At 35.9% G+C, this 70,003-nt stretch overlaps 8 protein-coding genes across 24 annotated transcripts in view; 5 read left to right on the top strand and 3 right to left on the bottom strand.

The window, feature by feature from the left end:
- The window catches only part of LOC112520885 (protein disulfide isomerase pTAC5, chloroplastic), a 4,624-nt gene extending 2,576 nt beyond the window's left edge, over positions 1-2,048 (top strand). Inside the window, exons 3-6 of the mRNA XM_025129509.1 lie at positions 202-294; positions 562-814; positions 1,583-1,620; positions 1,706-2,048. Of these exons, the coding sequence (XP_024985277.1) occupies positions 202-294; positions 562-814; positions 1,583-1,620; positions 1,706-1,807 (486 nt within the window). The 3' untranslated portion in view covers positions 1,808-2,048. The remainder of the gene's footprint in view (positions 1-201; positions 295-561; positions 815-1,582; positions 1,621-1,705) is intronic.
- Positions 2,049-2,943: 895 nt separating this feature from the next.
- On the top strand, positions 2,944-9,244 carry LOC112520695 (splicing factor 3B subunit 1). Of its 6 annotated transcripts, none has more exons than XR_003070068.1 (4): positions 2,944-3,026; positions 3,467-7,366; positions 7,548-7,619; positions 8,965-9,244. XR_003070068.1 is itself a non-coding variant. In XM_025129162.1 (2 exons), exon 2 carries the CDS (start codon positions 3,487-3,489, stop codon positions 7,288-7,290), a length of 3,804 nt encoding a protein of 1,267 aa, XP_024984930.1. In that variant the 5' UTR covers positions 2,944-3,026; positions 3,467-3,486; the 3' UTR covers positions 7,291-7,477. The 6 variants fall into 6 exon arrangements, 1 of the variants encoding a protein (XP_024984930.1); XR_003070066.1 differs by having other exon boundaries at positions 8,924-9,244; XR_003070065.1 differs by having other exon boundaries at positions 8,887-9,244.
- Positions 9,245-10,327: 1,083 nt separating this feature from the next.
- Positions 10,328-19,053, bottom strand: LOC112521148 (non-lysosomal glucosylceramidase-like). 4 transcript variants are annotated; one of them, XM_025129850.1, is made up of 18 exons: positions 18,808-19,053; positions 18,162-18,272; positions 18,017-18,073; positions 17,458-17,531; positions 16,927-17,026; positions 16,053-16,126; positions 15,850-15,950; positions 15,669-15,772; positions 15,527-15,580; positions 15,380-15,435; positions 15,256-15,294; positions 14,997-15,138; positions 13,879-14,063; positions 13,710-13,777; positions 13,535-13,607; positions 12,519-12,580; positions 11,195-12,419; positions 10,328-10,820 (listed from the first exon to the last, which is right to left on the bottom strand). In XM_025129850.1, the coding sequence occupies exons 2-18, from the start codon at positions 18,177-18,179 to the stop codon at positions 10,568-10,570; spliced, it is 2,685 nt and encodes an 894-aa protein (XP_024985618.1). In that variant the 5' UTR covers positions 18,180-18,272; positions 18,808-19,053; the 3' UTR covers positions 10,328-10,567. The 4 variants fall into 4 exon arrangements, with proteins under 4 accessions (XP_024985618.1, XP_024985616.1, XP_024985617.1 ...); XM_025129848.1 differs by lacking the exon at positions 18,808-19,053 and adding an exon at positions 18,414-18,763; XM_025129849.1 differs by lacking the exon at positions 18,808-19,053 and adding an exon at positions 18,414-18,763 and having other exon boundaries at positions 15,669-15,748.
- Positions 19,054-24,187: 5,134 nt separating this feature from the next.
- LOC112522251 lies at positions 24,188-26,593 on the bottom strand. The gene is made up of 5 exons (XM_025131368.1): positions 26,443-26,593; positions 26,229-26,352; positions 25,185-25,446; positions 24,638-24,763; positions 24,188-24,538 (listed from the first exon to the last, which is right to left on the bottom strand). The coding sequence occupies exons 1-5, from the start codon at positions 26,526-26,528 to the stop codon at positions 24,417-24,419; spliced, it is 720 nt and encodes a 239-aa protein (XP_024987136.1). The 5' UTR covers positions 26,529-26,593; the 3' UTR covers positions 24,188-24,416.
- A 3,639-nt stretch (positions 26,594-30,232) lies between these two features.
- On the top strand, positions 30,233-32,479 carry LOC112522232 (coronatine-insensitive protein 1-like). The gene is made up of 2 exons (XM_025131333.1): positions 30,233-30,312; positions 30,587-32,479. Exon 2 carries the CDS (start codon positions 30,597-30,599, stop codon positions 32,334-32,336), a length of 1,740 nt encoding a protein of 579 aa, XP_024987101.1. The 5' UTR covers positions 30,233-30,312; positions 30,587-30,596; the 3' UTR covers positions 32,337-32,479.
- A 3,222-nt stretch (positions 32,480-35,701) lies between these two features.
- LOC112521383 (probable magnesium transporter NIPA1) lies at positions 35,702-40,393 on the top strand. The gene is made up of 8 exons (XM_025130212.1): positions 35,702-35,847; positions 36,627-36,683; positions 36,795-36,885; positions 37,949-38,109; positions 38,818-38,945; positions 39,021-39,158; positions 39,727-39,819; positions 39,915-40,393. The coding sequence occupies exons 1-8, from the start codon at positions 35,709-35,711 to the stop codon at positions 40,107-40,109; spliced, it is 1,002 nt and encodes a 333-aa protein (XP_024985980.1). The 5' UTR covers positions 35,702-35,708; the 3' UTR covers positions 40,110-40,393.
- A 411-nt stretch (positions 40,394-40,804) lies between these two features.
- Positions 40,805-61,794, bottom strand: LOC112522145 (small subunit processome component 20 homolog). Of its 8 annotated transcripts, none has more exons than XM_025131221.1 (31): positions 61,606-61,794; positions 61,255-61,377; positions 60,105-60,262; positions 59,031-59,075; positions 58,191-58,269; positions 58,037-58,110; positions 57,745-57,851; positions 56,513-56,695; positions 55,422-55,625; positions 55,085-55,304; positions 54,904-54,978; positions 54,469-54,812; positions 54,168-54,366; positions 53,813-54,062; positions 53,382-53,721; positions 52,943-53,123; positions 52,688-52,828; positions 52,289-52,550; positions 51,731-52,186; positions 50,731-51,191; positions 49,462-49,598; positions 49,196-49,377; positions 47,861-48,220; positions 47,497-47,622; positions 46,496-46,561; positions 44,608-46,412; positions 43,825-44,104; positions 43,404-43,637; positions 42,197-42,715; positions 41,919-42,081; positions 40,805-41,199 (listed from the first exon to the last, which is right to left on the bottom strand). In XM_025131221.1, exons 1-31 carry the CDS (start codon positions 61,672-61,674, stop codon positions 40,943-40,945), a joined length of 8,100 nt encoding a protein of 2,699 aa, XP_024986989.1. In that variant the 5' UTR covers positions 61,675-61,794; the 3' UTR covers positions 40,805-40,942. The 8 variants fall into 8 exon arrangements, 6 of the variants coding, with proteins under 6 accessions (XP_024986989.1, XP_024986992.1, XP_024986991.1 ...); XM_025131224.1 differs by having other exon boundaries at positions 40,943-41,199; positions 55,085-55,139; XM_025131223.1 differs by having other exon boundaries at positions 40,943-41,199; positions 60,105-60,202.
- A 4,708-nt stretch (positions 61,795-66,502) lies between these two features.
- Positions 66,503-70,003, top strand: part of LOC112521196 (glycine-rich RNA-binding protein 4, mitochondrial-like) — a 7,814-nt gene continuing 4,313 nt past the window's right edge. Inside the window, exons 1-5 of one of the 2 annotated variants that reach the window (XM_025129908.1) lie at positions 66,503-66,561; positions 67,563-67,720; positions 67,801-67,869; positions 68,531-68,637; positions 68,737-68,806. In XM_025129908.1, the coding sequence (XP_024985676.1) occupies positions 67,588-67,720; positions 67,801-67,869; positions 68,531-68,637; positions 68,737-68,806 (379 nt within the window). In that variant the 5' untranslated portion in view covers positions 66,503-66,561; positions 67,563-67,587. Of the gene's footprint in view, positions 66,562-67,562; positions 67,721-67,800; positions 67,870-68,530; positions 68,638-68,736; positions 68,964-70,003 lie in introns of those variants that run through there. The other variant, XM_025129909.1, reaches the window with a different exon arrangement.

Below are 70,003 nucleotides of genomic sequence, written 5' to 3'. Positions count from 1 at the left end.
GCCACTACCAAACATGTATAGGTGACCGAATAAGCTCTGAGTCCCGTTAAGCTCATTAAGCTGTTAACAAACAGAAGCCATAAAGAAGCACTCCTGTATGGCTGAGCGAATAAGCTAACCAGACCATTAAGCTCATTAAGCTGCAAGTAAACAACCCTTTTACTGTCTTATTAGTTTACTTGTGTGGTTTGTGGTTGCTAGGCTTCCATAGGTGTGCCTGAAACTGGAGTCATGACAGCAGAACTTCTAGAAAGATTATATATGGAGCAAAGTGAAGGGACTTCTGGTTTCAAGGTGACTGCAAATCTTGAAACTTCTTTTTTTAAAGGGTGACTAATCCCGGCAAATTGCGATTGTAAGACATCAGCCCTGATAAACTCAGTGGTCACAATTGTTAAGGACGCCTGGAGTTGAACCTACGCAAATGGGATATTCCACTACATCCCCTTGACCTCAACCACAATGCCACACCCTTTGTGGTTTGCAAATCTTGATACTCGGTGGCACCCAAAATCTGGAAAATACCATAAATGGCTAATGTGATGATTTGCATTGTTTTAGGAAGGTGAAAATGGAGTTGCTGTGACCTCAGTAACTCAAGTACCCGAAATTCTTTCGAGAGTTGTGAAAGAATACGTAGAACCCGATGTGTATGATAACCGCGTCTTTCTTCTCGGCGAAAACAGATGGGAAGATTCGTCGAGGCTTAAAAATCGAAACAAACAAGATAGTCAAGTAAGTCAAACGGATAGCAAAGGCGTTGTGACGAAAAGATGTATTACGTGTTGTGGGATAGGACATTTACAGTGTGCAGGTGTGCTTTCCTTATTCCATCTTCTTAGTTTCAAGTATGTCTAAGGCTATGTTTAGCAAACTGGCTGATAAGTTAGCTGAAAAAAACTAAACTAGTTGAAATGACAACATAAAATGATATGTTAATAAATAAATTGGAAAATATAAGGGGTATATTTGGAAAAAGGTAGAAAAAAGCCCTACGAGCTTCTTAAATGCTACTAATGCTAGCTTATAAGCAAACCAAACGAAACTTTTTCTAAGCTAGCTATGGTTGCCAAACATGGCCAAAATGAGCATTCCGAAGAACGTAAGGTGGTTTGCTTCTTTTGATTCCATGCTTGATCAACGAATCCAAATGATACCATGTGTTGGAGTCCAGCATCAGCTAGATTTGACCCTTTTTCTCTATATATGTTGAAACCTCCCTTTTGTCCTAAAAGGGCTATTTTGGAGAGTAATCCAGGGGTTCCACATACTCTCATATGGTATCGGAGCCAAGGTCGACACTCCGGGGCAACTTTACTCATCTAGGCCCCTCACCTGTGTAACCCCTTCTCGTCACTCTGTGACGATCTATGCCCGTCTATCCCGTTGAGGGGGCGTGTTGGAGTCCCACATCAACGAAGCCTATCATTTCATCTCTATATATGTTAGAATCAACGTTTCTCTCCTCAAAGGCTCTTTTGGAGAGTAATCTGAGGGTTCCGCATATTCTCACACCATCAAATGTTGGGTTGTTTCTTTGTATTGATCATCTTCTAACAAGTTATTTGATTTGAAAATGCAGAATGTGATGGAACTGGTGAGCCAAATATAGAACCACAGGTGAGCACATACATACATACATACATAAAAAGATTCATCTTTTCTTACATTTTGAAGCTCAATCTTTGGTGGGTTCTTGGTGCAGTTTTTAGAATGGGTTGGTGAAGACACCAAGTGCCCATACTGTGAAGGCATTGGTCATTCAATTTGTGATGTTTGCCAAGGAACAGGATTCACTACTGCCTAAATCATCACTTTGGAGATTCAATTATCATACATATCATACATGTAATGTAACTCTTTGTATACTTATTTTTTCCCTTCATAAAACGACATAGCGTAGAGCTGTAGACTATGGAGATCAAAGTCGATTTGCATATATCGACATTGGAAGGTGATATTGTAAGAAGATAAGACATCGATGTAATTGGTTTCGGGGTTATATCAAATTTTACGGATAAGGTTTAGCCAAATAGCGAAAGGTATATTACATTACCGTTTCTAGGAACGTTAAATGGTTGCCGTATTCCAACAATTATGCTATAATTATTAAAGTTATTATGTTTTATCAATTCTAGCATTAGTTATATTGTTAAAATATTTTATTCATCGTCCCACCATAAAGCTTCATAAAAAATTATAACACAATCAATATCATTGGTGAAAACAATTAAAATTACTATGTGATCAACTTGAGTGTAGAAACACCAAAACGAGTGTATCACAATTGTTGAAATTATGAAGCCGTAAAATCACCTAGCAGTTCTCTGTTGCTTAAAATTGTATTCACGTGTTGTAAATCGACAAAAACAAGCTCAAATATGACACCACCATAAATCAAATATTTGCATCTAAGAGGTCGTTTATCAAATGTTTATCCTTTTAAAGAAAAGGTCGTGTACTAAAATGCTTATCGAGTAATTGTTTACCAGCAAAAGTCACCACCCTGTTTTTATCTTTTTGAATAACATTATCGACCATCAAAATTAGATTATTTGAACGCTTTTCATACTTGGTGAACGCTAACCAGGTAAAAAGTCTTCTGACACATTCGTTACTTACCGAATAAGTTCATCAGTTGTTTCATGTCTCTTCCCTAGTAAAATTATCAGTCTTTACCCTGATCACATGATACAAATAAACTAACCTGTAAGCATTTATTAAATGACTTCTAACTTGAAAGAAACTGACTAAACAACCTATTGGAGTATGGTTTTCATTTTTTTGGACTATATCAAATAAAACCTAATACTTGAGGGACTATTATGTAATTCACTCAAATATTGACCCGATTAGAATCCACCCGGTCATTACGGAGCCGCCCCAGTTGACCGACTTAAGACCCGCCGTATAAAAACAAATGAAAATCCCCAAATTCACATTTATACTCATTTTTCGCATCCAAACACAGCGTCGTTTTTTCTTTGTTTACGGTCGTCGGATCTGATTGTCACATACAAACCCTAGTAAGTTTCACCTTCATTTTCTTGAGCAAAAAGTACGATTTCCATGGATTATTTGTATGATTATTACATGTATTTGTAATCTCTATGCATGTTTCGTTGATTATGCATGTATTTATGCGAACTATATCATCGTTTCGAATGATAGACGACATGTGTTCATGATTCTTCTTATTTTCGATGATTCGAGGTTTTTTTTCTCGTTTTACGTATACAATTAGGTTTTGGTATTTTTTTTAAAATTAGGTTTTGCTATCATGTCGGTTTGTTCGTGGTTTTGATATTTTGTTTCTCTTGGATGCTGTAGATTGGCTTGTGTTATGTGTGTGTTTTAATTCAGTCATTTGATAGTGGTAGTTTCATATGGATGTTTTATGTGGATTGTTTATTGATATGGCTGGAAGCAACGTTGACTGTTTATTTTGGTTTTGGTGTGTTTTCAGGTTGATTAAGAGTTGGAAATATGGATCCAGTTGATGCAGAGATTGCGAAGACACAGGAAGAAAGGAAGATTATGGAAGCAGCCCTAGCGCCCAATTCGATTACTTTTGATACTGAGCTTTATGATGGGAACAACCGCTTTCAGGATTATAACAGGGAGATCCCTGCTAATGATGAAGAGGAGAACGTGGATGCCATGGATAATGAGGTTGCCCGGAAATTAGCTTCTTATACTGCCCCAAGGTCTCTCTTGAACGATATGCCCAGAGGTGGGGATGACGAGTCTTTGGGGTTTAAGAAATCGCAGAGGATTATTGACAGGGAGGATGATTACAGAAGGAGGAGGCTGAATCAGGTTATTTCGCCAGAGAGACATGATGCTTTTGCAAATGGGGATAAGACTCCAAAACCTGAAACGAGGACATATGCTGATGTTATGAGGGAAGCAGCTCTGAAAAGAGAGAAGGAGGAGACCTTAAAGGCAATTGCTAGGAAGAAGAAAGAAGAAGAAGAGAATAAGGCAGCTGGAAAGGGAAGGGAGACAGTTGCTGCACAACCTGCCCAAAAGAGGAGGAACAGATGGGATCAGTCTCAGGATGATTCAGGTGCGAAGAAAGCAAAGACAGGTTCTGATTGGGATATGCCAGACTCAACTCCAGGGATTGGACGATGGGATGCTACCCCAACACCAGGGAGAGTTGGTGATGCAACTCCTTCATTGTCCAGGAAAAACAGGTGGGATGAAACTCCTACACCTGGTCGGTTGGCTGATTCGGATGCGACTCCAGCTGGTGGTGGAGTCACCCCAGGTGCTACTCCAGCCGGTATGACATGGGATGCTACTCCAAAGTTGTCTGGCATGGCTACCCCAACACCAAAACGTCAGAGGTCAAGGTGGGACGAGACACCAGCAACCATGGGAAGTGCCACACCCGGTGGTGCTACACCTGCAGTAGCATATACTCCTGGTGTAACTCCTGTTGGTGGGGTTGAACTTGCCACTCCCACCCCGGGAGCTATAAATTTGCGTGGTGCCATCACGCCAGAGCAGTATAATTTGCTGAGATGGGAGAAAGATATTGAAGATAGGAATCGCCCGCTGACAGACGAAGAACTTGATACAATGTTCCCTCAAGAAGGGTATAAGATTTTGGAACCACCCCCTTCTTATGTTCCAATCAGAACCCCTGCAAGGAAGCTTCTTGCAACCCCAACTCCTTTAGGAACACCTCTATATTCGATTCCTGAAGAAAATAGGGGTCAGCAGTTTGATGTTCCAAAAGAGATGCCTGGTGGGTTGCCATTCATGAAGCCCGAAGATTACCAATACTTTGGTGCCTTGTTGAATGAAGAAGATGAAGAGGAGTTGTCTCCAGACGAGCAAAAAGAGCGAAAAATCATGAAATTGCTTCTCAAGGTTAAGAATGGGACTCCTCCGCAGAGGAAAACAGCTTTGAGGCAGCTCACTGATAAGGCTCGTGAATTTGGTGCTGGGCCATTGTTCAACCGTATTCTTCCCTTGCTTATGCAGCCTACTTTGGAGGACCAGGAGAGACACTTGTTGGTGAAGGTCATAGACAGAGTGCTTTACAAGTTAGACGAGCTGGTACGGCCTTATGTGCACAAAATCTTGGTTGTGATAGAACCTTTGCTGATTGATGAGGACTATTATGCTCGTGTAGAGGGGAGAGAAATTATATCCAATCTCAGCAAGGCAGCTGGGTTAGCTACTATGATTGCTGCTATGCGTCCAGATATTGATAACATTGATGAGTATGTGAGGAACACCACTGCAAGAGCTTTTAGTGTTGTCGCATCAGCACTTGGCATCCCTGCACTGCTGCCATTTTTGAAAGCTGTGTGTCAAAGTAAGAAATCGTGGCAAGCTCGACACACAGGTATTAAGATTGTTCAGCAAATTGCTATACTGATAGGCTGTGCCGTTCTTCCCCATTTGAGGTCTCTTGTGGAGATTATAGAACATGGACTAAATGATGAGAATCAGAAGGTCAGAACAATCACTGCCTTGTCATTGGCTGCACTTGCTGAAGCTGCTGCTCCATATGGTATTGAGAGCTTTGACTCGGTTCTCAAGCCTTTGTGGAAGGGTATTCGGTCTCACCGTGGCAAGGTCTTGGCTGCTTTCTTGAAGGCAATCGGGTTTATCATTCCTTTGATGGATGCCATCTACGCCAGCTACTATACCAAGGAAGTGATGGTTATACTGATCCGCGAGTTTCAGTCCCCTGATGAAGAAATGAAAAAGATTGTGTTAAAGGTGGTGAAGCAGTGTGTGAGCACTGAGGGTGTTGAGGCTGATTACATTCGAAGCGATATCCTTCCAGAGTTCTTCAGGAACTTTTGGGTTAGAAGGATGGCTTTGGACCGTAGAAACTATAGGCAGCTGGTAGATACAACTGTGGAGATAGCAAATAAAGTTGGTGTTCCTGATATTGTTGGCAGAATAGTTGAGGACCTGAAAGATGAGAGTGAACCTTATAGAAGAATGGTGATGGAGACAATCGAGAAAGTTGTAGCAAATCTAGGCGCATCTGATATCGATGCTCGCTTGGAAGAGCTTCTCATTGATGGTATTCTGTATGCCTTCCAGGAGCAGACTAGTGATGATGCCAATGTGATGCTTAATGGGTTTGGTGCGGTTGTTAATGCTCTTGGACAAAGAGTGAAGCCTTACCTTCCTCAGATATGTGGTACTATAAAGTGGCGTCTAAACAACAAGAGTGCCAAGGTGAGACAGCAGGCTGCAGATCTGATTTCAAGAATTGCTGTGGTGATGAAACAATGCCAGGAAGAACAGCTTATGGGGCATCTTGGGGTTGTGTTGTATGAATATTTAGGAGAAGAATATCCGGAAGTATTGGGATCAATATTGGGTGCTCTCAAGGCAATTGTGAATGTTATTGGTATGACTAAGATGACTCCTCCAATAAAGGACTTGCTCCCACGTCTAACCCCAATTTTGAAGAATCGTCACGAAAAAGTCCAGGAAAATTGTATTGATCTGGTAGGTCGTATTGCTGACCGTGGTGCAGAGTTTGTCCCTGCAAGGGAGTGGATGAGGATCTGTTTTGAGCTTCTCGAGATGTTAAAGGCCCACAAGAAGGGAATCCGTCGGGCTACTGTCAATACCTTTGGGTACATTGCAAAAGCTATTGGACCCCAAGATGTGCTAGCTACGTTATTGAACAACCTCAAGGTGCAAGAACGCCAGAACCGTGTTTGCACGACTGTGGCTATTGCCATCGTCGCAGAAACATGTTCTCCTTTCACTGTTTTACCTGCTCTGATGAACGAGTATCGTGTGCCCGAGCTGAACGTTCAGAACGGTGTGCTGAAATCCCTATCCTTTCTTTTCGAGTACATCGGTGAGATGGGGAAGGACTACATCTATGCAGTGACTCCACTACTCGAGGATGCTCTTATGGACCGAGACTTGGTTCATAGACAGACAGCAGCTTCAGCTGTTAAGCATATGGCTCTGGGAGTGGCTGGGTTGGGTTGTGAGGACGCTCTGGTCCACTTGCTGAACTACGTGTGGCCAAACATTTTCGAGACTTCACCACATGTGATAAACGCTGTGATGGAAGCCATCGAGGGGATGAGAGTCGCTTTGGGGGCAGCTGTCGTGCTTAACTATTGTTTACAGGGTCTGTTTCATCCTGCAAGGAAGGTTAGGGAAGTTTACTGGAAAATTTACAACTCGCTCTACATTGGTGCTCAGGATGCACTTGTGGCTGCTTATCCTGTGCTCGAGGATGAAGGAGAGAACGTATACAGTAGACCTGAGTTGACAATGTTTGTCTGAGGTGCTCGTTGCTTATGGAAGGAAGCAAGGAGAAGAAGAAAGCTCGCTCGCCTCTTCAATATCCACTAATATCATAGTAGATAAAATCTCTTTCTACTTCTTATCAACTGTTTGATCTTATTATGTGTTTAAACTACTTGTTGGGATCTGCTACTATTGTTCAATTTATGAATTGTGTCTGGAGTATATCTGTGTTGCATTTCATTGTTGGGATTCATGTGAATTTTTCTCCGTTTTCTTGTTTTCTTGGATGATAGGTACCTTGCTGCACGATCTAACGGGGTGCAGGGGAATCAACTATCTAGTATCTACACGTCGATCTGATCAAGGTAACTCGAAACTCACATAGGATAATTTCGAGATGTACGAATAGTTGAAGTCATTGTTTTTGTGGTACCTGGTGTCCATTTTCATTGATAACTTGTGTGACTTGGAAGCTAGGGTTTCCTTGGTGTCTTTTAACTATAGATGTTACAATCATTGTGGTCAAATTTGTCTTTGCTGCATGGGTTTTTTTAACATGAACTGTCAAATGTTGATGTCTAGGCCTTTTCTTGTTGCAAAATCCATAAACCATTCAACACTATTTGGTATTTAGTAGTTAAAAGCAAATGGTGTTGAATGGTGTTCAATCTGGCTACAAACCACATTTAGACGGGCTCTATGTGAGCCAGGTTAAACACAGTTGGAATGGAGATTGTGGTTACAAGGGTGTGTTTGGTGACCCATATATGACGGGACATAACAGTTGTTTAGTGTTTGGAGGCTGGTAAAATGACTAATTTATCTCTAATGTCTTTTCTGTATTTTGATTAATTTGTGTAATTTATTATATTGTAATAAGATAAATATTTTTTATAACAGAATATATGATAAGAAAGTTTTCGTCAAAGACGATAAAAATGACACCTTATTAGTTTTCAATTTTTGTTTTATTTCTTTTTTATATTATTTTTCATTATCAATATTTAATGAATTATATAAATTAATTAAAAATATAGAAAATGTATAAAAATAATATTTTGAGGATACTAAAGTGGAAGTTACGATAAAATACAGTAAATAAAATTTAAAAAATATATTAAATGTAAAGATGGATAAGTATTTGATGTTTTAGAAAAGAATCAAGTTTTTTCTTAGTGTATGATGGTTAAACTCTAGTTCCACATAATTAAGCCAAATGGTGATTCCTGTTTTATACTGTTCTGTTTAGTACACCAAACGCATCCTAAACCACAGTTGGATCAGGACCTGACCAGGTAACCAGTCAAATGGCTTGAATAACACAGCAGGATTACAGTTGACCAGTATACCATGGCTGGTTAGGCAGGATTAACCATAACTGGTTAGATGGCTTGGAATGGTTAGAAAGAACTGGGCGCCACGGACCTCACAGGTATCCAGTTGAGTTCATGAAACTGGTCTAATTTCGGAAAATTGTAACCGATGCTAAACCGGTTGGCCAATGTATAATGATTCTTCCTATAAACGCCATCAATTAATATCTATCCCCCAATCCTGAGTATCCTTCATTTCGAATACAATGTTGACTATAAAAATATCCCTCTGAATCGTCTATATATATTGTTTTCGTAGACCACCAAGTATATGCCCGTGTTATGAAATTTTGCAGCAAGTAAACAACGAATGCCTTTCTCTTTTCCGAGGAAACAGATGAAAGTGAAAAAAGAAAGAAGGCGGCGAACAATCGCTGATGATGTATTGGCATGTAGTTGATGGCCTAACATAAAGCAAATACGGTGACGCTTGGTATCAATCAGATCGAGGCATATGAAATGGCTTCTTTTTTGTTGAACACTTGAATATGATGTCTAAGACTAATCCTAAGAGGCCCTGGAGAAGAGTCTGGAAAATCCCAGTGGCCTTGCATGACTCGGACCATTATAAATGTACATCCTGAAGCTCTTATGAATTGTTACAACGTTGTTTCAAAGGTTGTGGCGTGCTATGAATGAATGAAGAGAACAAAAAAAAAAAAAGAGAAACTATTACAACTCTTATCGGTTCGAGAGAGAAATGTCACATTTTGTGTAGGGGTAAATTTAGCAACATGCTTTTTACCAAACGACCTATAGAGTCACCATCCTCACCAATCTTGTTGGGTAATATTTTATGAATTATTTGTAAACATCTTTTACCTATAAGCTCTCATTGGGTACTCGTTTCTCAATCCTTACTATTTTGGGTGCGATGAAAATAAGGGTTATGTTGTGAAAGAACCATTCAGTTCCTTTTTTGGAAATGTTTATAAAGGCCTAACAAATTATCTTTAATCCTTGGAACTATTTTTTTGATTGAGAAAATCATGGAACTTTTTCATTTTGAATGATTTAATCTTTAAAACATTTTTTTTATAATAAATAAATTGAATTTTTAAAAGCTGGTTGCCTACATCTTTTTAACAAAAAAAACTACATGTAATCGACTACAAAAGGTCTATGAGGGTTTGAATCCCTCCTTGTCCACGAACCGCCCAAAAGAGAAGGGCCTTTCCCTCTGGGGTAGAAAAATCATGATTGGAATAGTGGACCAAAAGCTATGGAAATTAGGTGTGAGTCTTTGTCGAAATGGAATGACCCTTTTATTTATTATTTATCATAAATGAGTGGAGCATTACACATGGTATGCCTCTTTCCCATCAACTTTCATCAACTTTTTTATTTTACACGCACGTAACTCTTCTTTGACCAAGATGAGGCTAAAGAAATCTCTTTCTTTTGAAAAAAATTACTTAATTGTTAAGATACTTAATTGTTCAAAGTAAAATATTTTGTTACGTTTTTCTCTTAACTTTTTTTTATTATCACAGTCCAACAAGTTGTTTAACAGGTTTTAGAATGTCCAAAGGCTTATTTGTTCCAAAAAATTGTCCAATGACTTAATCATTTCAAACACTAAAATCCATTAGATTTTTTAGACTTTTCCCTTAAATATATGTAAAACTTCATAAAGATGACTTAATAGTTCAGATAAATGCAAAATTAAAGTTGTATTAAAACGCCAGCACACATTTGTATGTATAAATTTTGAAGTATATGTATTAAGCCAAGTCAGGATTCAAAGCTGAGGCAAGTGGCTTAAATAATAATGAATCACGGTGTCATTGTTGAAGAATCAATTAGATTTTAAACTGATTCAGTATATAAATTTAGCAACTAACATCACCAGTAATCCTTCTTCCAACAAAGGATACATCGACTATTTGCACCTAATACCACACTACGGTTACGAGATGAATGCAGCTTCACAAACACCGTCAGCACGAGCAATTGAACACGGAACCGCTCAAGCACTTGGCTTTGTGAACCATCTTTTTGACGCTCGTCTCGCTGCTCGAAATAGAAGGCGATTCAGGGACCCTGTCCATCATGTTAATCAAAGGTGCATTCAGAACCACCTTTGCCGGAGACAACGCCCATTGCATACCCCAAATTGCAAGTGGTCTCATGTATACGAGCGACCGAAAATGCCCGTCCATTGTCCATCCTTCTGGTGTCTGAAATGCATACCTGCAAACACCAAAAAGAAAGGAAAAGATCATTTTTTTATTAACATGGATATCCAACCCGCTATGCGAGCCGACTAATCTCAGGACGACCATCGGCTTTGCGGTAGCCTGGAGTCGCCACATTTGAACCTCCGTGGCTACAAGACGATTTTTTATTCCTCCTTGGATTCGAACCTAAGACCTCCAGACACTTTTATGTTTGGAGCCCAAGCTTAGACCGAACGTGTGGTTAGAAGAAAGGAAAGAGAAAAGATCATCTTCAAGACATCCAAACACCAAAAAGATTATCTTTTAAGGCATACGTTTGGTATTCAGACGAGACATGAAGGTACAGACATCCAACCGATATTCAAAAGAAAGGTTGAATAGACTCACCCGAAACCGTCCTCCGACCAGCCAGCGGTAAATATACCTTCAGCAGTCGTCAACGCCTGTTCTTCCATCCCGGCGTGAATCATGGTGGCAGCAAGACCATACGTGACTCCTGCCCACACTTCACGGGACTGCATACAAGTTTCGTCGACTTTTCCGTTAGGATGCATACCATTTACTGCCCCCATCCTACCTCCTCCGACTTTCATAACGTTAAAATCGTAAATCTTTTGCAGGGAGCTACGAATCTTAGCATCATCGAAGAGATTCGGCAAGCCAGCGGCCGCCATATACCACTGACCTGCAAGCTGATCGGCTTGAATAGATTTGCTATTATTACTCGATCCGCTATCGTAGTTGAAGTATGATCCGTTCCACAGCTTTGCCTCAAATGATGCTTTCGCCTTGATGAATTTCGTTTTATACGCCTCGGCAGTGGCTCCATCGCCAAGCTGTGCCGCCATGGCTGCCGTAGCTTGAAGTGCAGCGAGCCATAAACAACCACAGTACGCGCTAACACCGTGAACGGTCCAAGCGTCGTATGTTTGATCCGGGAAACCATCATTTTCAATCAGACAGTCGTTATCTCGGTCAAATTGGTCCATATAAGCCATGGCAGCGCAAACGGCGGGCCACACTTCCGTTCCAAATGATAAATCCCCGGTCGCAGCAAAGTCACGGTACACTTGGATCACAAATTTCGGGTTCAAATCTTTCCATTTGCTCGTATCGTGTATGTTGTATGCATTCATCTCGTGCCATGGATCATGAGTTCCAAGATCATGCGGAATCGCTCCTTTAACTTTGCGAATTCCCCACTTTCCGTCTGCTAGAAACTTGACCTTTCTTGTGTCCTCAAATAACACGGCTCTAGCAAATTCCCGTTGAATGCTGAGTTCGATCTTCGGGAATAGCTCGAGAAGAGCAAAGGATGCGTAGAAATGAACATCGTAAGTACACCACATGACGTATTCCACGCCTTCTAAATAAAGAAAGCTCCCAACATCCTCATTGTCATTATACGATCCCGAATACAGCTCCAAAGAACGCTTCCGGTCCTCTCGCTCGGGAGCTTCAGGTTCGTCTTCACTAGAAGTCGTAACCGAACTTTCGTCATCATGTGCAAAACCATTGTCACCGATACCGTTATGACCACCATTTGTGTTCAATATCGCCTTCGGATGACGTTGCTGGCCGTGCACAAAATCAGCTGTTGGCAGCGGCGTGTCTGAAAAAGGAATTCAGTCACAAAAGATGACCACAAACCATAAATGTCAAATTATTTGACAAATTACTATAACAGATTACGCTCGACAGAGATTAGTACCGATCCAGACTGTGCCACCGGCAACCAAGAAGTAGAGCTCGTTGAATAACGTAAATTTATACCTGAAGACGAGCATATAAGAAACAAATCCGGCCAAAACAAGAAAACAATATAATGCCACACAGGACTTAAAGTTTATAGGACCAAACCACTGTATATCAAGGTGTTACAGTAAATAAATTGATAGGATGCTGCATATAAAGCATCTTTTAATCTTAAGGTTATTGGGAAAATGTGCTATAAAATAGAGTAAATTACACTTTATGTCCCTGTGGTTCGTTAAAAATTGCGGTTTTCATCTCTATGGTTTAGAAATTGCGATTTTCGTCCCTATGGTTTGAAATTCATTGCTATTTTCATCCTTATAATTTACAATTTATCGTTGTTTCGGTCCCCCAGGTTTACAATTCTTTACTCTTTCGGTCCCTTCTGCTTAAAGGTAGAAATTAGTCCATGGATGAAAATAGCAATAAATTGCACACCATAGAGACAAAAGTTGCAATTTCTAAACAAAATCAAAGTTATTAACAAACCACATGGACAAAAATCATGATTTACTTATACAGGACGCATAGTTGTTTGATTCAATAATCTTTAAGTCCTATAAAGTAGTCTATTAGAGGTTTTTTGATTGGTTTTCCATCAAGTCCTGTATAAATAAAGTCTGTCTTTGTGGAGGATTAATTTAGCTGTATACAGTGGGAAGATTTTTGTTTGGACCGGCTTTTTCATAAACGAAAGGAGCATGTTTCTTAATTGAAAGAGGCAGTTTGGAAAAAAAACTTCGTTTTCTACATAAAGCTCCCCCTGGAAGCTTACTGAATAAGTCACTTCCCATATCATTAAGCCACTACCAAAATAGCTGACCAAATAAGCTGCAAGTCCCATTGAGCTTATTAAGCTGCTAACAAACAATCCCTTAGACATCTTTGACGTCCTATAAAACTGATTTTGTTGTCATGACGCACGAGAGAATTTTCAATTGGAGCATTATAGTTCATAGAAGTTAAATTTACCATTCTGGTAGCTTGTCGTTTTTCAAGATCGGATTTTGCCACTTCTCGATCTCTTCTTCCCACCTCTTGTAATCTAACCAAAGTTTCAAAACGCAGCAAAGAAACAAATGAAAAACACTATCAACCATTTCCAGTTCGACATAAAACGATCAAGTTACCAGATTAGAGGGAATACTTGTTAGAGCATCGTGAACCAAGTTCTCGGCCGCCCTCTCAGAAGTACCATAATATCTCGTGTATCGCCTGCAAATATGAAGTTAAGAATCCAAGATAAATTTTGTTAAGCAACTCGTGACCATAGAACTGAACTCAGAAATATAAGTTTGAAAATTGAATATAATAACCTGTGATATGATTTCCCTTTCATAAACTTGACTTTCGGGGATGACCATGCAACGGCAAAAGCCACGGTGCAACGCCCATTTGGTTCGACCCATGTTGAAGCCGACACTGCAGCACAATTCGCATCCCCAGATGATGAAGGAACGGTTGGCCCAGAATTGAAGTTAGCCTGATCAAATTGTCCATCCTACAGACATACCAAGAGTCGGAAACAAGAAAAAAGAACAATGTAATAAGGCTCTGTCTGCTAATAATAGCTGAAAAGCTAGCTGATAAACTTATCATGTTCGTTAAAAAGGACTGGTTGATAAGAAAGCTAATCAAACCAATTTGATAGGACTTGAGGGTGCCTTCGGTACCCAGATAAGATATGACAGTTGTTCAGGAAAGAAAGGACCGGACTGGTAAAATGACCAAAAGTTGTTTATATTTTTTTTTATATCTTGATTAATTTATTAAAATTATAATAAAATAAATCTTTTTCAAAACAAGATTATAATGACACAAACATATGAAGTTCAATGATTCCCAGTTCTATTTTATAAATTTTCTATATTATTAATATTAAAAAAATTACATAAATCAACCAAGGACAGTAAAGTAAAAGTGTTTAAAGAGGATAAAATACGATAAATAAAATTTAAAGAACGGATAAAATGTAAAGAGGGAGCCGCAGTTGATATTTTAAAAGAGAATTAAGTTTTATTTTGAATGTTTATTGGTATAACATAGGTTTGTTCAACTTTGTTCCACTCGTTCAATCTGTTCCACATAAAATTCATGCCAAACGTGGAACAATGATTCTTATTCTGTTCTGTCTTGTTCAGTGTACCAAACGCATCCTAAAATAAGCTAGATGACAATGTAAAATGATCTAAAAGAACACATTGAACGTTTAATTGGAAAAAGGTGGAAAAAACCTCGGAGCTTATTAAATCGCTACTTGAAGTAGCGTTTAAAAATGCTAGCCTTTGGCTAACCAAATAGGGCTTTTTCATTAAGCTAAAAAATAAACTAGCTTATGGTTGTGGCCTAAAGCACATAAACATCATGAATCAAGGTCGTATAAAAGATGTTAAAAGGCAGAAATGTAGCAATTACATCAAATACGATCATTTACCTGCGCCATTTTACCCCACATTTCTTTTGCGGTAACAGAGTTTCCTTCAGACAACCCAAAACTCGGTAGAACCGTCACATTTACATTTTGGGTTTCACAGGCAGCTATGGCAAAAGTAACGGGATGATTCTGTTTTGCCGTCCTGCAAATCCGCCATCATCGTCATCAAAACAATAAAGATCCATCTTTAGATAAACGATGAACATATTGAAGTACCCAAAAGTCCAATTCTCACGAAGATTCTTGGCCGATAACTTACTTGTGATGTAGGAGCACACCGGAGACTCCATCTTCACCTCTGTCATTATAGGAAACGGAAAATTTTAACGTATACGCAAAATTACAAAGCTGCCCATTCGTAAAAACAAGTAAATTAGACTCACATGAATGGTTCATTCACATGGTCTCCAGAAAGATGCGAGATACCTCCGATGGAGTTCTGTACAACACAAATACAACAAGTGAAATTCAAGAAACGAACTCCGATAGGCTCAAGATGGATGTCGGGGTAGAAGTGGAATTAGACTTACTGCCCACGTTAAGAGAAGGCTGACTTGTGCCCTTTCCTTCCCGGTATTCACCAACTAACGGAAAAGAATGTAAAGACTGTGTAATTAGTTTACAATAACGGTAGAAGGGGAAAGTTGGATCACAATTATTTGGATTGTTTACCGTATAAACAAATACAGCAGTTGGAAGACTACTATCTCGATAATTATGAGGTAAAAATGGTGAAATTTGGCGACATGACACTTTTAGGTCCGGGTCCGGTTCACCTGATTATAAGCAAAAAAACAACATATCTCATATGATGGGGACGGAAAATGTAATAAAATGTTTTCCGAAATAATACCATCATAAACTGTCCATGCTCGTGGGAATAATGCGTGATACGTGGAATGCTGGCCGCTCAAATTCCATCCCCATGACGATAAACCTTGATCTGTACATTTTCTGGAATACATATACACACACAAACACACAAACACATACGTTATCACACACGAAAAAGGAAGATCAAGAAAGTTCGAGAGTCGGGATTTATTATCCTCTTACCCTATCCCTTCATGTTGGCCTGGAGAAAGAACCGATGCATATTTTTTATGGCCACCTTCTCTCGATATAAAAATCTGCAGTTATACAAAGCAATTTAGAATTAAAAGAATCTGGCATGATTTGATGTTCCTTGAAAAGCTAGAAAACATCTAAAGCCGTGTTCTTAAGTTGAGAATCATTTCCTACAAATTCACTTGCATACATCAAATGCTTTGTTCTTAAGAGTGTGTTTGGTATGCAGACGGACTGAACCAGACCGGCAGGAGTGAGGTAAGCAGACGGAAGAAGTGTAGGGTTTTAGGATTTAATTTGACAGGGGTACTTTAGTAATTTACCAATCTTGTCCTATCTCCCTATTTTCTGTTAAAAATTGCATTTTTGTCCCATTCAATCATGTACCAGCCTTACGGGCTGTTTGGTTGGTTTTCTGTTAAGTTCTCTATGGATAACACTGTCTGTGTAGATTAATCTATCTGTATAAATTAGGAAGGTTTTATCATAGATGAAAGGTGAGTGATTTTTAATTGGGAGGGGAGGGTTTGGAAAAAAACTTGGCTTTCTGTATAAAGCTCCCCCTAAAAGCTTATTGAAGAAGCTATTTTCTATATCATTAAGCCATTATCAAACACTTACACATAGCTAACTGAGTAAGTTGCAAGTCCCATTAAGCTCATTAAGCTGCTAATGAAAGACCCTTAATATCACATCAAAACGTCGAACAATAATCTATCCGGCCTACCAAATGCACCCTAAATGCTCTACATAAGTTTTACTTCAATGTCTTGATGAAGGCATAAGCATACACTTATCTAATTATTTTACGAAATGTAACAAGCATACGATTATAAATGATAAAATAGAGGCAGAGCTTTACAGAGAATTGATTGGCCATCACCGGAGAAGAATCACATGTACCCGGAATGATTTGGAATTGCCTGAATTCTCCTCTAAAACCTCTAGTTATGCTGCCACTTCTGAAGAACATAAATGGAAACTTATCAAATACACACTCCTAATGAAAATATAGCATTCTACGGGGGCTTAATCGTTTGAGAGCTCCAAAATTTGTGAGATCAGTGAGAACTTTCACATGATTTTTTCCACCTAAGTATAGTATACAATGTACTGGCCAACATATATTTGTTTCACAATGTGTTTGTTTTATATATATCCGGTTCAAATGTGAAACTTTCTTATTGTGTGTTTTTTGTTTCACAAGCCTGCGAAAAATGTTCACATTGTCAACCGTGTACATGTGAAACAAATATATGTTTAATCACTACATTGATATCTAGTCGTACATGAAATGGCCCATGATGCACTAGTTCCCAAAGATCTCACGATATAGGGAGAGCTCAAAAGAAGGTCCCTCAATCTATGAACTCCTTTTTAGCTCAAAACTTACCCCATCCCACCAAGTGGAACCCCTTGGCTTGCTAATGGCTTTCCTTCACGATTGAACGGATCAATGGGTGCCCTCTGCACATATTAAGCCAAAACTCATCCAGAATTCAATACAATTAAAAGACAGATTCAATGCCCACTTAGGGTTCCGTATCTCAATTATCTCAAGAACTCTAATGAGCTTGATAGCCTGTTTCTTAGCAGCTTAATGGACTCGCAGCTTATTCGGTCAGCTATAGATGACTGTTTAGTAGTGGCTTAATAAAAACAAAAACCTTCCCAATCTATGGAAACAGATTAATCCATACAGACAACTTTATCCATACAACACTTGATGAAAAACCAACCAAAGATCCCCTTGAAGGGGAATGTTTGGAAAAAAAATCTGGCTTTCTACAAAAAGCTCTCCCCTACAGAATAAACCATTTTCCCACTCCCAAACCAACACGTATAGCTGACCGAATAAACTGACTCTTGTTAAGCTGCTAACAAACATGTCTAAGTTTATTTCCAAGAATAAATTAATGATATAGAAGATGAAGATGGATAAAGAGGGTTACCCTTCCATGGGAGGCCTCTTCTCTTACATATGACCACAAACGTATACCAAGTGTAATCTGCAATCAATAAGCTGAGAAATAAGAGCCATAAACCTTCTTGTTATGAATTGATAATACAGATTCTTTCAAAACAATAATGAATCACCATTTTAATTGCTTCCATAAAAGTAATGCTGAACTCCTTGAGAATACTAGCATGGGTGTTTAACTTCCTTCTCCATGCTTGTTCAGGAGGAGCGCCACTATCAAAATCAAGCTGTATCCACAAATCATCAACTTCAAATTCTTAAATTCTTCAATAATTAACAAAAAGAGATTGCATTTTTATTGCTACATACAATTCTTGAAAACAACATAGGATCTAAAGAAACTTAAAGATGGTAAAGATTCAACTCACCAGTTGCAGACTTGTCCGATTTATATATTCTTCAGGAGGCCATGAATTCTTTCTAAAATGGAAGATATTCCCACTAACCATGTCGACTAATTTATATGATTTTATTAAGCTTTCTTTTGTGTGTGTGTATATATATATGTATATGTATACCCCTCTTTTCAAGACAATCTATAACTAAGAGAAACCCAGATTCAAAATGAGCCCTTTCTCAATCTCAAAAAAGGGTATGATTACAACTTATAACCTAACCCCAAATGGCTTCAAATCAATCGAATTTTCAACACCTACAAACAAGTGTCTTCAACTCCAAACAAACGTCAAAATCTAAATCCCGAAAAGTAAGAAAAAGAAAAAGAAAAACTCTTCACAATTCTTCAAAAGTATGAGCTAAAACCTCAAATGCGGTGTTAGGGTTTGCCGGCGATAGGCGTATAGTTAGCCGTTGAGTGGGAAAATGGGATCGCAGCCACCAATTTAGAAGAAATCAACCGACCAGAAGTGAAAATTGAGTATAAATAGATTGGGAAAAGGAGGTGGAAAAGAAATTATAGCATTGGGTTTTGGGGTGCGATGGAGTGACCGACGTCGGAGGATGTTACACCTGGGAAGCACGACGTGCAACTTCCGCCATGTGTTATGAGAATAGTAAAAGAATGCAAGTCTTTAATGCCTCAATCTTGAAGCCAAATTTTCCACAAATCCCAAAGAAAAAGGGATTTGGTTTTATTTGTATTTATATTTATCTTGAGATTTATTAAAAAAATAATACTTTTAATAAAAAAAAAATAAGTGAAGATTTTGCAATTTTTGTTTAAGTGGATTTTCTAAAAAAAATTAAAATAGAAAAAGTAAGATAAAGAGGATAAGATTATTTGAATTTGAAGAATTCTCATAAAAAAGCAAATTTATTTTTATTTTTTATAATAATAATTTTTTTGAAATTAAATATAATGAGAGAAAAATAATATTTTATAAAAAATATTGAATATTTTAATATATGATTTATATTGTAATCTCCGGAATGAAAAAACTGTTAGAAATAAATATAATTGTTTTTGACATTTTGATCTTTAATTCTTTATTTTCGAGAAACTATTGGAATTGCTCTAGACTATACTAGATTATAAAAAATTTAACAAAAACTTTTAAAACCCATTTTTTATGTATTAAAGATTATTTAGTGATGCATGTTACTTAAAATTCAAGATTACAAGTAATTGTGCATAATTACAACTTGTTAAAGCTTCATGTTTGAATTCATGTAACCAACTGTAGATAAACATAATTATAGGATAAACATCTCACTTTAAATATATAAAATATAATTAGGATAATCATTTATTTCTAACAAAATACTTAATTATTATTTTTATATAAAAAGTTATATTATTAAACCAAAAATAATTTTTTTTAAAGAAATACACAAAAAAATAGAAATTCTAAATAGTTAATTTGGTACCAATATCACATTTTTTTAATTTTTTATGATATATATATTTATATTTATATTTTATTCAAAAATAAAAACATTATCGTTTTCTCAAAACCATATAAAACCGTATTATAACATCGACTGAGACAAAAAAATAAAACGAAATATTAAAATCAAAATGTATCTTGCTGCATTGTATGAGTACCCTTCTAGTTTAACTAAAATCTAAAAATCGAAAGTCAAAGATCTATAAAAAAATAAGTTATATTTAACTCAAATAGATTATTTATTTTAGTGATTTCAACATTTATTATATTATATAAATTTATTAGCCAAATACATTTTTTTTTAAATTTATATAAATAAAAATTTATTTTCTCTCTCGACACATCAATTTTTAGAGAATTCTTTAAATTTAAAGCTTTCCCTAACTTTCTTAATTTGATAAAACAATGTGTTTGTGCAAAATAGAAAACAAAAGCCTCATTTTCTCCATTCAAAGGATGTTAAAATGATGTAACATTTTATGTATTTTATGTTGTTTCTAAGTACCTAACAAAAAATATAATACATTTGCCACATCAGTAGAAAGTGTATGTCAATTAAAATGGGTGGTGACAGACGATGGTTTCACTAGTTTTGGGAATGCGTCGTTTCCTTTTGTTATTATTGTTCTTTCATGGAGTCAAAAAACAATATGATTCATAACGATGTATTTGGAAGAAAAAAAAGGATGAGTATAAGGCAAATGAAAACTATTAAATTATTGATTAAATAAGTTTTCGGCTCATACATTAAACCAAGATGCCAACATATTTATTTACTTTATCGAATAAGTCATAAATCATATTTTACTTATTAAACTATAACCGACCCCAACAATTGATAAGTTTTTATGTATATAAATATATATAGGGTTGTGTTCCAATGAAAAGAGGTGAGAAATATAAGAAGTAATCTTCACTCTTAGATGCACATTGGTGCATCCATCCCCTTATCAAACACGATTCATGAATAGGTTTGAGATTAAAAATGATCAAGCGTCTAAATTTCTTCTTATGCTTCTCACATTAACTTTCTCTCTCTCTCTCTCTCTCTCACGATCTTTCACCTATACATATATAGAAAGATGATCGATAATGCTAACTATTTAAGAAAATACGAAAATGTTCAAATCATGTGCAGAATCACAAATGAGTTTACATTAACGGTAAAAAGAAGTGTGCAAACGACTTGGACCACATGGGCAAAGTCACATAAATCACATCTGATTTTATACGTGATGCTAGTGTAAAATCACATATGACAAATGATTCAACCGTTTTTGTATTCTTTTAAATAAGTATCATGCTGGTTTAAACCCGACTATATATATATATATATATATATATATATATATAATTAATTAATTTATTCAAATAAAAAAACAATTAATATGTTTATTTTTTTAATAAATGAATATAGGGTTTTAGTACGAATGGTAAGGAGTTGTGTTTGTTAGTATAGGCCCTACAAAGACATGTGAAAGGGTATAATTGTACCCCTTAGCCGACCAATCTCACATCTTTTTTTCAATAACAATACAAATATTTCACAATCACTTAACCTACCCTCCCCCAATATCATTCATATATAAATATTATATATATATATATATATATATATATAATATTACACCGACTAAAATTGAATATAATGGCCAAAAAGTTCTTTCCCTAAACTTTTCAATATTATTGTAATCAATGTTGTAAAATTTATAGCATATTAGTTTAAAGAATTTTCACATTTTTGGACTCTCTAAAAACACCTTAATCCAACTATCAATAATTATTCCAATACATAAAAATAAGGATTCGAGTTTTTAACGAATTGTTCAAACTCGTCTATCTCAAGTTCGAGTTTAATAATTATCGAGTTTGAGTCGATCTCGAACATAAAATAAAGTATGTTTAACTTAACGAGTCGAGCTCCATAACACCAATATCCGACTCGTTCGAAAGCTCGATTAACTTTACAAGTCGAATCGAGTCAACTCGACCATACCTTTTTCCGAGACTAACATATTTATATGCTTACAAATTATATAATCAAAATATAAATTATCAAGCTTAAGTAAATAAACGAGTTAATCAATCTCAATTCGAGCTCATAAACGAGGATCGAGCTCGAGTTCAAACGTTCAAAAAATATTTAAGCCCGATTTTTTCGAGCAGGACTCAAATAATCTGCTACTCGATTCATTTACACCCCTACATAAAATTAAACAATTTTCAAAACCATAAAAAAATAAACTTTAATTGCATCAATAACTACAAGACATCTAAGTCATACAAGTAAAGATCACATGAACGTATTGGTTCACGTAAGAGTACACGTAAAATATCAAAGGAGCTCTAGTTTATAATCAGATGAATGAACCGTCAAGTAAGATCGGTCCAGGATTATAGGATCCTTTTCTATCATCTTCTTATTGACATATTTTTGTAATTTAATAAATAACATCTAAATCAAATTCAAGACTTTAAATTATTTTGATAAAATTTCAAGCATTTAAATGAAAAAAATAAATATATGAATGTATACATAGGAGGGTATCTCTAGAATAGAGTATCATTTTGTTGAGAACATATCATTCTACTTGTTAAATAAACAAATCCATAAAAACAAGTTGGATCTGGTTGTCTTAATCAAACAATAATCATGGGTCACTTCTACACTCCAAGACATGAAAGAGAAGCAAGCAATAGACCTATGAATTGACTTGTGTGCATGTATTCTAGTTTTTGATGGGGCTATCTATGTCTTTTATATATTTTCTGTGCCTTTCCCATCTTCATTCATGTAACAATATCAATATTTATATTTAAGACCTTTAGATTAGTCATAACCACCCAAATATTACTTCTTTTTATCTCCAAAACACATAGTTTCATAAAAGTTTTTAGCTTATGACCAAAAACACCTTGAAAAACTTAAAATGTATTTCTAATAGATTATTTATTTTATAAAGAGAAATGGAGATTTTGTTCTCTATTTTGCTTTAATAGATTTTTTTATATTGTTCAGAAAACTTCAAATTTAGATGATTTTTCTAAAACTTGATGTGAGGAAAGAGAACTGATTTTTTATTTACTATTGTCACCAATAGAATTGAATTATTACTATTTTCTATAAAGGTCTTTAAAAGTGTATTGAAATGATAAAGTTATAAAATATTTTAATTATGCAATTAATGTTGAAACGAGTTAAAAGATTTTAATTGATTCTCTATTTAAAAAGAATCATAAAGCATCTGTTAAGATGTTACTAAGGCATGTCCAACATATTAGATTCCTCGAGAATCAAAAGTTAAAGTCTCCTAAAAATATTCATATTTATCTCCAACAACTTTTTTATTTTGAAGATTACAATATATAAATTATATTATTAAAATATTTAATATCTTTAACAAAATATTATTTCTCTCTCCTATACCTTTAATTTCAAAGATTCTCATTAGTAGAAACAATAAAAAATAAATTTGTTTTCATAGGTAATAATTTTTAAAGAATTCTCCAAATTTAAAGAATTTTACCTTCTCTTTTCTATTTTCTCCATTTTAAAAATTCGATCGTAGGAAAATTCCCTTAAATGACCATTGTAAAAAATATGCTGAAGATGCTTTTATACATCAATATTGATATTATCAATATCTAATAACAAAAACTAAGATAATAGAAACTGAAATCCAACTTAAAGACTACTGTATTTTCTTAAAACAACACAATATAAAACCTGCAAATTATTATATTTGTTTTCAAAGTAAAAGACATGTGAGCATGGCAAATAAAAATGCTGGGGTTTGTATGTATTAGATCAGGTGAGCTGGGCATACAAATAAATCAATGTGGCTCCACTAATTATGTTTTATATCTACTTGGATTTTTGGTACCATGATTGATTACCCAACAATTGTGATCTACATCTTTTAATCTTTTAGCTTGAATATATATATATATATATATATCAGATCAATTAATAGATGAACACATTTTGAATCAATTATGTGAAAATTATTAGACAATACCAATGTATTAATCAATCAAGTAACTATACAAAAGAGGGTATATCATATTATCATCCTATGTACACCAATAGAATTTGCAAAATTTGAAGCATAATTCTAGAGCTAAAGGCTTGCATTGCTTTTTCTTTATGGTTTATGACAACTTTAGACCAATTAATCCATAAGATTCATTGGAACATACTCTATAAAGATCAGACAACCTCTTTTAATTAGTTGAATATGATCCTTAACAAGTTGATAACATTTATGGTATCGAGATTACTAATCCTAACCCACTAGACCGATTGTTCTTAAAATGTTTGTTTCCACATATGTATGATGTTTCGGCTGGGCAGGAAAATTTGACATTTTCATAGAACATAACTTGGTTCATAGTGCAAATGTTAAAATGAACCTAATTAATATAAAAGGTGTACCTTTTCAGGATTAAGGCCACTATTATATCGAATGGGAACCAACTCTTGTTGGTGCACTTGATGGTCCATTCTTCGGGCTGATTGTTAAACTAATGCCAATCAAGTCCACCCAATGTGGCCGTGCCCACTCCCTCCCACACTTCATTGAAACCCACTTCTTCATTGTCAATGCCTTCCATATCGCTGTCCCACCAACCACTGCCACTTGCATCTGTTCATGGACAGCAATTGATCCGATATTATTACATTATATATGAAAAGTTATATACCTGTTTTCAAATGCTTGAAATTTTAGAGATGTGGTACTTACAGTGATTATAAAGAGGCAGTGGTTTCTCGTTTTTGATGAAGGATTTCGGATATGTAGTTTGCTTCGGCCTTGGATCATCTCCCAGAACAACCAAACCCTTTGGAGCAGGTTGTTTACCATGAAAGCCTTGTGATCATGAGAAACACGCAGATGTAAATGGACTAGATACTTGGAGATAATATGTATACACACAAGAAATGGGACCCCCACCAAAGAATATTGCATGATAATCGAGGAACAATATTCAAATACAAATATAATGCCTCAATAAAAAGGTTGTCATACAGAACCTAGAGAGAAAATTACTCTTGCCCAAAAAAGCATTACATTGATCTACAAAGGGTCTTGGGCATATACTGCATATGTTCAACGATTAGAATCCACTTTACGCTAAGAGTAATCAATTTTACGCTTAATATGTTGATAAGTCTTTTCACTTGGGGTCTTGGTGTTTAGCTAATGCTTTCAGATAATGGCAAAAATAATAATAATGAAATTCAAGAAGAAAAACAGAAAACAACGAAGATGCAGCGACCCTATGACAAACCTCCAAATGCGTTTCTTCTTTTACTCAAATCCTGAATTTGGGATTCTTTGATCACATGCATGCTAGGACTATTTGCAACCTCATCTTCTGGATTGAAGCAACTATTATCTTCATTCTCCTTATTGTGCTTGAACTGTTCAAGAACTATGTCAAGGATACCATTCAACTCTCGTCCCTCAGTTTTCTCGTCTGCATTTGCTCCATCAATGGACCGCTTAGCACCCACACTGGTTCCTGGTGAGAGAAATTGTCTCTCTTTACCCTGATAACAGCTATAACTGAGTTCATAATCTCATCACACTGAAAAAGAAAAAAACGAATCTATAACAGTTTAGTAATTATCTTATGGCCAGAAATTCAAGTTCCTAAAAAGTCCAACAAATTTGTTAGCTCGTTCTAACTAATGACTCATTCCCTCCATAGTCTGCATCTTGAAAGTCATCCTTTCCACACAAAAATATCAACCTCAAGGGGGAAAGTAGGAAAGCACTTGAGTAACACTTCACAGCTTCACTTTGACATGTTGCGTTCCATTATTAGATTCATTTAGTCCTAAAATCTATTATGAAAATCAAAAACAGCTTCAAGGAAGCCTAGCAATGTTCTTGACCACAATGTGCACCTATGGTTACTGAAACATTATGGATGTATCTCCAGAATCATGCATTCATTTTCCAACATGTTCGAGTTTCAAACCCAAACTTTGACCTAATATAATAGGAATCAAATATGAATAAATGGAGGACGGATATAAACAACGTAATTTCAGGACAAAAGCGATATCCTGTTGGTTAGGAATCTTATATCAGAGTACACTAACACAACAGCTTAAAACCATCCTCTGCATATACATATCAATAATGAGCACATCCTAATAACGCTAATCTCTGGATGTAGAAAAGCACACTAGCTTCAACAATCTGTGATCACCAATCTACAGTTCGGTTTAGAGAACAGCTTTTGGTCATACACTCGTACTCCATTTACAATTTAATTACCATAATGAGGTTTGGCAAAATCCTTTTGAAATTCAGTAGAGAAAACCTGGACTAATTTGGATGGATCAGAAGTTTTCTGCAGCTTCCGATCAAGGAAATCCGATAGTGAAATCTTCGCACGCTTCTTGCTTCCACTTACATTCTCCAAACTTTCCCGACCATCATTCAACCTGTAATTTAAAGCAAAAAGATCTAAAAACACCATTGCAACAAAAGTAACAGTTACCTGAAATGGAAGCTAGGGTTTGTGGAACGCTTACTGGTCATCAGTGGATGTCCGATTGATGAACGTCGACGGAATTGATCGTTGTCCACGAACCCTAATCCGTGAGTGATTATAACTCATCTCTTTCTTTCAATCTCTCGATTGATTTTGGTCGCAAACTCGTATCCAACCGAGTGAAATTTTGGCGCTAAAACTTGAACACCTTCATCGATTTCCTCGATTGAGTTTTTGAGATGAAATTTGGGCTCCCCGGACTGGATTGAGTTGGGCCCAATGGATCAGCCCAACTCATTGATTTACAATTCTTTACAACTGTTTTTCTCTCAATGGTGTGTTTGGTATCCAGACAGTGTATGTCAGGATAGGACATAACAGAACATGACGTTACAGTTGTTCAATGTTTGGTATAACATAACTGGATATAAGTATATAACAGAACAAATAAAATGATCAATTTACCTCAAATGAGTTATTCATATTTTCTAATATTTTGAATAATACATGTAAGTTATTAGATTATAAAAAAAATATAAACAATTAACAAACTATATCATTGGAAGTTATCGTCAAGACAATTAAAATGACATAAAAATAAAAATTTATGTAGTTGCCAATTTTTACTTTATACATTTTTTATATTATTTTTTTATTATTAATATTTAATAAATAAAATAAATTATAACCAAAATATAGAAACCGAATATAATATAATATTATGAGGACCATAACGTGAAAATTTAAATAACAACAAATACAATAAATAAAATTTAAATAATGAAAAAGATATAAATAAGAACATGTATTTAATGTTTTAGAAAATAATTAAGTTTTATTTCGAAATTATATTCTTAAAACAGGTGTGTTCCACTTTGCTCAATGGGGTGGGGATGAAACACGTATGTTCCACTATGCTTTTGTATGTTCCACATAAAAGTTTCGTCAAACGTGAAACAGTGATCATTGTTTTGTTTTCTTCTGTCATGTTTAATGTAAACACACCTTAAAAATTAAGAATTAGCACAGAAACAAAAATAACAATAAAATTGTAAACAATAGAAAAAAAAAAAGGCAAATTGCATGAAAAAATAATGTATTTTAACTTAATTTTTATTTTGGGTAATGTACTTTCAAAATTTTAATTATGTACCTAAGATGTAAAGTTTTATTCATTTAAATACTCAGGTAACCGGTTGAAGCATTAACCGGCTACCATGCTGAATGGCGAGTGATGTGGTATCCGGTTAATGCTTCAACAAATAATACTGAGTTGGATACCACATCACTCGTCATGTCAACATGTAATCGGTTAATGTTTCAACCGGTTACTCAGGTACTAAATATTTAAAACTTTAAATCTTAAGCACCAAAATAAAAGTTTTGAAAATATGTTACAAAAAATAAAAATCAAGTTAAAATGCATTACTTTTTCATATAATTTAACTTAGAAAAAAAAAATCATAAATTTTAAAGTCATCATTTACTCTAATTTCTCTTACATAATTAATTTATGTTTTAATTTAATTTTTTAATGTGATAAAAATATATAATATGGGTCACCGTCGCTATGACTCATGATCCATTTAACACATGCTTTTAGCTTTTATGTACATTTGATTGTGTTTCTTTATACAAATATATTTAACACACAACAAAAATGTGATTAATAATTAAACATAATAAAATATTTTAAGGATATTTGTTTGTTTCTGAATGGTGTTATTTAGAGGTCTATTTTTGAACTAATTTGGTATCATTGTCAAGCATCTATAAACCATCCAGCTCTTTTTTTTTTTTTATTACCCTTTTCTTTTCTACGTTGTTCTTTTGTCATATAAAAGTTATCGCCACCACTTATTGTGTAAGACTCTTGGTCCTTGCATTCGTCCTTACCAGGTAAGCTTTTTGATTCTTGTCATATTCATCCGGTAAGAGAATTTGACTTGGTAAGCACTTACCCGGATAATTTTGGTAAACGGCCCCTAAAAGTATATATTAAAGCAAAGCATGATTTTTTAGTTCCCTAATTTGATAATTACTGAAAGTTTTTTTTTATTAACCTGGATATCCAACCCGCTATGCGAACCGACTAATCCCAAAATGACCACCCGCTTTACGGGTGGCCCGGAGTCACCGCATTTGAACATCCGTTGGTACAAGAGGATTTTTTATTACTCATTGGATTCGAACCTGGGACCTCCAGACACTTTTGACCTTTGGAATCCAAGCTTAAACCAATCGGCCACCACCTTTTGTGGTTATCTTTATTGCATTAAAAAAACATCTGGTTGAAAATCTTAAAAATTATTTGTTAAACATAATGCTTACTGATGCATAAGCATTTTTTATTTGAAGTTTACAGATAATTACTATTAGTATACAATTTGTAAGGTTCACCATCTGAAAGAACTCACTAATAACAATAATTATGACGTTCAATATATGTTTGTCCTATCAATATTCATCTGTTGACCACATCTATCTAAATTGGCAAAATTCCGAAGCCAATCAAAAATCAAATCCAAAATTTCAAATCGACATTCGACTTGCTCAATGTTTGTCCAAAATTCCAATCATTGTTAGTGGAATTGTTTAACATTTTCTCAACTTGCTCAACTCAACGTTTTTTACGTTATAGAGATAGATTCTCTCTTATGATACGATACAAAAGTTTCATTTTGAATATACATGTTATGTTTTACTAAGTTTAAAACCCATAAAAGACCCAAACCACCTAAATCGATCAAAACAGACCACCTTTTTGTGGTCCAGTTTGACCAGTTTGGTCATTTGCCGCCAAACCATTCGGTTTGGAAACTTTTCTAAACTGTCATCGTGGGTTGGTTTGTGGTTTGGGGGGTTAAACCGACCAAACAGCACCACGAACACCTCTATTATTAGCATCAAGAGAACGCAAGTGTTGATGAGTTTGACATTAAACTGAACAAATACAAGATAATTCAATCTTTGACTATCAAGGCTATTCCTCTTCTTTGCATGTATCTAAACAAAAAAAGAAGTTAAATATAAAATTATCAACAGATATGTCCACATGTTAAACTGTTATTAATAATATTTAAAACATATAATCAATTATCCACTCAAAAGCACTCCAATTTCTTTCACATCCGGAACAACGATTGTCAACAAAAGAATCTTTATGGTCATCTTTTTCAAAGTTGGGGTGACATTTCCATACGTCATCCACCAAGTAACTACTCAAATAAAAATAAACGCATGTCGGAAATAAAAGAGTTTAAGATCTAAGTCATGTAACATCTAAGAAAATCGGGTGGCATTTCCATAACGAGATCCAATCCACGACTTATGTCCACGCCAAGGGAGATAACGTGGCGGCAAGGTCACGCCTCGCCATTTCCTTTGATTCTCTTTTAATTCATCTTATTTCCCGTTTTCATTTTTCGCCCTTGAAGTTTATCGAAATTTTCTATTTTCATCTGTTTACAATTAAAATTACATTTTTATCTTTATAATTAATAATTCATCATTGTTTTCGTTCATATAATTTACAATTTATTGTTAACGATATGATTTACAATCCATTATTGCTTTTATCTATATAGTTTATAATTTATTTTTCTATTTTCATCCCTCGTACATGGACAAATATAGCAATAGATTACAAAATATTGGAATGATAACCACAATTTTGAAAGAATAGGGAAGTAAATTTAATTTATCAAACCAGAGGGACTAAAAACGTAATTTACTTCAGCAATTGGTCCCCTTGGTTAAAAGAAAACGATAGAGATTGGATGGAACAAACACTGATACCACAAACGGTTCGAATATTCATGTCGTTTTCCGGTAGTCACGGAGGGTTTCAACGGCGGCCGGAGCATCCATGTGTTTACCAGCTCCCAGATTCGTCGAATCCAGATTGGAAGTAAACTCCTTCTCTGCATCTCTATCTTATTTAGTCAACGGTTCAGGTCGCCGCTTCTACAAAACCCTAAAATTTCCGATTCCTGCCGGCGATTCCTTCAATTTCTTCACCAAGTATTCTGATTCTTAATGATACACACTTGATTCAAAGCATATTGATTCAATTTTCATATGCTTTAAATCAGTCTCGTTACGTTTCTGGAACCTAAAACCTTAAATACCATTTTAGGGTATTGTTTGTTACGTACTTGTTTGGTTGAATAAACTTGAATTAGGTTGAAGAATATGGAGGAGGATCTCAAGGATTGTCGTGTGGAAAATGAATCAACCGACACGGTGTTCAATTGTGTTGTACCGTACATTCACGACGGCCGTGACCGGAATTCCTTTTCTCTGGTTTGCCGGAAATGGTCTGAGCTCGATGGTACGACTCGGAAGCATGTAACCGTTCACATGTGTTACTCCACTACACCGTTTCGTCTCCGGCAACGCTTCCCGCTTCTCGAGTCGCTAACCCTAAAGGGAAAGCCTCGAGCTGCCATGTGGGATTTAGTCCCAGAGGATTGGGGTGGTTACGTCACTCCATGGGTTCGGGAAATCTCTAGTTCATTCAATTGCTTAAAGTCGATTCATTTCCGGCGAATGATTGTTCGTGATTCGGATCTAGAACTCTTGTCCCGGACTCGGGGTAAGGAGCTTAGGGTTTTGAAAATTGATGTCTGCTCTGGGTTTTCCACAGATGGATTATTGCACATCGGTAGGTACTGTAATAATTTAAAAATTTTGTATTTACAAGAAAGCTTGATTGTTGAGAAAGATGGGAAATGGTTACACGAATTGGCTCTCCATAACACCTGCATCGAATCATTGAATTTCTATATGACGGATCTTGTTAAGTTTGATTTCAAAGATCTTGAAATCATTGCCAGAACTTGTAGTGAATCTTTAGTGTCTGTTAAGATTAGCGAATGTGAACTTATGGATCTTGTAGATTTCTTTAGCCATGCCATCAAGCTACAAGATTTCGGTGGTGGTGCATTCAGTGATCAACCAGAGAAATACGCCGGTTTCAAGTTTCCTCAGAAACTGCATTCGGTGGCATTGAATTACATGAGTCAATCCGAAATTCCGATTGTTATCCCTTTCGCGCATCAGCTAACCGAATTAGATCTTCTATATTCACTGTTTGATACAGAAGACCATTGTTTCTTGATTCAGAGGTGTCCCAATTTGAAAGTTCTGTATGCCAGAGATGCCATAGGGGACATAGGATTGCAAATCGTAGGTCAGTTTTGCAAGAAATTGCGCAGAATCAAGATCGAAAGAGGAGCCGATGAAGAAGGGTTGGTTTCACACAGGGGACTGATTTCTCTAGCACAAGGATGTCTTGAATTGGAATGTTTACATGTTAATGTCACAGATATTTCAAATGAAGCCATGGAATGTATCGGGTCTCACTTGAAAAACCTCTATGATTTTCGAATAGTTTTGCTTGACAAACTAGAAAAGATACCAGATTTACCTTTAGACAATGGGATTCGATCCCTGCTAAGTGGTTGCACCAAACTCGGACGACTATGTGTCTACCTCCGGCGTGGTGGATTAACGGATGTGGGTTTGGGGTATATTGGGAAATATGGTCAAAATGTGAGATATTTGCTTCTTGGGTTTACAGGAGAATCTGATGCAGGGCTTGTGGAGTTATCAAAAGGGTGTCCAAATTTGCAAAAACTGGAAATGAGGGGTTGTGCGTTTAGCGAGCAAGCGCTGGCTAGCTTTGTGTTCAATGTGGGTTCATTGAGGTACTTGTGGGTTCAAGGATATCGTGCATCTGCAAGTGGTCGTGACATTTTGGCAATGGCTCGTCCGTTTTGGAATATGGAGTTGATTCGATCTGTTGGTGATGCACCCGAGAGTTCGTTTCAACAACAACCGCCTTCTTTGCTTGCGTATTACTCGCTTGCTGGACAACGAACGGATTTCCCAGATAGTGTTCTTCCTTTGCACCCTTCTTTAGATCTTTAATAACTAGGTCTCTTCAAGATCTAACTTTTCTTCGTTAGGGTTTTTAGTTTAATTGTGATTTGATGTTATTAGATTTTAAAGGTGAACAAGATCATTTTAGCATGTTTTACAGATACATATGGTTTATGAAAATGGATGCTTCATTTTTATTGTCTGTTTTACATTCCCTTTGTACCAAGAAAGTTCCTTTTGCTTCTTTCTTTTTCATGGGTTCATAATAAAATGTTCAAAGGCGTGGGCTTTTTCAGGCCTGGCTCAAACCTTCAAGCCCGTTTTTCAGTAAGGAAATGGCTATGTCAGGCTTTGGAGTTCAAACAGGGACTGATCGGTCTTCAGCCCCGGTTTTAGTGGGGCCTTTTCCTTTTTCCTCTCCTTTTCATGGGGTCTTAAGAGATATAGAAGGCCCGGACCATTTTGCTCTTAGCATAAAAACCGACTGTTCCAGGCTCTAGGGTTGAACGAGGGACTAATTGGGTTGAAACAGGCTTCTTGGGGCCCGACTTTAAACGGGCTTGGAAAAAGTTTGCTTGATTGGGCTTAAAGGCTGGGCCTGGTCTCGGGCTTAATAAGCCTGCTTTTTTGGGTGGGCCTGGTCTTCTATAAGCATAAAATACGATCATGCCGGCTTTGGGTTGAAAGAGGGATCAATTGGGCTTAAACCGGCTTCTTCAAAGCTGCATTAAACGGATCTTAGAAAAAAAAGTTTGCTTGATTAGGCTTAAAGGTTGGGGTTGGACTTACTAGGCCTAGACTTTTTTTGGGCAGGCTTTGAGTTTCGGCTTTTGTTTGCATCTTTGATTCACGTAAATTGCTACTCTACTGTCCGGGGTAGGAATCAGGGCAACATACATCTAACCTGTTCCAGATGCCATATCCGAATGAGATATACTGGACTGGTTTGATTTCGGGTTTATTAGACAATAATGAAATTTGATATTGTTGGGAAGTATTTATGGATTGGATTTGGGAGTGATGTGCACACTTAGAAGTGGTGAACATGGGATGGCTACTAAAAGGCAAGCAAAATGTGCATTCACAAACCTTAGTTTGGTGGTGTTGAAGTTGTAAAGCAAGCCTTTTAAAGTGTCTTCAAAAGCATACAAAATTGTCACTTTTTTTATAACACTTTTCTATATTAGATAAAAAAACAGCTTTTAACACCCAAACACAAAAAAAAATCGTTTATTTTCATTTATAAGTGTTTTCATACTGATTTGTTGTCTTTTCAGAATATAAGACTTAAACTCAAGATCTTTATATTATTATGAAAAAAAACTTTACTTGAACAAATTCAACTGGGTTTTATAAAAAAACCGAAGAAAGATACTGCAAGATACCTGTTACATTATACAGACTAGAGTTTTGTGATAATTTGTATAACTTACAAACCAGTTTTTATATATTATTTTATATATGAAATAATATTGTTTATATCAAATAACACAAACAAAATACTTGAATGATCCAAGAAAGTTTCTTGATGATTTTGATAAATAACTGATTTGATATGGACAAGAGCATATTCTAAACAAGGAAACAAGAATATTTTATTCCCATAACCCAAATGAGAAATGATCATGACCTACCATTTGTTTTTTGCTTTGTTAATTATAATATATAAAATTATTTAATATGTATAGATAAGTTAAAACATTTGTTTAAAGGTATTAAAATCTTAAGTTTTATTTCACTTTTGATTAATAAGAGGTGATGTTGAAGCATGAAATTTGAATCAATAATACTGTTTGTTTTTGTAAACTGATTAATGTCTAAATCTGTTTAATTTGTCTATTTTACCGATTAAAAAATTATAGTGTTGAATTTATTGATAAATTTATACAATTTCACAATAAGAGGCAAATAAGAGGTTGAGTTACCTTTTACTAGATAAGAAGACAATAAGATATAAGTGTCTCTAGAAAATTTGAAAAAACAAACAGTCTAAATAACCTCTACTTCTTAACGAATCAGACATAAGAAACTGATAATAGTTTTTTTTTTAAACAAACAACTTAACAAATTTCAAATAGCTTTTATAAATTTATTATAAATTTCGATTGCCCAAATATTATATTATTTTATACTTTTTTTTATATTTGTGTAAATAATTATGATTGCTTTTTCTATATTTAAATGGAATATATGTATTTTTAATTAATTTTACTTATCAATTAAACAAAAAGTTGATTACCGATAATTTCACTTGGTTACCCACAAATTTTTTCAACATTTAAATGGAATCTCATTTACTCGACTAATTAAAACTTAAAGCATGTTACTTAGCAGCTTAATGAGTTTGATAAAATTTACAACTTATTCAATCAGCTATACATAACTGTTTGGTTAATGACTTAATGATATAGACAGCGACTTATTCAGTTAGAGTTTTGAAGAAACTTTATGCAGAAAGTCAAATTTTTTCCAAGCTTATCTTTTTCAAATTAAAAAATACGTTCCTTTCACCTATAAAAAAAATCTACCAAACAAATTTCATGTAAACAACTTTATTCATACAAAATTAATGAAAAACCAACCAAACAACATCTTATCTGTATAATCTCACTATTCTTAATTCGTTAAATGATTCACAGAAAAAGCGTGCAAATAAATAAATAGCAAAAGAGTTAAAAATTTAAATGCATCTTTACTTTTGGGGATTTTTTTTTTTCCATTTATGTAAATGACAAATAATTAGTGCACATTTAAATAGAATCTTTTATATTTAATGGGTAAAAATGGAAATTCAGTATAAGGGGGATACTTGCTAAGATAAGCTGTGGTGAGGGTTGATTTAAAATATTATTATTTATTATTTTATTATTATATTTAAATTCAATTTTCCAGGCTCACATAACAGAAAATTGGGTAGTTGCCTCCTCTTCTTCCTCCACACTTCTCTCAAAGAAAAACAGATTGCAGAGAAAGAAACACACACACACACACACACACACACATATATATATATATATACACACACACATATATATATATATATATATACACACACACCACCACCATCTTGGTTATATTTTATTTTCTATTATTATTTATATGTAAAAAACTTTTAAAAAAAGAGAAAATCTTTTTCAAAAACCCTTCTTTTTGCAAATTAGTGGTGAATCATGTTTCACATTGTGGTATAGAGAAAAGACCCTTTCTACAAGAATACCCATTTTGCCAAGACACCAAAAAAAGGTGAAATCTTTATGTGTTTTGAGTCTGAGTTTGATTGTTTAAAGAGAGAGGGGAAAAGGGTTTTGGATTACTTTTGATTTCTGGATGTTTTTTTAATTTGAATCAAGCAAGTGAAGTGATATCTCTTCCTTTCTGCATTGAATTTGGTTATTTGATATTTTCTCCATTTTTAAAGTTATGGCAAAAATGGAGGAAATATCATCTGATAATGTCCATGGACTCATTCTAGCTCTGGCTTCAAGTATCTTTATTGGGTCAAGCTTTATTATCAAGAAAAAGGGTCTCATGAAGGCTGGTGCTTCAGGAACCAGAGCAGGTTCAACTTCTGGTTTTCATATTGTTTCACAATAGTATGTATGTATATATATATATATATAAATAAATATATATATATATATATATGTGTGTGTGTCTCTCTCTCTATATGTATATGTATAGTGTCAGGTTCAGGGGTTTGAGAATGTGTCGAACCCCCCAAGTCACTCTCCAAAATAGCCCTTGAAGAGAAAGGGGAAGTTCAACGTATATACAGAAGAAATGGCCCAAGTCTGGCTGATGTGGGACTCCAACATGCCGGAGGCTAGACGGACATAGATTGTCCCATAGTTTCAAGAGGGGGCTAGCTTGGCTCTGATGTCATGTGAGTGATCCGGGAGAAAGAGAAAGTTACAACATGTATACAGGAAAAATGGTTTGAGGCTAGCCGATGTGATGTGAGACTTTAACAAAACCTTAAAAAAGTAAATTTTCAAGTATGCACATGAGCATAACATTCATACATGCACAAAAACCATGAAACATCTTCAATTACTTATATGTACATGTACATACCGTACATATGAATGTTGATTAGGTGTTCCTCTTGTTTTACTTTTGGGCTCCCCTAAACCCCCTAAACCCTCTCTCTCTCTCTCTCTCTCTCTCTCTCTACTCATTAAATTGAATGGACCCATGTTTATTTATTGGTTATGTTTCTGTTTCTACAATCAAGAATCATTGTTGTTAGGAATATTGATCTTCAATAAACTCAAAATCATCCCCAATCAAAGCAAGAATCAAATCAAAGTTAATTTACATCCTTACAATCTGTTTCAGGTTCAGGAGGGCACTCATACTTGATGGAACCCATGTGGTGGGCTGGGATGATTAGCAGTAAGTTCTAATTGCATCCCATTGGCTTTCGTTTCCAGTTTTGCCATCAAAATATGTCTCTCTAGAAGTCAAACAACACATTTCTTTATAGGATGTTCTATACATTTTCAGTGATCTTGGGCGAGATAGCGAACTTTGCAGCGTACGCATTTGCTCCAGCCATTCTTGTAACCCCTTTGGGAGCTCTAAGTATAATTGTCAGGTACTGCACCAGATACTTCTTTGAAAAATTGCTATTTGGTATCCAAATTATTACAACTTTTGTGTTTCTTGTAATTTGGAATCAAGGGTATTCTTAAAGAACTTGTGAAAAAGGCTTTTGTTGATGCAAAGATGAGATGTTTACGTGTTTCTTGCAATTTGGAATCAAGGGTATTCTTAAACAACTTGTGAAAAGGCTTTTCTTGATGCAAAGATGAGAGCTTTATGTGTATTTTTTTTACCTAACCTGTTGTTATTAGGAGTAATCAATCACTTTGAACAAATTATGTGTATATATAAATATAGAAATTGCAGAAAATTGAATTTCTTATATAGAATCTAGAGTGTAAACATAAAACAACATACAATCGCTAGAAATCAAATGAAAATCCTTTCTGGATAGGGTAGATTCTTGCTGTTAATCGAGAAATGGATTGAGGCCTGCACCATGCAGTGTCCTAAGACAGAAAATTGCCAGTAGAGCATCCGTCTTGAGGATACAGCAACCGTATTCAAGTAAGACTTGAATCCAGCGAATCAAACTATATTCGGTGATGGATTTGTGATGAAAAAGGAAGAGAGAACTGGTATTTATACGTTTCTGTCATAACTGAAACAAACTGCCAGGGACGGATGCAGCTTTTTGCGCTACTTAATCCGCATAGAAACTCGCAGGAGTCACTGTTTCTACATGAAATTCCAGTGTCGAATGCGACTTTAGTCGCATGGTAACCCGTGCCAGCGTCCTTAATCCAGTGTGTTAGGCGAGTTTTCATGCAACTTTAGTCGTGTGTAAACCCGCTTCGATCACTGTTGTCACTGTTTGCCTGCACAATAGCATCTCTCGATCAAGCTTTGAGACCTCAAGGCCCTTATCTTTGACATTTAATATGTAAATGTCATTTACAAAGACCAAGGCCAAGCACACGCTCAAGCCCAACTTCATGTAACTCACTTATTCATTCAGAGCCCAATTCTTAGGCTTTATAAGCGAGTTCTTTTTTGGACTTGCTTCCTATGCGAGACAAGCTCCTTTTTCTAACAAAGTTCCAACACCTGTGCAGTGCAGTGTTAGCCCATTACTTTTTGGATGAAAGGATGCATATTTTTGGTGTAGTAGGGTGTGTTCTTTGCTTGGTGGGATCAACCATGATTGTGTTGCATGCTCCTCATGAGACCCAAGTTAGTTCAGTCAAACAAGTGTGGCTTTTTACAACTGAGCCAGGTGAGTTCAGTTTCTCTGACCATTTGTGCTTGTAAGTGGTTGTTTGGTTGGTTTTCCATTAAGGGTCTGTTTGTTAGCAGCTTAATGAGCTTAATCGGACTCGCAGCTTATTCGGCCAGCTGTAGATGAATGTTCGGTAGTGGCTTAATGATATAGAAAGTGGCTTATTTAGTAAGCTTCTAGGGGGGAGGGGAGCTTTATGCAAAAAGCCAAGTTTTCTACAAACACGCCCCTCCCAATTAAAAACATGCTTTTTCTATCTATTGAAAACCCTTTCAAACAAAAACTTTCTCAATCTACACAGACTTGTTAATCTACACAGACAACTTTAACCATACAAAATTAATGGAAAACTAACCAACCAGCCCCTAAGTCCTATATGGATAAAGATGTCTTGTGTGGATTAATCTGTCTGTATAAATTGGGAACATTTTGTTTGGCAGGGATTCTACATAGATGGAAGGAGTGTAAGAGGGGATGTTTGGAAAAAACTTGGCTTTCGGCATAAATCTCCCCCCTAGAAGCTTACTGAATCAGCCACTCTTTATATCATTAATTCCCTACTAAACAGTCATGTACAGTTGACCGAATAAGCTGTGAGTCTCATCAAGCTGCTAACAAACGGGCCTTAACTTGATCAGCTGAACATAGGTTCTCATCTAAGTTCTAAAACACATATGGGTTTGACCTTTTATGGTGTGTTAACAGGCTTTATGGTGTATGCAATCACTGTACTGGTTCTTGTTGGTGTACTCATTTACCGTTATGTGCCACTGTATGGGCAGACTCATGTGATCGTGTATGTTGGAATCTGCTCTCTTATGGGCTCGTTAACGGTTTGTTTTCTGTTTATCTTTTGTTTTTCCTTCCTGTTCCAAAGATATCTATCTGAGCTTTCTTATGGAATGTAGGTTATGTGTGTGAAAGCAGTGGGAATCGCTATTAAGCTATCGTTTTCAGAAAGTAACCAATTCAAATACTTCCAAACATGGTTTTTCACCATGCTACTTCTTGGTTTCTGTCTTATGCAACTCAACTATTTGAACAAGGTATGATCTTATTGACATCATTAGCATCAAGAAATCTTGAACTTGTCCAGAAGGCCGAGAAAGAAATAGTATCAAGAAATCTTGAACTTGGTCAAAAGGCCGAGAAAGGTATAGGATCAAGAAATCTTGAACTTGGCCAAAAGGCCGAGAAAGGTATAGGATCAAGAAATCTTGAATTTGGCCAAAAGGCCGAGAAGGGTATAGTTAGGCTGAGAAAGGTATAGTACCAAGAAATCTTGATCTTGGCCAAAAGCCCGTGAAAGGTATGGCATCAAGAAATCTTGATCTTACCTAAAAGGCCGAGAAAGGTATGGTACCAAGAAATCTTGATCTTACATGAAGGCCGAGAAAGGTATGGTACCAAGAAATCTTGATCTTGGCCAAAAGCCCGAAAAGGGTAAAGTATTAGCCAAAAGGCCGAGAAGGGTATTAGTATCATGAAATCTTGATCTTGGCCAAAAGGCCGATAAAGGTATACCATCAAGAAATCTTGATCTTATCCCTAAAGGCTAAGAAGGGTACAGCATCAAGAATTCTTGATCCTAAATTCAGAAATACCTATTTGCAGGCACTAGACACCTTCAACACTAATGTGGTTTCTCCTATATACTATGTCATGTTTACAAGCCTCACCATCGTGGCCAGCGTGATCATGTTCAAGGTGATTCACTATGTATTTTGCATCAATTCAACAAATAAAACCCGCATTGTTTGAAGCTTCTTTGATCATATTTCTGGTTTTTGGCATAACAACAGGACTGGGACGATCAAAGTGCAGCACAGATTGCAACAGAACTCTGTGGTTTTATAACGATTCTCTGTGGGACTTTTCTTCTTCATAAAACTAAGGATATGGGAAGTCCAGCCGCAGGTTCACGTGCGTCTACAAATTCACTAGACGGAAATGCAAATGCAAGTGCGAACCCGAACTCCCGACATCCGGAACTCTGACTGTTGGATTCTGAGATTTAGTTGTTAAGGGTACATAGAATGTGTGATCAAGAAAAGGCAAAAAATAGATGATACTAATATAGAGTTGTATATTGGTTTATACAAGAATTCCTGCTCAAATATGGCAGTAAATTCTTTGATTTATTTGCATTTTTTTTACTTTCCAGTTTAATTAGAAAGGATTTATAGGGTGTCAATATTCTGCTACATTTGACATGAATATGATTCTTCACAAGTTTCTTGTAATCTAAACAATTTTTATTTATTTCTTGGTCTTTTGGAACAATCCCATAAAAGATTCAAACCCTATTTTTTATCAAGATCTTGAATGATTTACAACCGATCGTTCATCGTTGCAAGTTACAAATAGACGCAAATTTCGTTCTTGGAGGTGTGTTCATGGGCTCGAGATTTTCATCTTTTGTTCTTGTATTCTTAGACAGATCCAAGTAAAGATGCACAAAAATGACTCGGCCAAATCTCAAAACCCGATCAAGCCAATCAGGCTTTTTTAGGCCTACCGGGCTTTGAGGCCTGGACCACGCTTAACTCACAAGGCTCAGGCTTTTTCCAATCAGACCTGGCCAGGCTTTTAAGTTTAGGCTTTTTTACATCTCTAATGGTATATGCACCATTATTACTATAAAAGTAAAAGTTCCTTTTGATCAAAACTTCAATCTAATTGATCAAAACTCTCCCTTTGACATTGGTTTTCAAATATCAGAAAAGAAGAAATACAAAAAAGGGATCAAAAATGATATTTCATTATATATCCTCCTACAGCCATATTCTTATGGATTTACAAGTACAAAAAAGCTTCAAAATTTTGGGTGTCAATGCATCCATCTTCCCATCTTCATTGTCATTATTTTCCTTTTCTTGTTCTCTTTATGCTTGGCCGCGATCCGAAGCTTCCTCTTGGCATTTCTCATGGGGTTAACAACCGCCATCACTTTTTCACCTTGTCGTCTTTTATCCCTTTTCGTCTTGAGATTTTTCCTTACCGAGCTATAAACTTGAACAAAGTGTTGGACACCCATTGCATCCCTGATGCTATCACGGACCTCTTGTGCAAATTGTTTTCCATCATCTAAAATAGCCATATGCATTCACCATCAGATTTGTGATAAACCAAACAAACCCGGTAAATTTCACACAAAGGTAGGTTCTAGGAAGGTTAGGATGTATATCTCTACCCCAAGAGATAGAGAGCTGTTCACGTGAAGACACCCAGGTTGTAAAACAAAAATAACAAGAAATAAAAGAGCATGTTACAATGGAACCTCATTTTCATTAAGAACCAGGGGACTCCCCACAACGCCACACATGGAATATTCATCAGGAATATGGACTTGATATTCATCATGAATGTTATAACATGTTCATCATGAATGTGTTATTCATGATGAATATTCATCCTGAAGAGAGACACGTGGCGCTGTGGGCGGTTTCCGTGAAGACACCTAGGAACGGAACCTCCTTTTCATTAAGAACCGGGGACCTCCCTCCCCAACACGACATGTTGCATATTCATCAGGAATATGGACTTGTTATCTATCATGAATGTTATAACATATTCATCATGAATGCGTGCTTCATGATGAATAAAATGTCCATATTCACCATGAATGTGTTATTCATCACGAATATTCATCCTGAAGAGGGACACTTGGCGCGCTGTGGGCGGTTCTCGGGTTCTCAACAAAAAACAGGTTCTCAACCAAACTTTCCTCAAGTGTATAATCAAAGCAACTTTCCCAGAGACACCATAACGAGAAAAACAATTGGATATTAGATGCTAAAACTTGCCTGAGACAACTTTCCCAGCAAATCCCTCGCAGATTTTGTACAAAGGCAGGAGCACCTGATAAGCAAGATTTTGACCATCTTTCTTGTCAAGCTCTTCCGAAGCTTCATTGCCATCGAGGACTTTTGGCGATACCAATCTGAAACTATCAAAGACGATTCTCATCTGAAAATAATTTACAATCAACCGTCAGTAATAAGAAACTCCAAGAAAAAGAAAAACATAACCAAATCCCTAACAAAAATATAATCTTGACATGGTTTAAGAATAGCATACTAACCTGAACTTCCTCCATATCAAGTGCAGTCTTTCCCATCCTTTTAAGTAAAGAGGAGATGAGAAAGTAACGATGATGATCACAATTCTCCATCTCACTATGACCATTAAGATCAGATGCAAAAGATGCAAACATGCTTCTTCCTTTTCTTGAATCAAGTATCAGAAAAGCTTTGATAAGAATCTCTTCGTCCTTTGGTTCAAAAGTAGACCAAAATACTTTAGTTTCTTTTTGTCGCCCTAGCATTGAATGCAATCCAAGAATTGCAAACACGATATTTTGCCGAAGATAGTTGTTGGCTGCATCATCGGTAAGCGACGCTTTCAATTGAGAACAGAAAGAGACTGCTAGCAAGAAGAGTCTACTAGGTCTCAATAGGAAAAATTCTCCAATCCATCTCTCGTTATTTTGCTTGCAGGCTTCAGTTATTGTTGCAAAGTACAATGCAATGAGGCGGTTTGAGATATTGCGTAGCCAAATATGCGGATGCAGCAAGAACTCACAGATTATTTCCCATATGTCCTGTAAGCAAATGGAAGGAACGAAAATAAAATAATGACCCCAAACTGTGCATATAAAGAAATTTATTACATAACATCTTAGACAACCGTACCATATATTATCCACACACCTAGACTCAAGGTTTTAAAACAAGTCTAATAGAGGAGATTTCCAGTCCCTTATAAGGCAACTATCGTTCCCCTCCTCACTGGCACACTAGTCTGGTTCCCAACTCTAATACCATCTGTAACATCACAGGATAACCATACCAGATATTGTCCGCTTGTCCAAACACCTAGACTCACGGTTTTAAAACACGTCTGATAGAGCCGGTCCCTTATTAGGCAACTTCCGTTCCCCTCCTCAATCAATGTTAAGATCCCACATCGGTTGGGGAGGGAACTAAGGTTGCCTTATAAAGGACTAGATACCTCCTCTATCAGATGCGTTTTAAAACCGTGAGTCCATGTATAGACAAAGCGGACAATATCTGGTACGTTTAGTCAGAGATGCTACATATTAACCCTAAAGATGATATTCTACATTCTCCATAGAAGCCACACCCGGATTTGAATTATTAAGAATAATTTTCAAAGGTTTTAGGAATCAAAAAAGCCAAATAGAAACCAGCCATTTCAAATAAAATGTTCTTCGAGCATGTTATATCATCCGATCACATGATATCTTGTGATGGATAGTATAATTGTACCTCAAGATCTTTCCCTAAGCACGTTTCAGGAAATTGCAGTAATATCTTCTCAAATAGAACCAATGAATAGTATGCTTCTTTCCATAGGGGAATCCCCGCTCCACTGGGAGGATCTGCCTGATCGTTTTTCAAGATATTGACAGCAGACTGCAATATGCGTCTCATTACAGGAAAAATAGCATCTATATGTTTTGTGAAGCCTTTCTTCATCACTTCTAGCAATAGTCCCAAAACCTGTATAAAAATATTTTGGAACCAGAAATTGTAAACAGTCAACAAGAACTCGAAAACAAATCTATAGTTATTTTACAAAATTCTTCTCTTGGTCATCAAATTTTGCAAATCGAGAAACAGAAAATAGTGAGTTGTGGCTGAAAAGAAGGCGTTTCTTATGGGATTGAGGGAACAATGATGAGTATACCTGTGCTGCAGCACTCCATAAACCCTGTTTCTCGCCTGAATACCAAAACAAAGCATACTCTGAAATAGAATGGAGACTTTGAGGGCTCACACGACTAATTAGAAGCTTTATAGCAGCACCAATCATAGAGCGGACCTTTTTCTCAGAATCGTTTGCTAAGCAAACAACCAGTTGGACAAAAAGAGTCTGCGACTGTTCATTCACAACTTGGGGCGGAAACTTCATAATAATAGCATGAATCATTTCAAGCACAGCTTCTCTTCCAGTTGGGTGCTCATACCTACAACAACAACAACAAAATATCATTTACGTTGTGTTCTCGAATTTGGGGAGAAACAAAAGGAAAAGAAAGGGAGAGGAAAGGAAGGAAAATAATTTTTTATTTGTGTTCTCGAAGTGGAAGGAAAAGGAAAGAAAGGAAAAGAAAGAAAATATTTTTCCATGTTCTTGAACAGGAGGGAAAGAAAAGATGTCACTTTTACGAATATACCCTTAAAAATATATCCTTTAAAATTAAAGATTGGGTAGTTTTGTAATTTTAATAATTTTCTTAGAGGGTTTTAATTTCTTTCCTTTCCTTCCCATTCCTCCCACATTTGGGAGGAAGTTCTGGGAGGAGGCTTATCATTATTTTCCTTCCCTTTCCTTTCTCCCCTACAAAAGCTTCAAGAACATGAGTTTTTTTACTTTCCTCCCCTTTCCTTTCCTTCGTAAAAGAGATTTTGAGAACACAACATTAGTAGGAATTAGTTGTACATTGACCAAGTAGAATCTCATCCTTGCCTTAGATTTGCAAGCAAGAAGTCAAGATGCTGTTGCAATCGTTTCTGTGAAAGGGAATAGTCAAGCAAGAATTGTAAGAAGATCTGACTGCATTTCTTGCGTATAGGTTCCACTTGACTTGTTACCATCAACTCTGCAACTTGTTTAGCAAGATCATATATCTCAGGAACTACAACCTTACGGTTCACAATTGCCTTCAACAGAGAAAGTGCAACGAAAGACGGGTTTCTTTCAAGATCAACAAAGAGCGGAAACTGGACGAGCATGTGAATCTGGTCAGAGGAAAGCGTAATACTGGTGCTTCGCAGAAGCACTGTCAATAGCCGTATACAAGATTCAGCCAAAGCACTGGTAGCATTGACAGAACCATGCAGGATAACGAAAAGTGCACTTTTTATATTATCAGCTTCAGAATCAAGGGAAGGCAACGAAAATCTCACAAGAAGTGAAAGACACCTAAGAGCTGCAGAAGTAACGTCTTCATACTTGGAGCTCAAGCAGCCGCATAACAATCCAACAAAAGGGTCCAACAATGATAATACTTGCTCTTGATTTTCTTTAAGTTTCATTTTCTTAACACGACTATGCAAAATACCAAGGGTAAATACCGTAATGAGATGTGAACATTGCGAGCCAGCACGAGATAACCTACCAGAAATGCTACTTGTAGTGTTGATATCATCATTCTTATCTCCACTCGACTTTGCGCCATATATATTCTCACAACCTTGATTTCCCTTCAAACCATCTTCAATGAGGCCATAAGCAAAAATAAGAATGTCTTTCTGGTTTACGGTCGGGTTACATTCGATGCCAGAAGCTATATGATGCAACATAGTTTCTAATTTTGATTTCAATTTTGGCGTCAACTGCTTCTGCAGATGGCGTGTAATAGGTGAAATCAGCTTCAAGGCATGAGTTTTAAATGTGATGCTTTGAGAAATCAATTTGAGTGTCTCAAATGACTTTTTCTTCCTTGTCTCCTTCATTTTTGAAGCAATCTTTTCAACATCTTTCTCCTCGGAAACATCTCCAAGAATATCATTCTCAGCCACAGAAAGAAGTTCCTCTAAGCAATAATCCAACTTCCCACAAATGGAATCAGCTAAGCACTTCGACAGTATGAAATGGAGCGTATATCCAAGTACATGCAGCTCAAATCCTCTTTTCAAGGTAGACCTCATGACTTTGAGAATGAACTGCAGATATTCTAGCCCTAACTCCTTCAAACAAGCAGCAAGAGCAGACCTTGCCTCATCACGAACACTTTCCAACCGACTTTTCAAGAAGTTTGAAATACGATGAATTATAGTCGGAAGCTGCAGTTCCAATATGTTACCCGGAAGTAGTTTTAACAGCTTTAGTGCAACAAGACTCACGTTAACATTCACATTGTCGGTATCCAATGTCAACAACTTCTGTATCTTAGGTAGAATGTTTTCATGAAGACAACTTTGTATATCGGGATGTTTATCCGTTGTGGTACACTTGACCAAGACAATTGAAGAAGCCTGTTGACGGGATTCAGGAGAATCTTTCTCCCTATCAAAGTGCTTAACTTCTGAAAAATGGTAGTTGTCTAGAACAGAGCAAATCAGCCTCAAAAACAGTTTTTGTTTGTCGGGTCTCAGTTTTAATTCCCGGAAGCACCTGTTCAACAGTGCATAGTATGCTTTCCATCCCATAGAACCAGAGATAGATGCAAGGGCTTCGATACAAGCGTTTCTAAGATGCTCTCCCTTTCCATCTTTTACTTCAAGTAACATATTGAATAAAAGCGGGACTAGCACTTTATTTGTAATGACCTGAATGATAGATGGACAGCAAAAGGTAAGTGAAAGGGAAGAAAAGTGTAAGCGAATCTAACCACCAAAAAGGAAACTACTACCTCTGACAAATGGCAAGAACGGGCAACACTGCAGAAGCGTAACAATGCCCTTGCTCTTCTATGCTTCTGTATTCATGAAATTATTTAACAAACAAGGCAGACAGAAAAAAGTCAAATCAATCATGAATATAAATCACATTCTGCTTTGACCAATATATAATGGACATGTGTCACAAGACTAGAAAAGTCCTAAATTTTCAGCAGTAGAAGATGTTACAAGAAGGAATGGAAGAACAAAATTTCTGAGAAGTGGACAGTAACCTCTTTCGATATCATCTCATACTGTCGTACATACACATTTATATTTGGTATTACTTAATAGCAAGAATTTTGCCAACAAAATCAGATTCCTAGGCACAGAACACTTAGGTGGTGTTTGATTGGCAGAATGTTTTTCGAAGGAATTGGAATATGGAATGAATTGAAATGGAATATTATCAGGTTTGACCAAGTGTTTGGTTGGCAAGAAATGGAATGTAATCTGTCAAATGAATTGGAATATGTCTGTTTTGTTTACAGAAGAATTGGAATGAAATGATGAAAATGACCAAAATACCGTCTTTGAATTTGTATTTTTTTTTTCTTAAACTATAAATATAATAATTTAAGAAACTTGGTTTACTGGGGTAGATTTGTCATGTTAAGAAAATTGTTTGAATGGAATTCAATTCCTTCCCCACTATGATGGAACTATGAAATCCATCGTTGGTGGAATATATGGGATTCAATTCAATTCTATAGGTAAACCAAACGCCAGAATGGAATTTGGTCAACGCAATTGACCATTCCAATTCCATCAGATTCCATCAGAATAATGCGAACCAAATGCCCCCTTAGGTATGGTTTCAGAAAATCAGAATGGTCAGGCTCATAAAAACACCCATCCTTGGACGTGTTTGATGCAAAAATGTCAGCACATGAACACAAAATTATCATAATTCCTATGTACATACTCAGGAAATCAACTTACAACAATTCCATTTCCTTATCAGCCTACTAACCTGCAAGTGAACGATATTGCTAAAGAAGTCCTGCTCTGCATCTTCACTACACAGAGCATGATATGATGTAAGGTTAGACACATTAGGAAGTTTCAACACCATCTCTCGCAGTAAATCCATCCACACCTGTAAATTAGTAGTTACCCAGGTGAGAACTATATATGGGAAGTTCGAAAATCATCATATAGTAATCCAGAAATTGCAATAGAAAAGAAAAAGGGAGGTTTGAATCTAATAGTAGAACTATATGAAAGCATTTGTATTATGTCAAGTTGAACTTACATTCAAGAAACCAAAGACATAAATCAAGAAAACGAAATAAAAGCCCAAGAATGCAGCTTTAAACATAAATGGAGTCCTTCACCTTTAGAACAGAAGTTTCTTTGCTCATAGCATTTCCCATATACTTCAAAAAGAAGTTGTTTATTGTGTTCTGAATGCATGCTTCAGACCAACACCCCATATTAGATTCCAATTCACCACAAAGGATCTTCCTACAGAAATCAAGAAATAGAAGCAAAAGTCTATATGCACTGTTCCTCAAAATCAAGTCCTGAGATGACATATCATGTACACAATGTGACAAGATAACTAGTGAATGCTCCTCTCGAACACTGCAGAAGAATTCAATGTCGATTTTCTCATAAGCACCAATTATGACATCATAATCAAGGACATCCATCTCTACTGCAGATAGAGCATTGAATTCCCGAAGAAGTTTCGCCTGCAAAAACACCATGATGATGAATATATAGCAATGAAAAAATAAGAACCATTATAACATAACAAGGAAATTTAGGTATATATCGTATGCGAGTAAAAACCTAACTGACCATCTCACATTACTTGCCACATAGAAACATATTTTATACCACTGCTGTCCCAGGCTGAGTTATCCTTTCTGTGATGCTCCAAATTAAAAGGCTTCTTTCCAAATTAGACTAACGAAATACAATTACTTTTTCCTGTGCGCCCTTATTTATTCTAGCGGTCTAGTACCTTCCCTTATGCTTTTACTGCATGCTTTAGTATCTTGCTTGTTACCTTCCATTCGAAAATCATAACTTGCTTCTCTACCATTTATGTTTTTCCTCTTTCATCTATTCCAAACTCTTGTATAAATTTTAGAACCAAATGGTTCCCGCAAAATCATGCTCTCTTTATGGAAACAACCTCTCTCTCTCTCTGGGTAGTGGTGAGGTCATCTTCCACCCCCCCCCCCCCCCAAAAAAAAAGACCCTACTTCGTGCAGCACTCACTGGGTTTGTTTGTTTTGGTAGGTTTGGTCTTATTTGGTCTTGCCCTCTTTTATATTGCTCGGACTTTGTATGCACACATGAATCTAAAAACAATAAATTACAATATGCTTTTAGTTTGGCAATAAGAAGATAACAAATCTAGAAAATTAATCATCAGCCATATTTCTTTGAAGCCTCATCAAATTCAGCCATCTATTATAGAGAGGGTGAATGAGTTCTTGCCTCCCTCATTTTCACTTTCTATTTTGCTTTAAACAGGATAATATTACAATGATTAGGTCGCTTTGCTTGTAAAAAGGTAGAACTAAAAGTCAAGTAAGGTTGATTGGAAGAACACGTCTTAAGCATCTTCATTTCTAAAAGGATAACATCTAGCCAACAGTTGCACAAGGCATGCGGAATGGTGGACGTTGTATAAAAATAGTGGCAAAATAGCTTACCACAAGCACTAAAGAAGGATCACTTCCAGCAAGCGCATCAAGGATGTCACAGATAGCCAACCGAACCTCTGAATTTGCATGAATAAGTAATGGAGAAATAGTATTCAAGATTCTTAAACCGCCTTCACTTCCTAACATAGGTACCATCTTCTGAATGACATGCAAAGCCGACACACATGGATCTGGTGAAAGATGACAAGTTACAATGATGAATCATAAAGTTAAACAAGGAATAAATTATAATGTCATTGAAGAGATATACTAACCCCAGTCTATATGCTTCTTGGTTAGAGATGGAAGTAAGATGTCAACAAATTTTCTCCCGATCGAAGGATCTTTAATATACTTGGGCAGTAATTTGAAAATGCTAAGCTCGTTTCCTCCAGAATATTTGAGTGACTTCCTACAAATGTAATTTAAGTTAGCAACGGAAGAAGGTTTATATATGAAAATTTTGATGGGTATCAATAGGGCTGCAATATCTGCAACAAATAGAATTCCCAACATAGTGCTCCAGCTCCATACAGAATTTAAATAAAAATCTTAACACCAAGGGGTGGGACCTAAAAGGCTAAAAGTTCACTTGGAAGTTAAAATTTTCATTAAAGATGCGGCACCCAACTCTTGAACTCATGAATCTGATTCCTATGGGGGTGAAGTCCTTCAGGCATGCGGCCTAGTAAGTACAAGATGTAAATTTGAACATATTCTTAAATCAGTGATTACATATGGCACTAAAGGTACAGAATGGGCAAATTAGATCTTTTTGTGAAAATGAAAGATATCAAAATTCAAGAACTTACAAATTTGAAAATTAGAAGACATGTTCTTTTCACCTGCAAGAGAAAGGAATAGAGGCGGAACAGAGGTGATGGTTATGACAATACCAGGCTTGATGAACATGTTTATGTATTAGTGTACTTCTGTTGTTTAATTTCTAATCACCTACTTTTTTCTTACACTTGATATTTTTCAACAATTTATCAACCATGAAGATAACTTCTCAAGTCCTAGTGGTCACATATCACCCACCTCTATCCTTGCAACATAGGGACCAACCTACTTAAAAAGAGTAAATGTGCAACTTTTAACGTCTTGATGTCCTATTCCTTTCACTTCATTCCAAGTAGAATTTGTTAACCATTTTACATAAATATCTTTTTTCTCACTAGATTTTAGTCCCGAACTAACAGTCAGGCTCCCTTTAATAAACGTATCTCGTGTTCAAGAACGAAACTCAGAAGCAAAATGAATGAATGAAAGAGATGCCATTATTGTGAGTGATCATTATAATCAACTCCCTACTTCAACTTGCAGCCAACCAAATTCTTGAGATTCCCCGCCTATTGAACAGTAACAACAATCACACCCGTAACTCTAAACAGCTCAAATTAACAATGGGAAGTAGTACACTGAGCTGCAAGTAGGCCTTCTTTATAAAAAATAATTACTCACTCAGTCACATAAATTGATGCAAAACATTAATATACCAGTCTTAGAAATTCTTTTTGACATAATCACAGAAAATATGATACCTGCTAGTACTTTTGCTTGTGAAAAGGCAATGCAAGCTGCAGACAAGTGTGTCAATGTTTGGAAGTAGAATGCCTTTCACGTCATTATCACCACTTTCCACCTCGATGTCGAGATTAAGTAGGTTCTCAATGAATCTAAGGACACAAGATATAATTGCTTCGGAAGCTGTTGTAACTGTTAGAATTGAAAATATATCTGGGACAAGATTTTCTGCCCTATGAAACAGGGATACGAGTTTATGGCTTCTACTCATAGCAAGAAAACAAACAAACAGTGAACTTGGCTTCTCACTACTAGCTCCTTCTTGCTTGAAACCAACAATTAAAGGTTTTAAAGCTGAAAAGAAGATGTCCCAGAATTCCAAACTGAAATCATGATCTTCAAATTTACTCAGTACCAAAGATATAATTTTCAGACATAAAGATCTCAAATCCTTGAACTGTTTTGAGGCCAAGCTGGTCTGCAATTCAAAAACAAATATTTATTAGGATTGAGTGTTTGCAGCAAGTAACAAGTAACACTGCCAGAAATTTTATTTAGAACATATATATTGCCAAATAGTAGTATAGTTTATGGGAAATACTTCCATATAGAGGGAGGTTCAATGAAAAACTCCAAAAAAATGAAAAACCGAGGAACTCCCTCGTAACCATTCTTTCATTTGGATGGTATGCACATGTGCATACAAGTAATTGAAGGTTTTTGTTGGTTTTTATGCACATGTGCATACCGGACAAATTACTTGTATGCACATGTGCATACCGTCCAGATGAATACTACCAGGGCGTACCTCAGTTTTTCATTTTTTAGCGTTTTTCCCCTGAACCTGATCCTAGTTTATGGGAAATACTTCCAAATAACCACTTCATCTCAGAGCCAGCCAAAAATATCAACTGAGACCTAGTCTCTTCAGAAAAATTAGAAGTACTAGTTAAATTTTCATTGGCCATCATCCTTCTTATGTCGGATAACAAATTCAGAATGTAATATATATATTACCATGGCCTGCTTTTCTGCTCCACTGTCTTCTCCATGTTCACACACATTAGTGTTCCTCACTGCCATAGATAAGTCACAGTTCTTTGTGCCCTCCATACTTGGTGCACAGCTAGCTAATATGCGAACAACACTTCCCATTAATGTATCAAGAACAGGACTAATACGTGATTCATCAAAAACTCCAAGAATTTCTTCCGTCACATGTAAAAACCCATATATTTTCTTTGAAGATAGTGACTTGATGTTATCCATACTAAAATGTCTCAGAACACCTGAAGAATCAAACTTAGCAGGAGTTTTAGGTGAACCCCAAAGTAAATCATCATCCACAGCATCAACACCCAGTGACTCCTTTTGTAAGGGCTTTGTTAACAAAGCAAAAAACAAAGGAAGCTCGTTGATATCAAGCTCAGCTAGGAACCCAATAACTGCTTTCCTATGGTGCACACTTGCAACCTGGAGAAATAACAATACTCGTTATGTATAGCTCAAAAGAGTGAAAAAGAAAGACATGGAGAAGCAGGAGAATAGTTAATAAAATTTCTTGACAACACGAACCTTTCTAGATGCAAGTGTTTTCAACTTCCTAACTTTTGGCACAAGAATACGAATGACTAGTGGCACAAGACGATCTCTGTGTTCTTCACTAACCAAATTAGATTCTCTAGATAAGCTCCATCTTGTAAGTTCATCCCTCAGAGTCTTAGGGTTGACCAGATTTCTCAGATGCTGATCATAGGGCAGTAGGAATTCATCCTTCCAATTCAATAGGCAATCAAGAACCTTCAACTGCACTTCAGGATCATTCTCATCAAGCAACCTGAGAACACATCAAAATGAATTAGTAAATAAAAAACATGAGCACTTCTAAATTTTACCCTCGTAGATCATCAAATAATGCTTAAGCACCAAGCATTCATACAAGCATAACACTACAATTCCTGAATTTGTAACAACCTGTATTGTAGAACCTCCTTAAGAAACTGACTCCGATAGAAGGACTTTGGATTGTGCATCAATTTCAGCAAGTTTAACCAATCTTCAAGAACACCCTTCCAATCTTTTCCTTTAGAAGCATGCAAACTATATGATCTCACACTGCAACATCAGAATAAAGAGAGGGTATATTACCGAAACGAGCCAAGGAGAGTGCATATCTTAGACATAAGCAGAAAGACAGCTAAAACTCCTTAAAGTATTAAGGAGAACTACCTTGAAAGATCAGAAACCTCATAGCCCAAAAATTTTAAGAACAAAGGTATAATTTGCCGGGAACGTGATTCGACAAGCGTCGGTACTTTTTGTAGTGACTTGATCAACAACGACAAAACAGTTGCGGATGAAATGCCATCATAGGAAGGAGCAACAAATGCGTTAAAACAACTGAGCAAATCTGAAGTCAACATACATAATGTCAGATGCATAGTTGAGAATCAATAAACTCCAGTCAAACAGCAATTTAAAGTTATGTTACTTTGAAGTTTAAAATACGTGTCTGTTCTGTTTTCCTTTTATTCCTGAAGATACCTAACAGATTAATTCAATGCCAAGGTGTATATACTAAGAGCATGCATGCCATTGTTTAAAAGGATGTTCATACTTTTGGGGGTTGGGGAGATGACAACTTTGGAAAGAGAAATCAAATACATACCATCGCTCTTGTCACATAATTCCCTGTTGCCTCTATCAGAATGTCCGTGATGTGATACGAGGTTAGACACACTTTTGTCCAGATACTTCACACATATTTCCCATACCAGTCCATAGTAATGGCTAACCAAGGCCGCAAAGCATTCCATAGCTGGATTCCATAGATAATTAAACTGGTTGTGGTATATGCCGATAATAGCATTGAAAACAAGGGGTATATAAGCTCCGCATATCCTTCCAGTAGAGAGATCCATCTGTATCTTCGTTATCAATAGAATAACTTTCCTACTAGTCGCTATAGAAAGAGAAGTTGCTTCGATGGCAAGCAGTTGATGAAGAACCTAAAATAAGGAGATTCAAAAACAATAATTAGGCTAAATTGAAAAAAGAAGATTCATTATCTTATGGCAAAAGCAAGAAAAGGGAACATACGTTGTCGCTCTGCTCACTTCTGTTGAAGTTTGGAGGATCGTCGATCATCATATCTTTCTCCGAAGGTTGATTACTTGATAAATTCTCAGAATTCAGATTTTCATAGTGGCATAAGATTCTTAGGGTGAGAAGACGGATTTGTTTGTCAGAGTGACATAAATTTTCAGAAAATACATCAAATGCATCTACGGTTTTGCACGCCTCTAACTCTAGATGATACTTCTTAGGGCTGCCAACTTGAGTGGTGGACCTGCATTGGACAATCATAGAAAGTAAAAAGAAGAACATGTGAGTTCCAGCACAGCGCAAATCTATTTAAGCCATTAAGTCGGAAAGGATAATAAGATCAACATACGCATCTAATGAATCCAAGAAGTCGGCAATGGCAGATAATATATGGATAGAAGATTTATATTTTTTAGCAAAATACAAGATTCTATCCACTGGTAATCCGTCATGCCCTGCCATCTGACTGAAGCCCAATTTCTGATAGGAAGCTAAACCAGCTCCAATTAAGCTTTCCCAAGTCCGTCTAGGCAATGCTGCAATTGTTTCTGAAAGAACCATCACATGAAAAGTTGTTTATAGTTAAGTCGTGAACACAATCTTCATTAGTTATCATGCCAAAGTTTCTAAGAGACTACAAGGTCTCATACCAGAGTTGATCATCAAAAGGCGATCAAGGGCTTCTACAAAATCCATAAGTACTGATGGATTAGCTTGGAACTCTGTCATGTAAGAATAGCAGCTGACAATTCCCCACATCCGAGCTAAATCTGTCGCCCTAAACTCCAAACAAGATGGAGACTTGTGTACAGCATCATTCATCATTCCAATCCAGTAAGTAATCTGTTCCTTGAGAAAAATACCAACTCTTAAAATCTCTTGTCTGGGTTTCTCTTCCAATAGACAATATTTTAATGATTGTAATCTCTCGAAGAACTTAATAAGCAGGTACAATGCTTCTTCCTCCAAGGTTGTGATTAAATCGGTCAGTGCACTGAAACCCACTTTTAAATGTTAAAATAAATAACCGAGCAAGGTGAACTAATAGCCAGTACCCATTAAAACAACAGAACTAGATCATTTACCTTATAATACAGGTTCTGAAAGTATGGAGTATGGAGGGGTCCTTCAATAATAGCTCTTTAATGAAGCTCATAAAACTGCAACCAGCAAACATCAAGTTGAAACAAAATCAGTAGGGGAGAACTATGGGAAAACTAACTGTGAATACCACCAATTTCCATATGAAAACAATAAGCCTGATACCTCGTATTCCTCATCTCAAATATAGGAGCCCATTGCATTGACAATTCTGTAAGAACTGCAGCATGATTACCACTATGAAGACCATCAAGAATGCAAAGCATCAGCTGAAGAATTTTATCAATAATTTCAGAGGATTGGTCCTCAGCCTTCAACAATATGCCAGAAGGCATGATAAAAGTCCCGATAAGCAATTTAGCTAGCTCAAGCACTGGTTCAAACTCTGTAGTTGTAAAGTCCAAATAGATGTTAATGGAAGACAATCAAAATAAACAAAGATGGTCAACCTAGAGCAACCCCGGAAAGGAACAGAGGTCAACCAAAAGGTGGCTAATCTTACCTATCATCTTGTGCACATTATGGTTATGCATAGTAGAAATAAACAGGGACAGAAGATGACTGAGATGGCGTGAGTGTCCATTAGCAATGGAGTCGTATATTTCCTTTCCCTCGCGTTGCACCAACAATTTCAACTCTGAGGGCCGCAGCTCTTCACATAACCGCTGAAAGACTGTGATCACAACTTCAACAACTGGATTTGAGCCTGTACCAAACAGATAAAAGCATTATGATAAACTAATGCAAGACTGATCTAAGTTCAAGAAATTTCCATAGTGATGAAGCAAATTTTAATATGCAACTGGGTGACTTGAAGCATGACTAACAGGCTTAAGAAAATATTACAAACATCAACAAGAAGTTTTCTATAACAAACTTGCCAGGGTGGGCCAAAAATGGAAGCAAAAGGTCTTGAATTATATGGTTATATCTCTCTTGACTACTTCCGATTTGATCTTGGCCTATCCTTACTACAAACCCCCTTCCCACTTCACATAAGTATTCCTTTTCCATCCAAAGCCAAGGGTCTATATTGAAGAATAGAAAACCATATAAACTAGTGTCGCATCAGTTACTCTTTGATCATAGCCACCTCATCCGTCTCCCTTATCTCCAATTTATAACCTGCCATTGTTTTTCAACAGTCCTCTTGATACAAGTATCCCTGTTCAGCAACACATCCAAATTCCAAAAGCTCTTAAGTAGAGGATTACCTAACCCACCAAAAGTCGGTGTTGTATCAGTTTCTCTACAGTCAGCTCCACCTCACCTGTCTCCTTAATATCCAAATTTCTAATTATAAACGTACGTCCAACACATGCACCTCAACATACGGATTGTTCACCTACTCCTTTGGATCCTTTTGCTGACCTAACAATTTGGCCCACAAATCATAGCAAGGATCAAAGTTGTCCAATGAAACCTACCACTCAATGTTTGGTAAAACTTGCTTTCATGTGCCCCTATCCGAGTTTAACATATTCTCCCATTCAAGTAGCAGCACAATCCACTATTGTTTGCATCTCGGTTATTAGCAAAGTACATCTATCAAAAAAATTGAGTGCAGAAAATTTAGATAGTAAAAGAATTTGCCTTCAGGGTCTTTGTCACCGCTTCCTATTACTTCACCATGAAGTAATAGCCGCATCACTTGCTCAGCCCTGGAATGCAACTTCGATGAAAATCCTTTCATAACATAAAATAACAATGCACTGGCTCCAGATTTTCTAGTTTCCAATGGTTTTGCCACAACTTCAGACATGATTTTCCTGATGCCTGTTAAGTTTAAAGTTTACAAGTTATTAATAGGTGTTGACAACAAATAGATTGCCGCCTCATATTCGCAAATAAATGAACAGAAAAATGAACAAATGAGCATCAATTCCACCGTTTCATCTCACTACTAACAGGTAGATACTAAAGCAACCTGCATGTAAACCAAAAAAAGCCAGACACATAAACATGGGCCATGTATTTATATCCTACACAAGGTTGCAAGTGCATCAACCAGAAATCCATTTTACATCTCTGCAGCATGCTTGGATTGCTATTTTATGCATTAGAAAGAAGAACTCTAGACAAAAGAAAAAATACAGCAAATACAACAAATTTGGCAATATCTACATAAGGATTAAACGCTTTCCAAATGGTCACAGCAAGTAGAAGGCTGTAAGGGAGTTAAAAACATCAGATATAAGAACTAAAAAATATCACCAAGAACTGATACGAGCACACAAGGTTTAAAATAGAACACAATATTTACGCCTTTACGGATTTCACTGTCTGATCCATAACAAAAATGCTAACAAGGCTCGTGATTAATGTACATGGAACTGGAAGAGACCAAAGAACTTATATCTAAACTTTGTAAACAGTAGTTAGAAGTAGAAAACCAGTCAGACATGACAAAAGCCAGACAAACAACACAATCACCAGACACATTCCTCATCATAGATTTCACTCTGCCATTGTCAATACTTGACCTCCCTCACAAGAACCCATAGCAGGTTGAAACTGTAATATTGTTTGGTGTTAAAAAATTTAAAGATGATTAAAAAAGTAACATGATTCTTCAACTTCTATTTAAGGGAAACCATGGATGTGTAACTAAATCCACAAATCAAGAACGAAAGAAGCCTTTGGTTGCAGAGTAAAATCGGACATCTAAACAAGGGAAGCACACTCGCACAGAATGGTTATTAATTTCAATGAGATTACTTAAAGTTTGCTGCATAAGTCACTTAAATTTGGTGTGTTTGTCAGGATTGCTGCTTCACGGATAAAAAGTTCCCATGAGGCTCTGATACAAATATAAGATGCTATACCTTTGTTAAGCTGCTCTACAGGTGCATTCCTCAACAAAAAGGAGATAGACTCCGCCATAAATTCCTGAATGTAATCCTTTGGATAGAACCTTAATTTAGCTGTGACTCTGAGAGAAAGATATGGGAATGAGCGGATACTGTTAGGCAATTTTCAACATGATATGCCAAATATAGACACATGTAAAGAAAGAAGCTGATTAGGTAAACAATAAAAATGATATTGCTCCAGATACAATCAACTCACATGATAACTTCTTAACATGAAAAGTCGACCTAAATTCATTTTACTTACTTGAGGACATAGACAACATCTCTAATTAAATATTTCTGTAGATGCATCATAGTGTATGACCAGGATATAAAAATCTGCACAGCAACAACCAAATTGTAGCTTTCTTGTTCCATATTATGTGATAAAAAAAAATCGACAAAATTACAGCTTCGACCTGCTCGATTATATCTGACTCCCTCTCAGCACCACTACCGAGAAGCAAAACCATGGAATCCGCAACCTTCCCCAGAAATCTATAGAGACACAGGACAAAAAGTAAGTTTAAAATGAATGACCAATCATATATCATATGTCCATAAGGAACAATACTACTAGAAAGGTATACCGTATAAGATGTGAATCATAGTCAACAATGCAAAATATGTCAACTTACAAACCAGCCAAGGATAAGAACTTTAGAAACAAATAAAAAGGTATTCCCGAATGTCCCGCCCAACAAATATCAACAAATATCTCCGTAAACATGTTTGACATAAATTTCCCTCCATAATAAGCTAGCATATTCAGTAAGAAAAATGTTCCGACCACCTCCTTTTCAGGCAAAATATTAGGTTTGATATGTTCACTCTGAATACTTGTACCCTCAAACTCACAAATATATATATATATATACATATATATATAAGGTCAGGAGCCAAAGGGGTCAAACTGTTGGAACGGTATATCCTCTTGAAGCTGTAAATACAGATGTCATCAAGAAACAAAGATACAAGCCTCTGTTGACCCATCTATATAGCATATTAAGCATATAGAATAATTAGACAACCCAAGGTACAGGTTTGGCATCAGATATGAAAAACAATTATATCATATTAAGCCAAGAAAATCTAGCACAAAATACCAAATCATTTCGATTTTACAAACCAAGGGCTTCGTTAGATGCATCATGCAACGAGCAAAGGACATATACTTTCAACAGAACGATCAGTTGTCCCAAAAATGAAGATAAAAGGAACATTGTTAGGAACAAAGATATCAATGGCCATAAACTCACGGAATAAAGTCCTCCAAGAGATCTCTAGACAGCGCCGCTATTAACCTGCACAAAAACATTCACGCAGATGTAAGCTGTGCAGAAGTTGAACAAAGAAGGTGTATAGGATTAAGAAAAGAACATATGGTAGAACTAAGCAGTTTTTTACAACAAGAAACGGCCTGTTCTCCACTCTCCAAGCAAAGAAACATATAACTTGAGAAACTATTGTAGGGAGATGCTCCTTGTGGCACATAATAAACATGTGAACATGCACCATTTATCATCCTATCTTTACAGCATGTAACTGATTCCTACCAATCATCGAAAAAGGAAAGGACAACCCATGCTTAAGTATTTGATTAATCAGGATATCAGTAGACAGATTCTCAAAGACTGTTCAGCAGCACTTCAAGTGGTTCCCAAGAGAAACAGATTGTCAAGTAACAAGGTATCACATGTCTCAACTGCTAAACCTAGAGAAATTAGAGATGCCATCCTGTTCACAGGATGTACATTGAAATCATGATGTTGGCATTTGTGTTGCTTCGCTGTTTTATTACTTCTGTTCTATAAATTTTGCATTCTTTCTCGTTAGAAAGATGTTCATGAAATTATATTAGAACAATAATCAGGAGAGTACGAAGTTTTCCTATGACGTTCTAAAAGCAAAAGCACCGTCCTTTTTTAAGTCAGTCGTAAGGTGTTATAACAAAGTCAGAGTGCTACTCCTTGTATTGCCTATTATCTTATGAGAATATGTCTTTTAATAAGGCCTTATATGGCCATAAATGTAAGCTTATAATTACAGAGTAGTTGGTACAAGAATCATTTCTCCTACTCAAACCTTACTGTTCGAATAGCTATCTGGCAGCCACCGCGATCCATAACTCCATAATCAACACAACAGTGGTGTTATGCATGATGATAATTCTAGTGCAGGCACAAGGTGGAGGTGTGTTTCATTGAAATATAGGGTTTTCGTAGTTACTGATGCAATGAATTTAATGTTTACTCAGCTCGTGGTTTGCAATCACATGACAAATAATAATGGAGATGCAAACAGACTAAAAAACAAGATATATGAGATTTTACCTAAGAATGGGTTCAAGTGATAATCTCCCTTTCATCTCCAACCTAGAAAGAAGCTTAGAAAGTATAGACTCCTTCTGCAAAATAATCTGTGGTAATGTCTGCACCAACGGCAACATTTCCTCATAAAACGATATAAAATCCTCAGCAGTGTTAAGTTCCTATACGCATAGATGAAAGAAAAGGTGTCAATAAACCAAAAGCAAAATAATATTCTAGTAACCACAAAGTTTTTTTGGTGCCCTGAAACTTCAAGGGATGAAATACTAAATTATAGGACCAATTTATGTGATTCCTCAAAATACAATGCCAAGTTACAGTACTTGAACATTGCTATTATAAAGAAATAGAGAATCCTTACAAACATTTAAAAAGTCAAAAATGTTAATACTAGGAATGTGCAAGAACAATAAGACCTAGAAACTACCCAAGTAATGACCGAGTCAAGTATATAATATGATTTGGTGAATACACGGAATTAAAGTATAAATTGGGATTCCAATAATTGTAAAAGATTCTATCTTCCTCTCCAAGTGAGATTTTGAGCTAACCCTTTTTAACACTTTGATATATTTTCACACAGACCATAGACTGCACAAATGACGAAAATTTCAATGACTCTGATAACCGGATTAATGTAGCCTCTTTGTAACAATTACAATCCAGAAGATGGTGCTCAATCAGATACATGAAACCAACCATTGTAAAAGCAACAAGGCACGTGCAAATATACAAGCACAGGACCAGGCAGACCAAAGACCAGCCAAATTAGAAACCACTGGAAGTAACATTAACATCCCACTTCAGGCTAGCATTCTATAATGAATTATAAAATAAAATCATGTTCATGTATGCCTTTGCTTTTGAACAAAGTTTTGTCATGAATAAGCATAGTAACATAATTCACAGAGTGAACCTCTAATGCATAAAACTTGCTACACTAGCAGCAAAATAATACACTCACAATTTCGTCCACAGGAAACCTACGCAATTATGTAGTGTACCCTCAATTGTAACTTTAAGGGATTTGTTACAAAGTATGGAGGAATGCAGGCATAACCTTAGACATAATTTAGATAGAAGCCAAATTCACTAAAAATGTCTGCATAGGCATACAGTAGGTCTGAAATTATGAAGCAAAAGTGTAACATACCCTCCATTCAACTAGGCAATCACGGAAAAAGGATGAGCCTTCTGAGGGTTCTGATTTGAGGGGATCAAGACTTCGAAAAACATCAACATCGATTTCTTCAATTCGTTGAGAGAATGTCTTGAACTGTAAACACATATTTACCAAGTGTTAAAGACATCATCAGCATTTGAACATAGCCAACTTTCAAGAAATAATACTCCCTCCTCCCCAAGATTAGACCCAACTTCCAGTTCTAATAACCAGGCCCATATTTTCCATATTGAACATTGATACTTTCTTAGAATAGAATCAAAATATAATAACTAGTGTAACATTGTTACAGGTATTTAGAATTAAAAAGTTAAAGCATACCACAAAGCGTCTTCTTCCAGCTCCATTGTTCAACGACTTAACTGCCTGAGCATGTGACTGTGTCGCCATTGTCTTACACCAAATCTGCTACCAAAAGAACTAGACTGATGTCACGGGTTAGAACGTTAGGGAAACAATCAGACACAAACCCTAAAATAGAGATAATACAACAAATCACAAAACCATACCGGCGTGAATGGGCACTTCAATTTCTTCTTTTACAAAGTTGAGGGTGGGAGAAGAGCCCAACAGTTGCAGTTAATCCTGGCAAGAAACACGGTGGACGGCCTGAGATGCAGAATAATCCAAAATGGAAGCGAATTAGGATAGGAGACCGTAGAGTGTAGACGGAGCCACGGCGGACGACCCAAGATTAGGGTTTAGGGTTCAACGTTTCATAATCAAACTGTGAAAAATAACCGCCTTTCATGTATCAAGCTACAAAATTGGTCCCTCGAGTATTAGCTAACTGCTGATATTAGTCCCTTTTCTTTTATTCTGCATCAACGGTCCTCTCAAGTGTAATAATCACACATAAGATTTGGTCCGTTTGACCGTTACATACAATGAGTAATCGTCAATTTATCAGAACATCTCTAATAGAAGGTTCTTATAAGTAAAAATTGTAATGTTGTATAATAAACTTGTTACGAACCAATTTTAGTCTTTAATTTGTCTAATTTGCATATGAAATTGATTAGTAGTAATTTTGTAATAAGATTGAAACTGATGCATGTGAGTAACAAAGAAACAAGGGTAATTTTGGAAAATATCAGATAGACTGCTTAGTTATTTTTTGATTAACACACTGTTCATAAGTGAACTGTGTTAGTAAGTGAACCTTATTCATAGATGAACTAAGGGGCTGTTTGGCAGTTGCTGAATGGTTTGGTGCAGAATGGTTAAGTGGTCAGAATGGTTAAGAGGGTCATAATGATTAAGTGCTGAATGAAATAATGTTGTTTGGTAACCGTTCTCTGAATGACAACAAATTACCATTTTAACCCCACCAACAAAATTGCACAAAGACCGCCGATAACAGATCCCACAACCACCCCAGTGGAGGAACTTCTGCCACCACCAGCGCCATGTCTAACACCAGGCGAGTCCGGTGAACCATTAGAAGGTGAAACCRGTGTTAAACTGGGACCATCTTTCCCGATATTCGTATTCCCATCCGTTTTCACCTTAACAGTTTCTTTACAAAACGGAATTTGGCCATAAAGTTGATTGTTTGAAACATCTATCTCTACAAGATTTGGCAAATCTTTAAGTTCATTAGGTATAACCCCAATAAGATTATTGTCTGCAAGAATCAATCTTTGCAGCATCTTAATCGAAGATAAATCCGATGAAATGGTGCCCGTGAGACCCACGATAACCCACAGATCCAACCACCGATTATCAGCAAAACCTTGAGGATAACCCACAGATCCAACCACCGATTGTCGGGAAGGGAACGAAAGCGACGGTTCAACAGATCCAGAGATGGTGAAGACGATGATGGTCAAAATAGAGAGAGTAGAGTAGATAAGGGCTGTTTGTCGGCCGGTTGTCGCCGGTGACGGAAAATGGCAACGAACAGGGGAGTGGGGAGGAGCAGTGGGTAGAGAGAGTATAAAAGGAGATGGAGACGGTGAAGGCAACAACCGGCGAAGCTGAATTTGGCCGGAGATGGAAAGCGACGTGAACTCGTGGAAGGCGACGTGAACTCTGGAGTCTGGAAGGATCGTGAAGGCAACGCTGGAAGAGAGGGGTGGGAGGGGTAAAGATGGAACAAATGATGTCTGAATGGTTGGGTGAAGCTCCAGACACAAAATGGTTAAGAGGGTCATGTAACCATTAAGAGGACTGTTTTTTTTTTTGCCAAGCAGACTTCACCTCTGACCGATTAAGAGGTTGGCTCTTAATGTCACCATTAAGAGCCAAACAAAAGCCCCAAGACACAAAAAAATTAGTGTGCATGTGTTTAAAACTGATTATGAACACATTCAAGCTATAAAACAATGTTCATGATATTGATCAGTGTCTTGTTAATAGATGAATGCTTATCATAAGTGGAACATAAAGTATAAAGGGTTATGAGATTACATAGTTACCATTCTATATATATTTTTGTCTTTTTTTTATGTATATGGTTTGATCCATCTAGAAGACGTTTACCAAATACTTATTTGGTAAGCACTTATCTGTAAAATTCAACACTATCATTTACTTACGGGGTAATATTTTAGTCAACAAAAATAACATCATGTGCAACAATTTACCCGGTAAGCGCTAACTGTGGTAAGAGTTATTGTCTTCGCTTACCGGGTAAGACTCTCGGTTGTCGTCTCGTTCTTACCCGGTAAGATTTTTGGTACTTGTCATATTCACCTAGTAAGGTAATGTAACTTGAAAAGCGATTACCAATGTAAGCATTTGATAGAACGGCCCCTTAATTGACAAATCCCATGCAAAATGTTCATTCCAAACGAAATATACAGACTATAAATCAAACCACACATTGCTACATTAGTTTAGTCTTTGTTTCAATGATATCCTCGTCTAATACAGATGAATATTTATACTCCATCAGATATAAGGACGAGTTCAAAAAATAAACTTAAAAAATGGAGAACAAGGGAACCATATTTCAAACATCTGATTTTTAATTCAATTGTTGTGTATAATATAGATGATTATATTTTTGCTTATGGGACGGACCCATAATTTTTTTCAAACGGTGACATACAACAAATTAATACGGGTGCACATTTCACGAACATAATTTTTTTACCCTCTTGACAGAAAAATAATATGGTGGCACGTGTCACCTTTGGCACCACTGTAGTCTGTAGGTCCATACATGGCTAGTTCCACAATAAATGGCAGGCCTATTATTTTTTGCCGAGTGGATGCATCTTTAAGGTGGATCAAGTCCATAAAAAGTCATATAGTGTGTTTTTAGCTGAATTCCACGGATTCGAAGGACTTTTTTAAGTTTTTTAGCTGATTTCGAAGGATTTTAAGTTTGTTGGTTTACCTCGAGGAATATTTTCTGTTTTTTGGTTGATTTTGATAATTTTTCCCCTTTTTATTGATATTCTTTGTACTTTTTACTGTATCGGAGCACCCCTCAAAGTTTGTCGAGTACACCATCCATACCCTGAAAAATTATATCTGCAAAGATGTGTGAAACTGGTGCACAAGACATTGTTCATGGCTTCGTAGCTCCGCACCAGACACGATTATAGATTAAGAATAAATTGCATGAAAAAACAATGCACCTTAACTTGATTTACATTATGGGCAACATACTTTCAAAACTTTCATTTTAGTATCTATAATGTAAAATTTTATACATTTAAGTATCCAGTTGAAGCATAAACCGGCTACCAAACTGATATGACGAGTGATGTGGTATCTAACTCAATATTATTTGATATTTAATCGATGATTTTTTACATATAGTCTCTCAGACGAAAATAATAATAAATTATAAATCATAGACACGAAAATCATAAATTTTCACATAATGACAATCATAGGTGATATTTATTTTCAGACATTATTTGACAAACATTAGCTTAACTTATAAATAAAAATTATTTATAAATAAAAATTATTTTTAATTAATAATTAGTTTCACCGATATTAATTATTGACTATTTAGAATTATTAATCAATTATTTTATATTATTGTTATTCAATAAATTTAGTTGTCAAAAAACAATTAAAAATATTGTTGTAAAATACATAAAAGTTAAAATTATATATTTATTTTGTTTCATAAATAATAAATATTTTAAAAAAATATCTAATTTAATTCATTTTTTTTGAGAAATTATTAATTAACTAAAATATGTAAGAATGATAAACTTTGTTTTTMTTTATATTATATATAATGGTTATTTAAAATCAACATTTAATGTAGATATTTTTCTAAAATTTATATTTGGTTATTAATTTTTTAAATATGTATTTTTTTTAAAAATTTTACATTTTATAGCTAGTTTCTTATCAACTATAAGCTATCTTATAAGTTATCAGCTAGTTTATCAGTTAGTTTGTCAAATATAACCTTAATATCTGTCGAATTCAAAGTTATATTTCAATGTTGATTAATAAGAGTTGATGCTAAAATGTAAAATATAAATCAATAAGGTCTTGTTTGTTTTTTTCATTTTCAGCTCTTAACTACCACTTATGTCTTATTTTTTCAAACGTTTTGTAATTCAAAATGTTTTTTTTTTAATTTTTAGATTCTATTATCACTTAATATGGTCTGAATAAATAAGAGGTAAACTAATATCTTAATTCATTTTATTTATTTTATTATTTGATTCTCGTTGGCTATTGCTTCTTTCTCCGTCAATGACACCATCGTCCTTTCATTATCCATGTGAAATGCACGCCCCCCTCTCTCTATATATAATTTATGTACGTATAGGTTAACTTAGAAAATTAATGAAACAAAAACTTATATCAGCGATCTATCCTCTATCAAAATATCGATTCACAAACAAACTCATCGACAACATTCCCGATAGCATTGGAAGTCTACAAGGTATCCACAAGGTTCTTACCTTGTTCCATCCGTTAAGCAATTGTTGAGATAAATTTCGGCAATAAAAATTTTATGAAAATCAAGAGAATTTTGCAAAATATTTGCACCTGATTTTACAAAGCCAAAATATTGATTCAGATTTCAAACATTTGACAGTTTACAAAAACAAACAATCTTATTAATTCAGATTTTAGACTTTAGTATATCTTTTATTAATTAAAAATAAAATAAAACCTGATATTTCACCGCTCGTTAAAAAAAAAAGTGTCACTTTAGTGTTTGATTTTTAAATTGAAGTTATGTGCTTTTATTTTCGTATATAAATGGCAGGTGCTTCCCACACGATTTTCACTCATCACTGTCATAAACCCTAGCCGCTTTCTCTCCAAAACCCTAATACATCCAAGGTATAACAAATTCCTCTTTCTTCTAGATTTTATCTTATATGTTCTTCGTTGATGCTAGCAAATTACGTCGAGATCCTGTGCATATGATGTTTCATGTTTCATAAGAGGATATCTTCTATCCGTTAGTGTCTCTCTGATTGAAAATGGCAGGTTTTTGTGTTCAATATCATCTATTTGTTATTGTTATTTTACATGGTTGTAAATTGTAACAGAGTAGTCTTTGTTTCGATGATAGGTATTATATAACTTCTCTAGAGGATTTTGTGGATCAAACCTAATTTTTCTTGGGATTCATTTCGTCAATTTGCAGAGCATATATGGGGGATACATGTTTGTTTTTTTGTTGAGCGTTGATCTTGTTTGGTGCTATCGTTGTCGATCACGTGATTTTGTGTGTGTTCTTCCAAAGATCAATTTGTCCAATGTGCATGCTTATTGTTCTATGAAGCTGGATAAGGGTAGAGGAATAAAGAAATCGGTCTCTGTCATGGTGATTTTGCATTATGTAGAAATGGAAACACATAGCTGGGAAACGTATATAAGTTAGGTTTAATACACAAAATTCTTCAAATATGCTCTGCAAATTGACGAACTGAATCTGAAGAAAAATTAGGTTTAATACACCAAATGGAGAAATTACAAATTACATATCATAGAAACACTACCGTGGTATAACCATGTAAACGAACAATTCCCTCGTGGCCTAGGAGGTTCAAATGCGGTGACTCCGTCCGGGCTATCTGCAAAACAAGTGGTCGCCGATTAGTCGGCTCTCATAGCGGGTTGGATATCCAGGTTAATAAAAAAAACAACTAAATGATATAGAACCCCGAAGCCTGCCATTTTCAAATCAGATAGAAGCTAATGAATAGAAGATATCTTCTTAGTGTAATAGTGTGTGGTTCTTTATGTTTTGAGTATGATGGTTGATGGTTTGTGTCAAATTTATACTTCTTTATGTTTTGAACCATTTTAGTAAATGAGCAAATATCCGTATGCAGGTTTTTTTGAACTTGAACAAGTGGAATGGCTTTCTACAACAGAATTGGAAGTCTCATGAGGCAAAGTATTTCTCACAACATTGTGTCAAATGGGCTAGTAACAGGACCGTCGATGTTCAATGCGATTCGCTGCATGTCATCTAAGCTTTTTATTGGTGGTATGTTGTACGCATTTGATGGTCCCTCACTTACTTCAGTTGATGTAATTGTGAAATAACTTTACTTGTGGATGTTGCAGGTCTTTCTTATCAGACTGATGAACACTCATTGAAGGAAGCATTTTCTGGATTTGGGGATGTCGTTGAAGGTGAGAACAATTTATAACTGATGCCAATATTTTAGAATTCAAATCCGAAGGCATGTATGATTTAAGATTTCCCACATTTTTAACATCTAGTCATGCCTGTTGTTTAGAAAGCACGAAAGAACCAGGAAATGGAATTTTGACATTGATAAACACCTCCGCAAGTGGCGGAAGTGCCATTTGCGGACCTATATCAATTTTACAGATTTGGTCCCTACACTTGTGGATTTGGTTCAGAAACTTCCTTTTTTACACTTTGACCCCTCTGCAACTTGCAGAGCTAGTGACATTTGGTGATTTTAGGAGATAAATGGTTAAGAGATGAAACCACAACCGTAAATGGCTACTTTAATTAATTTGCCTATGATTTATTCATGTTTAATCTTATTGGGTGTCACTTTACGGCTTCTAAACTTTCGAAGACCGGAAGTACTGATGTATATGGTTATTCGGCAGGGTATGTCTCTACAAAATTGGGAGCTTTAGCGAGACTGATCAAAATATTAAATTTTCTTTTTGGGTCACATGAATGTTAAAAAAATGCTTGCACCCCGAGTGGGGGACTTGTAAGTTTGTTTATTAAATGGTAACTAAGAGTAGAATGATCATAATCTTGTTTCTTGATCATCAACTATATCTTATATAAACAATTCTTTTGATCCAGCAAGAGTTATTACCGACAGAGAGTCGGGGAGGTCGAGGGGATTTGGTTTCATTAGCTACACCAGCGATGATTCAGCCAAAGAAGCAATGACATCCATGGATGGACAGGTTAGAAAATGAACATTCCTGCACTATTCAGTGGACCCAAGTGAAAATCTTGGATTACAAGTTTTAACTTTTAACCTCGTTGCTTTCTTGTTTGTTTAGGAATTGGACGGTCGAAGCATTCGTGTTAGTCTTGCCACCGAGCGTGCTCCTCGTACTGGCGGTTTTGGTGGTGGTGGTTATAACCGTGCTGGAAACGATCAGTATTAGGTGCATTACACATAGGCAATAACAAAGTTGGTTCTTGTACTACGAACGCAAGATTATTGATATTGTTCCTTTTTCCAATGGATTTAATGAACCGTTTAACCTCTATCGTGAAGTGTTTCGTATACGAGTTCTTTAGTTATTGCTAGGTTTCTCAGATAAATTGACCAAACTAGCAATTTTGGACTACATTTTCCTCCTTTTTAGCGTACTTTAAATCGTGGTTGGTATTGTGGTAAAATTTAAACCGTGGTTGGTTTTGTGGATCAAATTTAGAAATATACCAGAAAGGTACTTGCGTAATGCACTGAGATACATCTTGATTTTAATATTTCATTTTATTCTTTATCTCAGTCGATGTTATAGTATGGTTTTATGTGATTTTGAAAATTATGAAGTTTTTATTTTTGAATAAAATATAAATTTGCATATATCATAAAAATTTGACAAAATATATCGATATTAGTATCAAATTAACTATTTAAAATTCTTATTTTTTGTGTAACTTTTAAATTTATTTTTTATTATAATTTAATTTAGGTTCAATAATGAAGTAATTTATATTTGATTTAATAATATAATTTTCTTATAAAGATAATAATTAATTATTTTGTTAGAACTCGATAATTGTCCTAATTATATTTTAGATTTTTTATATTTTAAAATGAGATGTTTATTCTTTATTTAATTATGTTTATCCGCAGTTAGWTATACGAATTCAAACATGAAGTTTTAATAAGTTGTACTTATGCATATTGTACTTGTAATCTTGAATTTTAAGTAATATGCATCAATATACAGTACTTCATGCATAAAAAATTGTTTTTAAAAGTTTTTGTCAAATGCTTTATAATATAGTATAGATATGACAAATTCAGATTCAATACATAACCGTAATGTTACACAACTCTTTGATTGATAGCTAACAGACAGTTGAACATTAAAGAATTGAGATCATATCCGTTCTTAAAACTATAATGATCATCCATTTTCAAGATGGGTGATGAGTGACTTTTGCGTGCATCATGAATGAAGAACCGAAACTCATAAACTTATATCATGAACGCGCAAAGATTTGATATGACCAATCACTTCTTCTCCCACATGCGTGAAACTGTCTTTATTTTTATATAGAACATCCATCACTCGGGTCAAGTTGATC

The sequence above is a fragment of the Cynara cardunculus genome (assembly GCF_001531365.2).
Source record: "Cynara cardunculus var. scolymus isolate 2C chromosome LG 11, CcrdV1, whole genome shotgun sequence".
NCBI classification, from domain to species: Eukaryota; Viridiplantae; Streptophyta; class Magnoliopsida; order Asterales; family Asteraceae; genus Cynara; species Cynara cardunculus.
This window is presented reverse-complemented; position numbering and strand designations above follow the sequence as displayed.

Coding starts and splice junctions, on each gene's coding strand:
- LOC112520695 (XM_025129162.1), top strand. CDS start 3,487: ATGGATCCAGTTGATGCAGAGATTGCGAAGACACAGGAAGAAAGGAAG.
- LOC112521148 (XM_025129848.1), bottom strand. CDS start 18,494: ATGGTTAGTGGGAATATCTTCCATTTTAGAAAGAATTCATGGCCTCCT. Junction 14,064..14,996: donor TGTGGGGTAAAATGGCGCAG/GTAAATGATCGT, acceptor GTATGTCTGTAG/GATGGACAATTTGATCAGGC. Junction 13,778..13,878: donor AAAGGGAAATCATATCACAG/GTTATTATATTC, acceptor TCATATTTGCAG/GCGATACACGAGATATTATG.
- LOC112522251 (XM_025131368.1), bottom strand. CDS start 26,528: ATGAGTTATAATCACTCACGGATTAGGGTTCGTGGACAACGATCAATT. Junction 25,447..26,228: donor ATCCATCCAAATTAGTCCAG/GTTTTCTCTACT, acceptor AGCTGTTATCAG/GGTAAAGAGAGACAATTTCT. Junction 24,764..25,184: donor AAGAAGAAACGCATTTGGAG/GTTTGTCATAGG, acceptor CATGATCACAAG/GCTTTCATGGTAAACAACCT.
- LOC112522232 (XM_025131333.1), top strand. CDS start 30,597: ATGGAGGAGGATCTCAAGGATTGTCGTGTGGAAAATGAATCAACCGAC.
- LOC112521383 (XM_025130212.1), top strand. CDS start 35,709: ATGGCAAAAATGGAGGAAATATCATCTGATAATGTCCATGGACTCATT. Junction 36,886..37,948: donor GCTCTAAGTATAATTGTCAG/GTACTGCACCAG, acceptor ACACCTGTGCAG/TGCAGTGTTAGCCCATTACT. Junction 38,946..39,020: donor CTCTTATGGGCTCGTTAACG/GTTTGTTTTCTG, acceptor TATGGAATGTAG/GTTATGTGTGTGAAAGCAGT.
- LOC112522145 (XM_025131221.1), bottom strand. CDS start 61,674: ATGGCGACACAGTCACATGCTCAGGCAGTTAAGTCGTTGAACAATGGA. Junction 54,979..55,084: donor TTTGAGATGAGGAATACGAG/GTATCAGGCTTA, acceptor TGCTGGTTGCAG/TTTTATGAGCTTCATTAAAG. Junction 54,367..54,468: donor CCTTTTGATGATCAACTCTG/GTATGAGACCTT, acceptor TGGTTCTTTCAG/AAACAATTGCAGCATTGCCT.